Source organism: Arachis stenosperma, chromosome 3 (assembly GCF_014773155.1).
Source record: "Arachis stenosperma cultivar V10309 chromosome 3, arast.V10309.gnm1.PFL2, whole genome shotgun sequence".
Lineage (NCBI taxonomy): Eukaryota > Viridiplantae > Streptophyta > Magnoliopsida > Fabales > Fabaceae > Arachis > Arachis stenosperma.
Genome location: NC_080379.1, coordinates 39,668,172 through 39,729,119, shown reverse-complemented (window position 1 = coordinate 39,729,119; position 60,948 = coordinate 39,668,172). Strand labels below are relative to the sequence as shown.

The 60,948-nt window shown below is 37.5% G+C and overlaps 3 protein-coding genes across 4 annotated transcripts; 1 reads left to right on the top strand and 2 right to left on the bottom strand.

Annotated features, from left to right (window-relative positions):
• The first annotated feature begins 16,718 nt into the window (after positions 1-16,718).
• Positions 16,719-17,525, top strand: LOC130967975 (uncharacterized). 2 transcript variants are annotated; one of them, XM_057893042.1, is made up of 2 exons: positions 16,719-16,959; positions 17,052-17,525. In XM_057893042.1, exons 1-2 carry the CDS (start codon positions 16,822-16,824, stop codon positions 17,217-17,219), a joined length of 306 nt encoding a protein of 101 aa, XP_057749025.1. In that variant the 5' UTR covers positions 16,719-16,821; the 3' UTR covers positions 17,220-17,525. The 2 variants fall into 2 exon arrangements, with proteins under 2 accessions (XP_057749025.1, XP_057749024.1); XM_057893041.1 differs by having other exon boundaries at positions 17,037-17,525.
• Positions 17,526-18,270: 745 nt separating this feature from the next.
• LOC130967974 (probable protein ABIL5) lies at positions 18,271-20,579 on the bottom strand. The gene is made up of 8 exons (XM_057893040.1): positions 20,376-20,579; positions 20,188-20,270; positions 19,862-20,009; positions 19,679-19,778; positions 19,558-19,594; positions 19,250-19,407; positions 19,091-19,155; positions 18,271-18,586 (listed from the first exon to the last, which is right to left on the bottom strand). The coding sequence occupies exons 1-8, from the start codon at positions 20,466-20,468 to the stop codon at positions 18,500-18,502; spliced, it is 771 nt and encodes a 256-aa protein (XP_057749023.1). The 5' UTR covers positions 20,469-20,579; the 3' UTR covers positions 18,271-18,499.
• Positions 20,580-21,459: 880 nt separating this feature from the next.
• LOC130965945 (proteinaceous RNase P 1, chloroplastic/mitochondrial-like) lies at positions 21,460-24,660 on the bottom strand. The gene is made up of 6 exons (XM_057890702.1): positions 23,104-24,660; positions 22,934-23,023; positions 22,670-22,851; positions 22,451-22,571; positions 22,231-22,299; positions 21,460-22,085 (listed from the first exon to the last, which is right to left on the bottom strand). Exons 1-6 carry the CDS (start codon positions 24,658-24,660, stop codon positions 21,948-21,950), a joined length of 2,157 nt encoding a protein of 718 aa, XP_057746685.1. The 3' UTR covers positions 21,460-21,947.
• Between the last annotated feature and the right edge of the window lie 36,288 nt (positions 24,661-60,948).

The window sequence follows — 60,948 nt, the reverse complement described above, 5'->3', positions numbered from 1 at the left end:
TTGTAATTGAATTCAGAGCTATGACTCACTAAACCCCCTTTCATTGGGTTAGGGAGCTCTATTGTAATTCAATGAATCAATAATAGTTTTTATCTTCTTCTTCAATCTTTTCTCTTGAATTTTTGTTAGAAAGCTTCTCGATCTAAGTCCATTGGTTAGTTGTCTTGGGAAAGAAACTATCCATAATTGGAATCCTTCGAAACCTTGGGAAAGGAATGGAGGATTCATGCTAGAGAAGCTTTCTCACAGTGAATTGGATTGGGGTTTGGATGGATATTGTGACATGTAATCCTACCAAATTGTGGTTCATGAAACTGTGTGGTATAATCAGTGATCGAGCGTCGTCTCTTCTTATGAACATTTAAACCAAGGGATTGGGAATTTGTTTGTTTTTAGAGAGAATTGGTGAGCCAAGGGATTGGGATCCAATCATATAAGATTGCCAAGCAAAATTCAATGAACGCATTGGTTGAGGAAGGGATAAAAATGTTTTGATTCAGAGATCTCAATATCTCCTGAAACCCAATGAATTCCCCATTTCTGATCTACCACTTTCTCTTTACATTCTGCAATTAAATTCATGCAATTACCCCGATCCCTTTTTAATTTCAGCAATTTAGCTTCTCGCTCTTTAATTCATGCAATTTAAGATTCCGCAATTTCAATTTCTTGCCATTTACGTTTCCCGCCAATTTTACATTCCGCAATTCTCATCTAAATCTTGATTCCGCTCAACTAGAACACACTTCTAATCCGAATTGCTCACTCAACCAATCCTTGTGGGATTCGACCTCACTCTATTGTGAGTTTTTACTTGACGATAACCGGTGCACTTGCCGGAAGGAATTTTTGCTGATCGTGCAATTTCCTAAAATCGTAGCATCAGCATGCAATTGACACCAAACTTAAAATATGAAACTAGACTCAACTAAAAGACTCTAAACCAATAAAAACAAAACAGTCCTAATCTAAGCAACAAGATAAGCCGTCAGTTGTCCAAACTCGAACAATCCCCGGCAACGGCGCCAAAAACTTGGTGCACGAAATTGCAATCACACTTTTGCAACTCCGCACAACTAACCAGCAAGTGCACTGGGTCGTCCAAGTAATACCTTACGTGAGTAAGGGTCGATCCCACGGAGATTGTCGGCTTGAAGCAAGCTATGGTTATCTTGTAAATCTTAGTCAGGATATCAAAAATTATCAGGGTTGATTGTGAAAAGCAAAAGAACATGAAATAAGTACTTGTTATGCAGTAATGGAGAATAGGTTGAGGTTTCGGAGATGCTCAATCTTCTGAATCTCTGCTTTCCTACTGTCTTCTTCATCAAACACGCAAGGCTCCTTCCATGGCAAGCTGTATGTAGGGTTTCACCGTTGTCAGTGGCTACCTCCCATCCTCTCAGTGGAAATGTTCAACGCACCCTGTCACGGCACGGCTATCCATCTGTCGGTTCTCAATCAGGCCGGAATAGAATCCAGTGATTCTTTTGCGTCTGTCACTAACGCCCCGCCTTCAGGAGTTTGAAGCTCATCACAGTCATTCAATCATTGAATCCTACTCAGAATACCACAGACAAGGTTTAGACCTTCCGGATTCTCTTGAATGCCGCCATCAGTTCTAGCTTATACCACGAAGATTCTGATTAAAGAATCCAAGAGATATCTACTTAATCTAAGGTAGAACGGAGGTGGTTGTCAGGCACGCGTTCATGGTTGAGAATGATGATGAGTGTCACGGATCATCACATTCATCCGGTTTAAGAACAAGTAATATCTTAGAATGGAAGCAAGCATGATTGAATGAAAAACAGTAGTAATTGCATTAATCCATCAAGACACAGCAGAGCTCCTCACCCCCAACCATGGGGTTTAGAGACTCATGCCGTGGAAGGTACACAAAGAAACGTGTAAAGTGTCATGAGGTACAGATACAATGTCAAAAGATCCTATTAATAGTAAACTAGTAACTTAAGGTTTACAGAAATGAGTAAATGACAGAAAAATCCACTTCCGGGCCCACTTGGTGTGTGCTTGGGCTGAGCATTGAAGCTTTCATGTGTAGAGACCTTTTCTGGAGTTAAACGCCAGCTTTCATGCCAGTTTGGGCGTTTAACTCCAAGTTTTATGCCAGTTCCAGCGTTAAACGCTGGAAATTTTGAGGCTGAATTGCCACGCCGGTTTGGGCCATCAAATCTTGGGCAAAGTATGGACTATTATACATTGCTGGAAAGCCCAGGATGTCTACTTTCCAATGCCGTTGAGAGCGCGCTAATTGGGCTTCTGTAGCTCCAGAAAATCCACTTCGAGTGCAGGGAGGTCAGAATCCAACAGCATCTGCAGTCCTTTTCAGTCTCTGAATCAGATTTTTGCTCAGGACCCTCAATTTCAGCCAGAAAATACCTGAAATCACAGAAAAACACACAAACTCATAGTAAAGTCCAGAAAAGTGAATTTTAACTAAAAACTAATAAAAATATACTAAAAACTAACTAGATCATACTAAAAACATACTAAAAACAATGCCAAAAAGCGTACAAATTATCCGCTCATCACGTGCCAGCGGCACAAATCGACCCACGCGATCGCGTCGCTGACGCGTCCGCGTCACATGGGCATAATGGCCTCCCACGCGACCGCGTGACCCACGCGACCGCGTGACCCACGCGGCCGCGTGACCCACGCGGCCGCGTGCCCCACGCGACCGCGTGACCCACGCGACCGCGTGACCCACGCGGCCGCGTGCCCTGATTTTCGACGTCAAAAAGGTGCATGGCCAAAAGTTGTGCTGGAATTGGGCTGGACTCGTGCTAGAAGCCCAAGCCCTCCTACGCGACCGCGTGCCCCACGTGGCCGCGTCGTTTTCCAAAAATAGCCATCCACGCGATCGCGTCACCCCAATTTTGGCAAATAAATTAATTTGAACAGAGAGTTGTGCAGGCGCGAGGCTGCACTCGCGCCAGAAGCATCACATGGGTTACGCGACCGCGTGACCGACGCGACCGCGTCCCCTTACTTAAAGCGCAATCGCGCGAACGCGTGCCCCACGCGTCCGCATCGCTTGCGCCGCACTATCCTAATTTGCCAAATATCTTATCTTTTCTTCCACAATCCTAATTTTTCCTCCCTCCTTTCTTCTTCCCTTCTTTCCCTTCTAATTCTTCTTATTTTTGTTTTTATTTTATTTTAATTTATCTGCATACTTTCATTCATTGCATTATTTTCATTGGTGTTGGAATTTTATTTGGGTCATTGTGGATTGCTGCAGAATTATTTGACAATTATATATTACTTTTTAAAGGGTGCTTGCATGTTCAATTTAATACTTTCTATACCTTATTTACCATGCATGCTATGTGTTTGTGAAAAAGCCCATATAGCATTATGCACTTTTCTACATTACTTTACTCTACTATTCAATGCTTGCTTTTCACAAATTTCCTTTACTATTGTTTTAATTGAATTTAATTGTCAATACAAATGTGATGGTTTGTTACAAATAATGCTTGGTCTATGCTACTCATGTCCTTTTCCGGCATGCCAATAAACACCTTGCATTCACTTGTCATTTTCTGCACTAGCTATTTTTCATTGATGGCTTTTCACATGTACTCGAGAGCATGTGTTAATGTCAATTACATCCTAATGTGCATCCATCACCACTTTTCCCGTCCTCTCCTTTACTATAGTTATCTCTTTGAATTTAATTTACTTTCTCTTCCCTTTTTCAGGATGGCCACCAAGAAAGGAAAGGAGAAAGCTACTCCCAAATCACAGGCAAGGAGAGGAACAACAAGAGCCCCAGCTGAGGAACCCACAACCCCCATCCACTTACACATCTTAGCATGCACCGAGGACGGTGCAATCTTTAAGTGTGGGGAGGTCGATACTAATCTCCATGGGTTAGTACTCTCTTATCTCAACACCATTGTTTTATTTTCTTTGTTTGTTCATTATTGCATATGCATGTTTAATTGCATGTTTGTTTGATTTTATGCATTTAGTTACTACTTGGTTAAAGTAATAAATTTCTTTTTAGGACCCTATTTTTGAAAAATTTCACTAATTTAAATTGAAAATTTTATGTTAAAAATTTGTTTGAAGTTGTATTTGGAACATGGTTTTTGAGTTAAAGAACACACAACCTGTGAGATTTTGAGCTTATTTACATGGTTACGTTATTTAACCATAAATTTTTATTCTTGTGTGTTTTCTTCACGATGGTTGCAATCTTTGCTTTGTTCCATTCTATATGTCCAATATTTAATATATTTACATGCTTGCATATGATTGAGGCCATTGTTTGATTCTAGCTCACTTATCCCAAAATTAGCCTACCTTTTACATCACTCTTGTTAGCCCCCTTGAGCCTTTAATTCCCTCTTATTCTATAAATCACAACACTAGCCTTAAGTAGAAAAACAAATTTAAAATCCCAAGTTGAATCCTTGGTTAGCTTAAGATAGAAGTTGTGTAATTGTTTAAGTGTGGGAAACCTATTGGGAACATGGATGATAAAAACAAAGGGTAGGAAGTTGAAAAGAATGAAATAATTCAAAATAAAATTTTTGGAAAGCAAGCTCATGTGAAGTCAAAATAATTAAATTACCATGTGCATTGAAAAATATATATATATATATTAAATAAGGGGATACAAAAAAAAAAGGAAAAGAAAAAAAATAATATTACCCCCAATGCAAAATAAAAATGATCAATGCACATGGGACAAAATTCAAAATTAAATTTGATACATGAGCATGTAATACAAAAGTAGGAAAAATTATGGGAAGCTAAGTATAATTTTAAATTTTTTATAGAGTATGTATATGTTAGGTGAGATCTTAGACTACTCAAGGATTCACTTCACTAGCTCACTTAGCCTTATATATATACCCTCACTCTTACCTTGGCCCCATTACAACCTTGAAAAGACCTCATGATGTTTGCATTGGTACATTAAATATTTGTTGATTGGTTAGATGAAGAACAAAGTTTAGAAAGCATGACTAGAGAAGAGTAGAGAGATTGACCCTAGACACTTGAGAGTTAGAGTGATATACACTACCAGTGAGGGTTCAATGCTTGATTCTATGTTCCCTGCTTTCATGAGCTATCTTCTCACAAGTTTACTTGTCCATATTTTATATGATTTGAATTAGTGGGATTTGAATTATTTTTGTCTTGGAGAACTTATTTACTCTTAACCAAGTAGGTAGAAACATTTAGCATGTAGTTGCATTCATAGGTTGCATTTCATACATTTCACCATTCCTCTTCATCTCTTTATAGTTTCTCTTGAGCTTAGCATGAGGACATGCTATTGTTTAAGTGTGGGGAGGTTGATAAACCACTATTTTATGGTTTATCTTATGCTCAATTGAGTGGTTTTTATCAACTCTTTACTCACTTATTCATACAATTCGTATGTTTTACATTTTCCTTCCTGATTTTGTGCTATGATTGAAAACATGCTTCTTTGATCTTATATTTACTTATTATTAATCCTCTCTTATTACCATTAGATGCCTTGATATGTGTGTTAAGTGTTTTCAGATATTATAAGGCAGGAATGGCTTGGAGGATGGAAAGGAAACATGCAAAAGTGGAAGGAATGCAAGAAGTTGGAGAAATTGCTAAGCTGTCCAGCCTGACCTCTTCGCACTCAAACGGTTATAACTTTAGCTACAAAGATCCAAACGACACGGTTTCAGTTGCGTTGGAAAGCTAATGTCAGGGGCTTCGATTTGATATATAATTTGCCATAGCTGCCCTGACGCCAGGCGACGCGAACGCGTAGATCACGCGGACGCGTGACCTGGCAGGAACGCAACCCGCGCGGCCGCGTGGACGACGCGGCTGCGTCACTCTTCTGTGATCTGTACGGACTAGAAAGCGCTGGGAGTGACTTCTGGGCTGCTTTTGACCCAATTTTTAGCCCAGAACACACAGATTAGAGGCTATAAAGTGGGGGAATGCATGCATTCATAATTATTCACTAATAATTGACTTTTGATGTTTTAGATGTAGTTTTAGAGAGAGAGAGTCTCTCTCTCTCAGGATTAGGATTTAGGACTTCTCTTAGTTTTTAAGAGTGACTCTCGATCCCAGGTTTAATATTCCTTTTACTTTATATTTCTCTTCCATTTGGAATACTCTAATGCTTTTACTTGTATCTGATTTATGTTGCCAAATTGGCTTATGAACTTTTCATGTTAAGATTTGCATATTTTATTTAATATTATTTGAGGTATTCCAGTAGATTTACTTTTTCCCCTTTTGGTCTTGGTTAAGAAATCAGTAACTCAGGAAGTTATCCAACTCAACAGCATAATTGATAATTGTTATCTCCTCTAATTGAATTGAACTTCAATAATCCCAATCTTTTCTTAGGAATTAACTCGAATTTGAAGATCAAACTAATTAGTCACTTGACCTTCCTCTGCTTTAAGTAAGGGTTAACTAAGTAAAATTAAGATTCAATTTTTATTATCATTGATAAGGATGATTTGGTCTGGACTTCCAATTTCTTATACCTTGCCAAGAGATTCTATTGTTATTATTTTATTTTATTTTACTTGTCATTCAACATATTCCCTCCTTACCTCCTAAACCTCAATTTACAACTCATAACCAATAATAAGAACATACCTCCCTGCAATTCCTTGAGAAGACGACCCGAGGTTTGAATACTCGGTTAACAATTTTTAAAGGGGTTTGTTACTTGTGACACCCAAACGTTTGTACGAAGGAATTTCTGTCGGTTTAGAGACTATATCTACAATGCGACTGTTTTTAATAAATTCTTTACTGGCAAAAATCCTAACGTCAGTCGGGCGTTGTCTTTGGGCTCGACCGTGCTGGCCTGGACGTACCAATCTTTGTGTTCGGCGGCACAGCGGGGTGTCATAGACATTGCCGGTTGCACTCTGTTGCTGAAAACTCCATCACCTATTCCGCTGTGATCCTCCCAAAGATGTAGAACACATGCTCGTCCCCTAGAAGTCAAAATAGTCGAAATTGGAAAAGTTCATTACCCATGGGTGCTAGCAACCTACACCCCACTCCTCTGACCTCCCTCGCTTCTGAACCACCCAACTTGCTCAATATCAAACTCTTCAACTTCGACAACATACTTACTCACTGAGTTCACAATAGTATCGGATTCTCACACTCAAATGTCACCCGTTGTCGCCATTTCTCATATGACAATTGGGATAAACACACACAACTATGTATACATTGTTACTGGCCATTATTGCCTTATTTTTGTGAAAAAATCGAGATAGAAAAATGTGTGAAATATGTGTGGAGAATGCCAAGAATAACACATCCTTTTATATTAAATTAAAATTTATCTTATTGTATCTCGTTTATACTATAAATGAAATACGTGCAGATTCATCTCATTTACAGTGTAAACGAGATAAGTCTATCTTATTTACCGTGTATACACATCAACCTAACACGTATATATTTCGTTTACACTGTAAACGAAATAAGTAAGGAACGTAAATTTTGATAATTTTTTAAAAAATTATTTAATTTGATAATTATTATATTTATTTTATTTATTAAAATAAAAAATTCATATATTATCTATATCTTGTGTGTTATTTTAATTGTAGAATAATTGGATTATATATATATATATCGGTATCGCTTTTCGTTTGTTAGAATTATTACAAGTTCAGTTTAAAAGCTTTCACTCTCTGAAATATTTTTTATGTATGTGTCAAGTTGAACATTTAATTTTAATCAATGGAATGTTATTTAAAAAATAAAATAAAATAAAATGATAATGCATGCTATGTTCTTTAATTTATATCTTTAAATAAATGACATCAATGCAAGCATTAGATTAATACTAATATTTTTAGTCGTAATAATTTTACAAGAATATAAAATTTATAAAATTATATTAGATTTCTCTTAATATTATAGATTATGAAATAAAAGATTTATAAAATCAAACTAATTTTATAAAAAAGTCGTAGAGGATAAAAGTTTCATCGGCTAAGAAGAGCAGAATCTACGTAGATTTTATGGGAATATAAATCTTTTAAAACTACATTAGTTTTGTCCTGACATTATAGATTATGACACAAAAAATTTATAGAATCAAACTACTCTTACAAAAAAATCGTAGGAAACAAAAGTCCTCGTTGAGTAAGAAAGACTAAATCTCCGTAGATAAAAAAGTCAAATAATAAAATTTTTAATTATTATTTTTATGTGAAAAAGTTTAATTTATTAATAATAATTAATTTTAACAATCGTTATCTAAAATTTGAAATAATTTAACGTGTATATTTTTACATTTGATTAGGTGTTAAGTCTGCTGTACAAATAGAAATAATTAATTTTTATGCTTGCTATTTAAAATAATTATTTTTTCTTTTTATTTATATAAAAATATAATTAGATATTAGCATAAAAAAATTATAGTGATAGCTGTAAAATTAACTCAAAATCAATTTTTTAAACAATTGAATCTTGATTCTAACTTTAATCATAACATTATTAGTATTCTCTCCAAATTATATGTAATAAATATTTGAAAGAAGAGAAATAAAAATATAGATTAAAAAAATATGTGGTGAAAATTTTATAACTAAATGAAAAAACTAAACAAATATGTATATAATAATAATAATAATAATAATAATAATAATAATAATAATAATAATAATAATAATAATAATAATAAATTTTATTTGAATTATATCATTTTGTTAAATTTATTTTTTTTTTTAAAATAGAAAGCTAAAAAAAATAGAGATTGAGAAAAAAGAAAGAGAAAGATAAAGATGAAGTATGAGACAGGAAGTTTGTTAATTTTGAAAGAAAAAAATTTATTTTAATTGTAATAAAAATTATCAAGTAACACATTTTGATTTGTCAAATTACTAATATAAAATATAAATTATAAATTATATATAGAGAGGGAAGGGTAGAGAAAAATAGAAAAAAAAAGGTAGATGAAAGAATTTAGGAAGAGAATTTATTAATTTTGGAGGAAAATATTTTCTCTTAATTTTAATAAGAGATTGTCATATGACACATTTAGTTATTAAATTAGATAGTAATATATAATATATTATATATAGAGTAAAAATGGTAGAGAGAAATAGAAAAAAGGAGAGAGGTAAATAAGAGAATTTAGGAAGAGAATTTATTAATTTTAAAGGAAAATATTTTCTCTCAATTTCAATAAAATTATATATATATATATATATATATATATTAATTTTAATGCAATTAAAGAATGTCATGTTATATATTTTGATTGTCAAATTTGTAATTAGTTATTGTGATATATAAAAAAGATAGAGTGGTTGAAGGAATAAAAGAGATGGAGAAACGGAAAAGGAGGAGGGGAGAACTCTTTAATTTTAGAAGAAAAGATTTGATTTTAATTGTAATGATGGAATAATATGTGTCATATTTTGATTGTAAAATTAGTAAGAAAGAGAAAAGATCTCTTTAATTTTAGAGAAAAAGATTTGATTTCAATTATAATGAAGAATTTTTTGTTGTAAAATTAGTAGGAAAGAAGAGAGAATTTTTTCAAATAAAAATTTGATTTTAATTATAATAAAAAAATAACATGTGACACATTTTAATTATAAAATTAGTAATATATAATAGATATAATAATAACAACAACAACCCGCATATGCTCAAGAAATAAAGATGCAATAACTAAATTTTTAAAGTGACTCTTGACATTAGACTCATGTGTGATGTATCAAATTAATTTTTGAGATTTTATTTCTCTTATTATATTAATACCTTTAAAATTGATTTTTGGATACTATAATGATCCTTCAACTTCTTTTCAAAAGTAACTCTTCAGACAGAGTAATGAGTTGAAATTTCAAATACTATGCAGGACATATGTAAATAAAACGAAATTTTGTTTGATTTTGGCCACTAATAAAAACATATGCAATGTAATTTTGTTATATCTAGGTTGTATTTTTTAGTTTGATTTTGGAAGAAAAGGTGTGCTAATGTTGGTGAAGAGTAAAAGAACATAGAGTGGCTACAAATAAAAGAAGAGAACCTAGAGTGATTCTACGATTGTAAGGCTCCTGGGGCTGAGATCAGCAGTATGTATAGGGAAAGTACAGCTGCGAGTGGGGCGCGGCGCGAATTGAATGACGTAGTAGGGTGCGGTGATAAATCCGGTGGGTCGAGTATGGCAGGGACGCAGCGTATTGATGGTGGCTTGGAGATGGCGAGGCTGAGAGGGGAGGTCTCGTCTGGGTTGGTGGGTCCTCTTGAGCTCGTCAACATGCAAAAGGGGGAACGGAGTTGTGATTTGGCAGGGGAGGGGATAAGGATAGGTTGCGGTCCGTACAAAAAATGTTTGAAAAGAGTTCGATCGATTAAAGGACTGGACGGTTTGGAAGGCCAAGGTCTGGCAGTAACGGCGGAAGTAAAGGAGGATGGTGCAAAGGGGGAGCCAGAGGACCTGAGGGATGCAAAACTGGATGCTGACAGTGATATCGGCACGGAAGAGTCTGAAAATAAACGTGAGAATGACATGCAAGAGAACAGGAAGGCTTGGGACCTAGCAGTTGAATCTGGAGCGGTTTAGTACAACGAGGAAGATGATATTATGGCAGTACTGCAGGCATAGAATGAGGCAATAGCCCGGAAGAAAAGGCAAGCAAAGCAAAAGGAGAAAGCTAGAAGAAGTCACCCAAAAAATCGGAGTAAGGTGTGTATAGCTGGTTTTAAATGATTTTTAGCTCTTAGAATGTTAGGGGGTTGGCAGGAGTTGGAAAATTGAGTACGGTAAAAATATTTAGCCGAAATTTTAATATACATATGCTAGGCTTGGTTGAAACTAAAAGAGAGGTAGTAACTAAATTTGATGTTGTGCAACTGTGGAAAAATGATGCGGTAGGATGGGAGTATATCGGGGCGAAAGGTGCTTCAGGCGGTCTATTGTTGATGTGGGATGAAACGGTTTTTAAGATAGGCAACTGTTATAAAGGAGATAGATAGTTGTGCGTGGAGGGGGAGCTTATCAAGCGTAGTTTTTGTTGTGCTATTTGTTTAGTGTATGGTGCACATACTAGGAATGAAAAGCTAGTTGTGTGGGAAGAGCTGAGCTTTTTATCTGGGTTATGTCAAGTACCTTTTTGCTTTATGGGAGACTTTAATGAGATCGTTAAAGTGAAAGAGAGAAAAGGGGCTACTACTTTAACGGGGTCGGTAGCGGACTTTAAATCTTGGATTCAGGATATGGAACTAGTGGACTTAGATTTAGACTTATCTGACTGCCTGTTTACCTGGTTCAGGGGCCAATCTTGTAGCCGCATTGATAGAATGTTGGTTACTTTGGAATGGATAGAATAATTTTCCGATACAAGGCTACGAGGTGGTCCAAGAGGGTTATCGGATCATTGCCCAGTGGTGATGGAAGCTGCAAGGGTCGGAAGGGGGCCGAGACCTTTTCGAAGTCTTTATTCATGGTTCACTCATGAAGGGTTCTTGAGGATGGTGAAGGAGGAGTGAAGAAGCCTAGGGGAGGTGCGGTTCCTAGACAAGTTAAAGGCCATGAGGATTCCTTTGGGCATATGGCATAGAGAGAATTTTGGGTCTATGGACATGAGGATTAAAAATTTTGAGGAGGAGATCAAGAAAGTAGACGATATGGTCAATAATGGAGTGCATGATGGAACCTTGGAAGTAAGAAGGAAGGCACTGGTCAGCTCTTGTAAGAGGTGGTATATCATGAAGGAGGTACATTGGAAGCAGATGTCAAGATCCAGGCATGCAAAGGAGATGGACAAAAATACTCGGTACTTTCATAATTTAGCCTCAGCTTGAAGGAGGAACAACCGGATTGATGCTTTAATGATTCATGGAAGAGTAGTGAGGAATCAAGCCAGGATTAAGGTGGCTATAAGAGATTTCTACAAGGACTTGTACCAACAGGAAGTGTCACCTAACGTAGGTTTTCGGGATGGGTTAGTAATGTAGATAGATGTGGAAGAGGCAACAGAACTGGAGTTGATGCCATCTGTTGAAGAGATAAAGGATGCAGTATGAGATTGCAAGTCAACAAAAGCACCAGGAAGTGACGGATATAATATGAATTTCAGTGTTGGGAAGAAGTTGGGCAGGAGTTTACTGGAGCAGTCTTGGATTTTTTTCGGTCTTCTAGGTTACCTAGAGAGTCGAATATCACTTGGGTGGCGCTGGCGCCGAAGTTTGTTGGGGCTAAAGAAATAAAAGATCTCAAGCCGATTAGTATGGTGGGTTGTGTGTATAAAGTCATATATAAGGTATTGGTTCGGAGAATGAGGAAGGTCATGCCAGGGTTAGTAGGAGAGACACAGAGTGTGTTTGTGAAGGGCAGAAAAATTCATGATGGGGCATTGATAGCCTGTGAGACTGTGCAGTGGCTGAAGGCTAGGAAGAAGAGTGCTGCGATTATTAAACTTGATTTTCAAAAGGCATACGACCGGATCAAATGGAGTTTTGTGGATATTATTTTGCAGAAGATGGGCTTCGGCCATATATGAAGGGGGTGGATTAAGGAGTATGTCTGCTCTGCGTCTATGTCGGTTTTGATAAATGGGTCCCCCACTAAGTCTTTCAAGATGGAAAGGATACTACGACAAGGAGACCCTTTATCGCCGTTTCTGTTTGTGCTAGTTGTTGATGTGCTACATAGGATGATTAGGGAGGCAATGAGGAATGACCACATCTATCCACTTTTGGTTGGAAGGGATAACATTGAGCTATCACACTTACAGTTTGTAGATGATACCATTCTCTTCTGTCCTACTGAGGAAGAGACTATTAGGAACTACAAGTGATTGTTACGTTGCTTTGAGCTGATGTCAAGGTTGAGTATTAATTTTGAGAAGTCTAGCTTCATTCCGGTTAATAGTGATCGGCATTGGGCGCGTAAGATATGTCAGTTGCTGGGATGCAAGGAGGAGCCTCTACCAGTCCGATATCTTGGCATTTCTCTTGGAGCAAACCCGAGGCTTGTGAAGACTTGGAAACCGGTGATTGATAAGGTGGAAGACAAGTTAAGTATGTGGAAAGCAAAGACCCTAAACAAAGCGGGTAAGCTGGTTCTTATTAAGTCTGTTCTGAATAGTTTGCCTATCTACTATCTTAGCCTATACAAGATGCCGAAGGTGGTAGCAGAGAAGTTGATCTCACTCCAAAGGCGCTTCTTGTGGAGTAAAGAGAATGGGAGAAATGGGATACCACTAGTAAAATGGGAAGTGGTGATGGCTCCAAAAAAGGCAGGTGGTCTGGAAATTGGAGACGCAGTAATTCAGAATACAACTTTGCTCTTTAAGTGGTGGTGAAGGTTCTCGAAAGAGGATTGTCCCCTGTGGAAGAAAGTCGTCTACTCCTGTAATAACTTGAATCCGAATGAGATGCTGTGTGATCAGCCTGTACCTACAAGGAGGGTTCCTTGGAAGGATATTTGACAGTTACAAATCAATGAGCCACATGCGAGAGAAAAAATAATCAGGGGTTTGTATATGGATGTAGGGAATGGCAGAACAGTACGGTTCTGGGAGGATATCTGGTTATCTCACGGTGTTCTTAAAGAGTTGTGTCCAATGCTTTTCTCGGTCTCAAACCTCAAAGGTTCTGTTATTGGGGATTGTGGGTTTTGGGATGGACTAGAGTGGATATGGAATTTTCAATGGAGGAGAGAGCTTTTTCAGTGGGAGTTGGTACTAGTAAACCAACTCCATCAGGTTTTACAGTCTGTTCAGCTAACATCTGAGAGGGAGGACAGAGTGGTCTGGAAATTTGATAGATCTGGTATTTATTCGACTAACTCATCTGTGCAGGTGTTGCAGGAAGCGGTTCTCCCGGAGAAAATAACAAGCTATAGCTTCACAAGTGCAATTTGGAAGGGTTTCGTTCCACCAAGGATCGAGTTATTCTCTTGGTTTGTGTTGGTGGGGAGGGTGAATACTAAGGACCGACTGTGTAGATTAGGTGTAATTAACCCAAATGATCGTACATATATCTTATGTGGTAAGTCTGTGGATTCTGCTTTTCATTTGCTTGCTGGTTGTGAGATTTCCTGACAGGTGTGGTGTGCTTGGCTATTCGCTCTTGGAAGGAAATGGACCATGCCTGGTACACTCAAACAATACTTTGAAAGCTGGACGAATGCTGCAGCAAGAAGAGGTGAGAGGAGGAGGTGGGTGATTGGCTTCTTTGCTGTTATCTGGACAGTTTGGCTAGAACAGAACGATAGAATCTTCAGGAATCAAAGTTCACGTGTGGTGGATATTATTAGTAGATCCTTCTTCCTCTTCGATGAGTGGAGTGGTGGTGAACCTAGGGGTGGCAAAACGGGTCGAGCCCGCCGGGCCGATACGCAAAACCCGCTAAAAAAGCGGGTCGGGCTAGGATTTCGAACCCGCCAAATTAAAAAAACCCGCCAAACCCGCACCGCCAAATTGGCGGGTTTTGGCGGGGCGGGGCGGGCCGGTCCGCCGGGCCGAAGCTTTATATTTTTCTTTTTTTTATTAAATAAAATAGTGGTAACTATTATAAAATTAATAATTATAGAATTTTTAAACACTTTTTTTTCATTTTTTATTTTTATTCTTCTTTTAGTTATTAACTTTATTTATTTTATTTTACAATTTCGTATATATGCTCAAATTATGTGACTTATTTTTTAAAATAAAGATAATTTTATTGACAAATATTATTTTGAACAATTTTATTGAAGTTAAAAATTAAAAAAAATAATAAACAAATTATATTATAATTTGACTATTTTTTATTTGTATTTTATTTTTTAATTATTATTTTTTGATTAATTTTAATGAATTTTATTTTTAAAAAAAAAAAAGAGTCAAGCGGGCTAGCCCGCCAACCCGCCAATCCGCCATAAAGCGGGGCGGGCTAGCATTTTAAACCCATTTTAGTTGACGGGGCGGGCCGATCCACCCCGTTTATGAGGCGGGTCTAGGCGGGACGGGGCGAATTGGGGCGGGCCAGCCCGCTTTGCCACCCCTAGGTGAACCCTATGGTTGTTGATGACAATGCCGAAGATAACTAGAAATTGTCATGACTAAAGTTGTCAAGTTGTTTAGTATTTTATATGCTCCACCTTGTTATATTGAGTTTTTTCCTTAAAAAAAAATAAAAAAGAAAAAGTGGGGAAGAAAAACAAGTCTAACCCTGATGAAAATTTTGTGTGTACAAACTGTTTTGATGCCCAAATATAACAAAACGACGTAGCATTTGCTTTTTACATGTGTTTAGTGTGATATTGGTGGTATTAATTCATTGCTCCGTTTGCTGAATTTTTATCAAAAACAAGTTGAAGGACCATTATAGTACTCGAAAATCAATCTCAAAAATATTATTAATACAACTGAAACTCTAGAAATTAATTTAGTGTAGGAATTCAATTTCAAAAACTATTTTAGAGTTTTAGTCTATGCGACACCCACATGAATATTAATAACTTCTCCAAAACGGAAGTTATATTTATTTAGTAGAGTAAAGGCAGAATGAGTGCAAAATGCTACGTCAAGCACAAAGGTTGCGACTCTGATTTGTGGTAATCCGTGGATAGACGGTGCAGTAATCCTTGGATCTGGATACACAGATTAAACAAAAAAACCGTATTGTTATTTATTTAGTGTAGTGGAAATTTTATAATATTGTTATTTATGCATTGATGCAATAATATATAATTAAGTTGTTATATAATCTTTTAACTTATTCATATTATGGTTGTAAAGCAAGTTGATCATTATCAAACAATGAAGTAACCATTAAAATCAGTGTGTACATTTTAAAAAATGACATCTGATAAACTATTTATTATTTAAAAGATTTTATTAGGTAGCCAATAATTTTTGTGAACAATTTGAATAAAAAATTTTAAAGTTGGCCTAATAAAATAAAAATATACTATATTTCTAAATTATCCACTTATATCTTAATATTAAAATAACCATTCGCACACCTAATAAATTGAATATCTGATATATCAATTGTTCACATTGTTTAATATTTTTATTGTCTACCTATATTTTTCTTATTTAAAACATCTTTTCGCTAAAACTAAAATAATTTTTTTTTTAAAGAAAAATATAATTATTTTAAGAAATGTTCTTTATTTTTAGTATTTTTTTTACTTAAAAAAAATGGTCAAACATACTTGAAAACTAAAAAATCTTTGTCTTATTAGTGCCATTCAAATATACAAAGAGATTTTACAATTAAATCCTAATTTTAGATTCATTAAAATTCAATCTTATAATTTTGTATGGCACAAAACTTAAACGGCAATAGCTATTATATTTTTTTTCGAAGAGTGATGGGGTCACTAAAATTTGTGATGTTTAATTATCAATTAGTTATTATTAATATTTTTAATAGTGCCAGATAACATCTAATAACATATAATTATTCATTTTTCTTTTGATAAATAAGTGTAGACCAAATTTTAACAAAAAATATTAGCACTTAGACTTCTCTCTCTTTCTACTGTGTGAGTGAAATACGTATCTTGAGGAACTATTCAATATTTCGAAAGTACATCACTTGTTACTTAGTATAAAAAATAAAGAATTTAATTTTTACGTGTCGTCATACATTAAAAAATTAATTGAAATCTATTGTTATGGGGGGAAATGAAGATTTAGAAAAGGAAACTGAGGAGGTTACGTGTGAATTACAAAATGGTGCCATTTCATCTGCATCTATAAAATCTCTGAATTGGCAAGGCAAGGCAATGTTGGAAGCTAAGCTTCATAAGCAAGCCCTTCTGGCGGAAGAAGGAATATTAAGATGTTGGAAGGGAAAGGTATGGTGAAAGAAACTGACATGCCGTTAAAGATGCAAATCCAGGCCATGGCATGTGCTTCTAAGGCCCTTGACCTTTATGATGTTCATGATTGCATCTCTATTGCTGCTCACATCAAGAAGGTAATTAATTAATCATTAATGTACTTTTGTATTTGTGTATGTATTGATCCAATCAATAATCATGATTCATGAAGTAGTTTTTTGATCTGAAGGAATTTGATAAGGTGTATGGAATGGGATGGCAATGTGTGGTGGGTTTCAATTTTGGGTGCTTCTTCACCCATTCACCTGGCACTTTCATCTATTTTGCTCTTGAGACCCTTAATTTCCTTATATACAAGGGAACCTCCTCTGATCTCTCTTCTCTTTCTGTAACATAGCATAGGTTTTCTTTATCATCTCAAGTGTATCAATCAAACCATAATTAATTAAAGGAAAAGTCTAGGGCCAGCAATTTTATTGCATTCTGGCCTATCATGTAACCAGCAGAGAAATGTGAGCCATTGAATGAAATCTCACACAAATCTCACACCATCAAATCATCATTGATGGCTAGTTAATGGCTACTAATCACAAATATTGCTGGCCCTAGCATTGCTCTCAATTAAAATGTATGTTCTCCTTGCTTTATTCATTCTTATTTCCTGTCGTGTTAACCTGCGTTTGTTTCTCCGAATATAATAAGATAAGACACTGAAAATAAGACATAAATGATATATACACAAAATTTAGTGTTTTTGTATTCTGTTTAGTGATAAAGTAGAACAAATTATAAAAATTTAATTTATTCTCATTTTTTTATTAAAAAATTTTGAGATAAAAATATATTGATGAAAAATTAACAAAAATAACAAAGGAAAAAATGAAAAATAAATTGTGTCATTTGCTAGTATTAAATTTCTGTGTCTTTACTATTAAGATTGATATAAAATACACCAATTCAATATTTTTAGAAACAATATTTCTATTTATGTCTTATGTGTCAAACATGAATCTGTGTCCCTGGCTCAGCTTCCCACACAGTCTAAGAGAATATATTCATTTCCTCCTTTTAACACAATGGGGTTACTTACCATTTTAACAAGAGTTTTGTTGTGATGATATTAGCAAAAAGAAGAAATTAAAGTAAGATCAAAGATCGCATATCTTTGCTTGTTCCCTTCTCAGTCTCACTTGTTTGTTTGTCGTTATATCATTTATTTTCAACGAGGCCCGCAGGCCCGCAGAAAGGGATATATATCACATACAACTATTCAAGCGTTAAATAAGTCACAAACCAGATCGCAATTGTAAAGGGTTACAACTCACATGCTGTGAGTTTGGAATTGCAACAATTACATGTGATATCATCATCATGTATTGTAACAGAATAAACAGAAAATTGTTGGAGCAAAACATAAATTGTGGAACCTGCCACAATAAATTTTTGTTGTGAAGATATTTATTTACCCTATTTTGTAGTTAAAATATCGCACTATTCCAGAATCACACCACAATTATACAAATATTTGCTTACTACATAAGACACTTTAATTAACACTGCATTGTCATACGTGAAGAAGAGCAGGAAATGTTTGTGATACAACTTACAAGGACCAAAAAAAAGAAAAGAATAACATTTCCCTTAAGGAACTAACAGGTGAATATGGTGTCAAGTCTTTCACTGGATTCGTCTAGAACGTCGCATGCGCCATAAGAGGTCACTACCATGCGAGGATCTCCTGTGGCGTCCAACCTTCTGGGTACTCTACCCAAAATTGAAAATCAATGATACAAATTAGTGGATTACAGAGTGATCAACTTCATATTATGCAGATCAATCTACCATGATATTAAGTAGCATTTGTTTTGAGGTACTGAGACAGAGGCTGGGAGACTGGAACACATTATCATGTTTGTTGGGTCAGAGACTAGTACTAAAATTTCTGTCTCTGTTCCTAAAATTTCAATATTTCAGTACCTCCAAAAAGTAGGGACACAGGGAACTGAAATTTTTAGAGACAGAGACTGAAATTTTAATAACATTTTATACCTAAAATACTTTCATTTCAATTAATTAATTCCAATTTTATCATTTATGCAAATTAAATTAGAACTTTATTCTTGTTTCAATTTCTGTCTCTCACTTTGCACCAAATAGAATACTAAAATTTATTTGGATCTCTGTCTCTTAGTCTCTGTCTTTCAATCTCAGTCTTTCAGTCTCTATCTCTCTACCAAACGCTATCTTAGATATAGAGCAGGCACTCACATGGAAATGAAATGAGGAATTTGGAACTTTTGTTAAGACTTCTAAACCATCCTGAACAGGTACCACTGTTGTTTAAGATGGAATTTGGAAAGGAAACTTTTGTTAAGAGAAAAATAAAAGAAAATTATGAGAACAAACATGTGTAATAGCATTTGTTACCCGTGGCCAAGTTGTGATGCCCCTTATTTGAAGCGGTTGTTTGCTTCAATTTAGAAGCTGGGCATGGTTTGCAAGTATACATAAAAAGTGGCAAATCCACAAGAGCCTCTGGTACATGTTTTTCTTCACTCTTTGGTGGATTTTGACTTTCAGAATCTCTGCATTAAGGTGCCAAAACCATAAATATCAAGCATAGATGTATAAAAATCTCTTTCACATTCATAGATTAAGCATGGTGTTTCTTGATTCTGACTTGTGGTCAGACATATTACTCTATTAGATTCGGCTATTAAGGATTGAAGTGGTACCTTAATTTGTCTTTGTTTGATCTCTCAAGTGAAGGTGCTGATCATGGAAAATACTTGAAAATAATAAACCATATAAAATAGGAATTGATTTGAAAAGTTTTGAGTGTTACGAAATACTTACGTGATGATAGATAACGTTTATGATACCTTTTCACGTTGTCGCAAAATTGCATTTTTGAAAGACCAGTTGTATGAGCATATTGTTCGCATGAGAGGAGTCTCTGTCAAAAGCATGCATAGTCTTCATTAGCATACTTCTTTGAATAAATTTATGATTTTCATGTAGCAAAGCAATAGCGCTAACTTGTTTGAGGCATTGGACTCGTGACTCAGCTTCAGAAAACGCATTTGTCTGAGAAATAAGGCCATCAAGTTTAGCTGAGACATTTCCAAGATGATCAACAACAGTGACCATTGTCTTGCGTATGTAGTCCTTTGTATTTTCCACCACACTGCAACCCTTATAAAATCCAATCAGTCATTTTCAATTATTCATACAAATTTACTTAGAATGTTTTATCAATTTGTAGTTTGTACATCTAAGAGTAAAAAAATTCACTAAACATAACAGAAACCAATACTGGAGAAAATAATGTTTGAGCATGGTGAATGTTGTATTGTAGGACTCACATGCTTCTCTCTTTGCTGTTCAGGAATGTTGCTTCACAATACTCTGCAGCGTCGTGAAGCTGAGACCGCAGCGCCCTTAGCTCCTGAAACAACCATCAACAATACAAAGATGCAACTTTTCTGAACAATTGGTCGATATGGCATTGCTAAGAGAGTATGGAATATATATGATATATATGGATGTGAACCTTGAGAGACTCGTCAAAGTGCATGATTTCTTCTACCCTATCCTCAGCTTGTGCAGGATTTTCATAGGAACAAGAGTTCAAATTCATCTCCATGATGCAGTTACTGACTCTCTGGATGAAATACTAATTTGAAGTAGTGAAGGCACAGATTGTAATGAAAAAGAAGCAAACATAGGGTCTAAATGCTTCTTTTTTGACCGAGAATTGTGCATGTATTGTGTCCAATTATGACAAATCAAGAAATACTATATTGTATAGATTTTGGAGGCATATGTGATATGACAGAATAGACAAACACATAACTCACAAGCCCCCTTATAAAAAGGTTCTGCAGCCATGGCTAGCCAACATAGAGGATCATGACAAATAAACAGTTTCATTCCCGTGATTTTCTGTCTTTACCTACTTTTGTGCTTAAAAAGAAAAAAAAAAACAAGGTAAAACGACTCAGCATATAATGTAATGACAGAAAATAAAGAGATTATGTCCGTTTAAAAATTGACACACACAAATTAGAGCTGCTCACTCCTCACTACAGTTTGATTGTTATATCTCAGTTTTTAAATAGATGCCTTGCAGTGTTGCGGTCAGTAGTAAATATTATATAATATGCAGCAATTTCCGGGGCCAAAAGAAAGGTAACGCATCAATCTACCTCTCTGAAAACGATAAGAGAAACAGGAATCAATAATTTCATGTTATCTTTATATTTTGAATTGCACATGACTTGTTGGAGGGTGGAGAGCTTAACTGTGCTTGGCATAAACAGCATTAGAACGTGCAATACCTCATGTCATGTGAAATACAAATAATACACAAGCCACAGCACCTTACTGGTTTTTGGTCATATACTAATACAAAGTTCCTATCATGGGTCGTTTGGATTTGCTAGACCCAAGGCCAGCTTCAGCGATTGGGCCCATTTTCTTGCTTAAATTTTGTTGAACAGTGATTAATTTATGCCAATGAGTCGTAACTCAAACAGCATATGTCCTCCCTTCTCGCTAAGAGGTCTCGGGTTTAAGCCCCTAATGTAACTTGACCCTTCCAAAAATAAAAAAGATTATTCTATAGCAATCATGAACATACCCAGTTAATTTTCTAATTCATAGTTCAGTATACTTGAAAAATGACAATTGAACTTCATATATGAAAATCAATGGTACAACCAGCAATCTATCCTACAGCCGCAATTTTAGGTAATATCCGAGTTTGTATATTAGGACAACAATGCTTAAAAAATATAAATTTTTGTACATTTCTCGAGGTGATTCCTTAAGCTCTTTGCGCTTGCCAATATTCTGCTGTTGCATTGTAACTCCTTGGTAGAAGCGGTTGTAGTTGTAAGAGCTGATCTTGCAAATTCCCCTGATTAGAGTCTAATTTAAAGGATCAGAATATCATGTTATTCACCATTGAAGTGATATGCAGAGTTATTAAACTAAGTAATGAGTAAACTGATATCAGTAATTTCATTGAAACAACAATAGCCAATGACATTGTAAACTGTAGAGTTCTAAAAGGAACAATGGAAACAATATGTACGAGATACAATCCTCAGTGATTAAGCCTTCAGTTATTTCCAGTAGCCGTTGAAGAATCTTCACAAACCATGCCTGAGGTCGAGCGGGTAATGCACAACCATCTTCTCTCTGATTCATAGTTAACTTCTGTCTCAATTGGAACATGCCAGTGGCCTTGCTCTGATTCCTGCTAACCAAATATGCCATGTTATATTCCCTTCTCATTTTCTTCTCTTTACATATCCATTTTTTCTATTCAGCTTCACATTTTTTAGGAAAACACAAAAGATGAAAATATTAGCTCCCTGATGTTCTAAAGAGCTTTCCAGTACCTGAATTACAACAGAACAAGGAGGCGGCATGTGAAACTGCGGACCAGAATCAGTGAAACTGAACCGTACCTTAAATTTGAACAAGGATACTAGTGTTAGAATTATGGTAATAGAATTAATGGCGATAAATCATACCCCTATTTAATCAAATATATTATACAAAAAGCATGCAGCAAGACTATCAAAACAAAGCATTGATAGAAAAACTTTCTTTGCTCACCTGATGCCTCTCTTTCCACTTGGGGAAGAAATCATTTCCCAGAAGCTGAAATAGATGATCTCTCATCTCATCGTTTGTAACAAGTAAGCATTTAAATTTTATAGCTGCATACAACCAATACCTGAAGCAAAGGTTAGCAAATGAAGGATGATATGCATAATTTATTGAAATTGTGAATGAATAAGTTGTTGAAATTATATCATCCTATATTGTTCTTACCAGTCATCATTTGATCCTGTAGGTGTTGCATAGAGTGCATCAGCATTATTCCACCTATCAATTAGCGCCCTGTTGATTGGTTCACCCATTTTCTCTCCTTTGATTCGACGATGATGCAAAATAACAAGGGGAAATTTTCTTGAAGGGAGCTTTTGCCGTATTCCATTAACAACAGCATTGACCTAAAGGTTTCACCTCAGAAAAAATTAATCAACAGTCACAGCATGCATAAAAGCTGAATATTTTGCACATTCAGTAATTTACCATGGATGGCTTGAATTTCCTTTGACGGAATAGACCTACATTTGCAGCATCTACTACTGCTTCAAAAGGTCCATGGTTGTCAAGCCAGGCCTGCAATTCACAATTCTATTCATTCCACTGCATCCATGTAAAATGAGACCAGAACTAAAATACATTATCTAGTTGCTTACTTGAAATTTCTGAAAGTTCAACTTTTTCTCCCTCATCACAGCAATGGATGCCACTGACTTAGCAAAATTCTCAGTTTCAATAGGATCAAGATCAATAGTGGCTAAGTGCACTCCACAGCATTTACACATTCCATCATCTCCAATTGTTGTATGAGAAACTTCCCATTTTCCCTTTCCCAACCAACCTTGTCCATGCCAACCTCCACCACTATTTTCCATTGCTTCCTTTATTGATCTTATATCCCATTTTCTTTTCCCTAATCTAGAAGCCTGGCTACCCTTAAACCAATCAACAATCAAAGATGCAGTAGAAGGTGAGACTTTCCTTACACTACTCCTTAGTTTATGCAACACATAGTATACCTTGTCACCCTTGCCGGCTTGTACGCTTACCCTTAAGAGTGCCTCCAATTCAGGCTCTTCAGGGTAGACGCCATCGTCAAGCATGTGCTTTTCAACATCAAATGCTTTATCTATTTCTCCATTACTACAATAGGTAGATAGAGCAGGACCATAAGACCGTAACCGAGGATTTATCCCCATGATCTTCATCTGCTTCACCATCTCAAAAGCCCTATCACCATCTCCCATGGACATGGCCATTCTAGCCACAGATGTCAATGCAGCTTCATTCACTTGGACCTTATCCAAACACATACTATCATATATTTCGAACCCTCTCTGTAGTGCATATTTCTTGACATCCTCACTAACCATAATTCCGTGATCTTCTTGTCTGCTAGAGCTAGAACCATCTTTTACAAACGAAGAATCCTCATTTGCAAAAGGGTTTCCTGATTTCTCAGCAGAATTGAAAGCTGACACCAAGACTTCACTGTCTGAAGCATAATTCAACTCTGCTGAATCATTGGCCTCATCAGTGGCTGATGAAAGCAATGCATTCAAAGTTCGAGAACCGGTTCCACTTTTAGCGGGTCGAACAACACCAACAGCAGCAGAAGAACAAAGATACAAGAGAACGGTGTAATGGTGCTGGCCCAACTTGACCCCTTTAGCAAGAGCTGAGTCATATAAGGACAATGCTCCCATCACATCCCCTCTTTTGGAGCACATATCAAGAGCAACCCGCAACTTCAACTCTGGCGAATCTTGATCTTTCTTCTTCCTCTTCTTCTTATTCTTCTTGTCCTGCTCCTCCGCCGTCATGTTCACCAGATTCTCCTTCTCCTTCTTCTGCCATCTCTCAGTAACCGCTTGTGTGCCACTACTACTATCACTCAAGGTAGAGGAAGAAGAAGCGGTTCTGTCTCTGTAATCACGTGTTCTCCTATTGAACCTGGTGTCAGGGTCAGGTTTCACTGAGTTTCTGGTTGGTGTTTCAACTAGAGATTTGACCGAAGAGTAGCCAGGCCCGGTTTGATGTTGTTGTTGTTGGCGTCGTTTTTGTTTGAAAGAGATGGTCTCGTGAGGATGATGTGAAGAAACACGTGATGTGAGTTGGAAGGGGTTTCTAAGAGGAAAGGAGGAAGAGGAAGAAAAAGAAGAGAGGGAAAATGAGAGAAGGCGTTGGGGTTGGAGTGTGTTGAAGGTGGCCATGTGTGGCTTTTCCCTTCACCTCTCCGAGCTTTGAAGGTGATAACGAAGATCGGGAGAATTGAACCGGTCAATGAACGGTCAAATGACTGGTTCAACCGTTTAATAATTTAACCATGATCGACCAGTTTAATAAAAAATAAAATAAAATAATTAAAAATATAATATAAATGTTTTAATATTTAAATTTAATGACAGATATAATAATAAAATTTAAAATTTTACACTCACATAATAACTTATTTATATTTTATCATTAAAATTTCACATTTAAATCTAAACATCAAAATATATTGTTCTTGCGAGGAACTTTATTCCGAGATATAGGTCAAATGCAGTTGGAACGGTGTTTGTGATGCATTTCTTTCGTGCGCTGCACCTTAAGATCCTTCTCAATCCGAGTAGTGTGGAGTACCTGCAAAAAGGGTTCCGACACTCAAGTCAGTTCATAGATACGATAATATAAAACCTTAATCTCAAGAATTATGTCTTGCTGTATACTGTTCTTTTCTTTTGATCCTAGTTGTGCCTCTATGCTTGTGATGATCCCTATTTATTATCTTTCGGGAGAGGTTGTGCTGAACCGGCTCTTCCGAACTATTCGGGATTTGATACGAGCATTTTTTCGGCTGATTCTGTTCGTGCTGAGTTATGCGTTGAAGCCATGGAGGTGTGTTGTAACAGTTACTTTATAGAGATATTTTGATTTTCAAATCAGGAGTTCCGAGATATAACCCTATTTGTTCAAGTATCTCGGGTGCGGATCATAGCCCCTAAGCTTGACTTGCTATTGTGGAGAGCAAGTTGAGCTTTTCCCGACACTTATATCTCGGAACGGTGTAAGGTTGGTAGCCCCCAAGCTCAACGCGCAAACCTTTGAAATCTTGGGCTTTCATTTAATGTTGTTTTGGTAATGGCAATCATTTGTGGTATTATTACCGCAGTTATTACTTTATTTTTGGGAAGTTTCAATCAGGGCCGTGTATTCACTTGATGGTTCAATTGGACAGTTTCTAAATCAGACGGTCAATAATTATTAGTTGTCGTGATTTGTGTTTTAATGGTGTGAGGGTGTTACTCTCATTTGCACGACTATAAGCCACCTATTTTTGCCAAGTTTGAAGCAGCATGACATCAAGAGGTTAGTTTTCCTTTATTGTCTCTTTTGCTTGTTTCTACTATGGCAAGAGAAAAAAAGGAAAAAGATAGTGACAAAGTGGTTGAAGTAAAGGATGATATTTATGCGTGGATTCACGCTGATGTCAAGTGTCGTTCTTTTTTGTATGATAGTGTAGAAAAAAGTTTCTTGCTTGTCGCTCAGTAGGTACATTAGGGCTGGTACTGTAGCAGGGGTTGAATTTCTTCTCTACAATGCGGGGGACATGGTTTGCGAGAGAAGGGGAGATTGGGTATACTTTTATTTTTACACGCATTTTTTTTGAGTTAGGGATTAGGGTTCCTTTTACTGGTTTTGAATGCAAAGTCTTAACGTAGTTGAACTACGGTCCCTCACAATTACATCCGAACTCGTGGGCCTTCTTGCGTGATTTCAAGTGCCTAATGGCATTCTTAGGGACTCCTCCTACTTTGACTTTGTTTTTTTCACTATTTCAGTCGAAAGGAGTTTGCAAGGGGCTCTGGGTATATCTCAGTAGTTACCTGGGTGAGCCCTATTTATTTTGTACAAATCTTCTTTTAAGAGTTTTAAAGAATTGTATGTAAAAATAGGATCTAGTGAGTCAGAATATCCTTTTTACTGGATGATGAGCTGATAGAAAAATTTCCTTTGTATTGGTGTCCTGAACCTATGAAAATTTTAGATGCCCCTGGACGTGGGGACGAGGAGAATTTGATTTTAGACTTTTTGCTGGAGAGTTTCTCAGCAGGAAAACTATTGTCGATTTTTGAGCTTTTGAAATTTGAGGGGGATAAAACTGCTCTAGAAAGCTATATTGGTAAAATATTGTGTTTGATCAATCATATTTCATTTCTGATGTTTGTTAGTTTTGGCTTAAATTTCTTCTTTTCTGTAGGTGGAAAAGTCCCGAGCTTATCCTCTGCTCGCATGAGATCATACTTAGATAAGAGAAAGAAAGAGAGGAAAGAGAGCACTGTCGAGGTCGCTGAGAAGGGTTCAGGACCTATAGTTGAAGCTGCTTAGTCCATTGCTGGACATTTGAAAAGGAAAAATCCTAATTCTGAAATATCTCTGGAAGTTCTTTCTAGTGCTGAAGCTAATTTTGGGACGGATGTTGAGTTGGGAAAAAAGCTACGCCTTCATAGCTTTTCTAGGGGCGTTAGTGCTCGTTCTGGTTAGAGTGAACAGTTTCCTTTCGCCGAGTTATCAGATAAGGTGGGTCAGCATCCCGTCGATGTTGCTATGTTGAAGGACGTCAGTCAGGAGGCCGTTGGCCATTATCTGCAGGTATATTTATATTTTTTGCCTTTGTCGTTTGTTTATGGATATGCTGCTTTTGTCGTTCTTCACATATTTTTGTGTTAGGTGATTGGTGCCAGGATGTTGTGTTTGGGCTGGACTACTGAGCTTCGGGGAAAAGCGAAAAGAAAGGACGAGAACAAGATTTTAGAGCTGGAAAATTCTCTTAAAGAGAGGGACAAAGTGGTTGTGGAAGTTACCTTGAAGATGAAATTTTGGAGTTGGAAGTGACCCAACTTCAGGAGCAGGTTCGGGCTCTGTAGGGGCAAATTAGGACTGCTGATGAAGAGAAAGGACAGTTGATTGCTAGAGTGCATGAGCTAGAGGAACATTTGGTTGAGAAATTTGCCGCTGGCTTTTACCGAGTTGTTGGCCAGGTGACCGTGTTTTCTCCTAATTTTGATGTGGGGAAGTTGGACGTCACGAAGATTGTCGTGGACGGGAAGTTGGTTGACGATGAAGTCGATGAGGAAGCTGAGGGGGATAATGTTGCTTCTGTTAAAAAAGATAGTTAATTCTGGCAATTTGTATTTTGTATAACTATTCGTTTTTGCGATCTTTTGGATGACCATTTGACAAATTGGCCAGTGTTTTGTATACTATTTTATAAATATTTGACTTGTCTTTTGAATTTGAATGGTATTTGATGTTTATAGATGATAGTAGAACTTTACAATGACTATTTGGATTAGAGATGTGAAGTGAATGGCCTCGTTAAAACCTCCCCGAGTAAAACCCTGGCTTTTTGGGATAAAACTTCGGTGGTAGGAAAAAGAGTACCTTTCAGATTCACATTATTACATGTAATAGAAACGTAATGAGGATATATTCCATGTGTTTGGTAGTTCGGTTCCTTCCAGTGTTTACAAGGAGTATGCACCTCGTCCATGCACTTTGGATACTCAGAATGGTCATTCCCATGAGGCGGCAAGCTTTCCCTGTCCTGTGGGTTTGCGAACGTCTTCTATCTTCCTTAAGACAAGGTCGCCTTTTTCCAGTTTTCTTGGCCGAACTCTTTTGTTGTACTTTCATTGGATAATATGTTGCATTGCTTGTTGCCTGATTCTGGCCATCATCCGATCTTCATCGATGGTGTCAAGTTCGGCTCTCCTTATGTGCTCATTGTCTGCATCAGCTCTGGGTTGGATCCTAAGTGACCCATGTGCGATCTCCACTAGTATCATAGATTCTGCTCCATATACGAGGCAAAATGGGGTTTCTTTTGTTGTGAAGTATGGCATTCTATTGTAACTCCATAGAATTTTCAGTATAAGATCGGCCCAATGCCCTTTCGCATCAGCTAACTTTTTCCTTAGGGCCTGCAAAATAACTTTGTTAGCTGCCTCGGCGATACCATTTGTTTGTGGATGCTCTACCAAGGAGAAATGATGCTTAATTTTAAAGTTCGCCAAAAATGATACTATGTTTCTATCAATAAATTGTCTACCGTTATCAGTAACAATGTCACCTATTATGCCGTATCGGCATATTATAGATTTCCATAGGAAAGATTATATGATGAGCGGATAATTTATACGCTTTTTGGCATTTTTTTTAGTATGTTTTTAGTATATTTTAGTTAGTTTTTATTATATTTTGATTAGTTATTATTTAAAATTTACTTTTACAGACTTTACTATGAGTTTGTGTGTTTTTCTGTGATTTCAGGTATTTTATGGCTGAAATTGAGGGACCTGAGCAAAAATCTGATTCAGAGGCTGAAAAAGGACTGTAGATGCTGTTGGATTCTAACCTCCCTGCACTTGAAGTGGATTTTTTGGAGCTACAGAAGCCCAACTGGCGCGCTCTCAATTGCGTTGGAAATTAGACATCCTGGGCTTTCCAGCAATATATAATAGTTCATACTTTGCTCAAGAATTGATGGCCCAAATTGGCGTTCCAAATCAGCTTCAGAATTCCCAGCGTTTAACGCCGGAACTGGCACAAAAGTTGGAGTTAAACGCCCAAACTGGTACAAAAGCTGGCGTTTAACTCCAGGAAAAGTCTCTACACATGAAAGCTTCAATGCTTAGCCGAAGCACACACCAAGTGGACCCCGGAAGTGGATTTTTACGTCATTTACTCATTCTTGTAAACCCTAGGTCACTAGTTCATTATAAATAAGACTTTTTGCTATTGTATCTGTACCTCATGACACATTACACGTTTCTTATTATATCTTCTACGACATGAGTCTCTAAACCCCATGGTTGGGGGTGAGAAGCTCTGCTGTGTCTTGATGGATTAATGCAATTACTACTGTTTTTCATTCAATCACGCTTGCTTCTATTCTAAGATATCACTTGTTCTTCAACTTGATGAATGTGATGATCCGTGACACTCATCATCATTCTCACCTATGAACGTGTGCCTGACAACCACCTCTGTTCTACTTTATATTGAGTGAATATCTCTTGGATTCCTTAATCAGAATCTTCGTGGTATAAGTTAGAATTGATGGCGGCATTCAAGAGAATCCGGAAGGTCTAAACCTTGTCTGTGGTATTCTGAGAAGGATTCAATGATTGAATGACTGTGACGAGCTTCAAACTCCTCAGGGCTGGGCGTTAGTGATAGGCGCAAAAGAATCACTGGATTCTATTCCAACCTGATTGAGAACCGACAGATGATTAGCCGTGCTGTGACAGAGCGCGTTGAACATTTTCACTGAGAGGATGGGAGGTAGCCATTGACAACGGTGAAACCCTACATACAACTTGCCATGGAAGGAGCCTTGCGTGCATGAAGAAGAAGACAGTAGGAAAGTAGAGATTCAGAAGATAGAGCATCTCTAAAACCTCAACCTGTTCTCCATTACTGCAAAACACAAGTATTTATTTCATGTTCTTTTACTTTTCACAATTAAACCTGAGAATTATTGATATCCTGACTAAGAGTTACAAGATAACCATAGCTTGCTTCAAGCCAACAATCTCCGTGGGATCGACCCTTACTCACGTAAGGTATTACTTGGACGACCCAATGCACTTGCTGGTTAGTTGTGCGGAATTGTAAAAGTATGATTGCAATTTCGTGCACCATTATACATTTTTCAAAGTTATCTTCACTAACGGTTGAGCCTCGATCCTCTTGGTAAAGTAATCTATTCCGACCAATAAGAATTTTACCTGACCTCTGGATACTAGGAATGGTCCGAGGATATCGAGCCCCCACTTATCAAAGGGCCATGACGTCTCGAAGGTATGTAATAGTTCAGCGGTGGTGTGAGTGATTGGTGCACATTTTTGGCAATTTTTGTAGTATTGTACTTTCTTCACACAATCCGTTTTCATTGTCTACCAATGGTAGCTAGCGCGTAGGATTTTTGTTGCTAAGCTCCTTCCTCTGATGTGCATTCCACAAACTCCTTCATGTGTCTCGTCCATGGCTGTTCTGGCTTCCTCTTCCCGGAGGCATTTTAATAGGGGTCTAGAAAATCCCTTTTTGTATAGGTCATCACCGATCATGATAAAATGACTCGCTCTCTTTTTGAATAGCTTTGGGTTCTCCTCTGTTGGCGAGATTTCCCCTGTGGTCAGGTGTCGGATGTATGGTGTTCTCCAATCTTGTTTATCTGAAATAGAGAAAACATGGATACTAAAAATGCTTGGTTCTCCAAACGTTAGTTGTGATAGAATATGTGTTTCCTCCATAATTTTGGAAGTAGCCAGTTTGGATAGGATGTCCGCCCTGTTATTCTCTTCTCGAGGTATGTGGTTAATCTTAAAATTTTGGATATATTTAATGAATTCTCTTACCATAGCTAAGTACTGTTCGAGAAGTGGATCTCGTACCTGGAAAATGCCATTTACCTATTGCACTACTAAAAGTGAATCACAGTATACTTTTATATTTTGGACATTGCTGTCTTTAGCCAACCTCAGCCCTGCAAGGAATGCTTCGTATTCTGATTGATTGTTGCTTGTCTTGAAAAGGAATGTTATAGATTGCTCAACATAAACTCCTTGGTTATTTTTGAGGATTATTCCTGCTCCGCAACCTTGTTCATTTACTGCTTCGTCGACATATAGTACCCAAAACTGCTGATCATTTCTAGCTGTTGTGAGTTAGGCTAAGAAATCGGCCAGTATTTGGGCTCGAAGGGCTTTGCGGGATTCGTATGAAATATCATATTCGAACAGTTCGATGGACCATTTGATGAGTTGGCCTGCTAAGTATGGTCTTGTCAGGTTTGCCTTAATGGTTGGTTTGTCCAAACTATTATTCGGTGGCTCTGGAAGTAATGTCGTAGTCGTCGTGAGGTAATTATTAGGGCAAATGCTAGTTTTTCTAGTATCGGGTACCAATTTTCCGCATTTTGCAGAACCTTACTGACGAAATATATTGGTTCTGAGCTTTTCCTGTTTTGGTAACAAGAACAGAACTGACAGCATTAGTGAAAACTGAAAGATACAAATAGAGTGGGTTACCGCTTATAGGATTTCATATGACAGACGGAGAAGAGAGGATGGTCTTGAAATCTGCGAATGCCTTTTCGCAATCTTCAGTCCACGTGAAGCTACATGCCTTCCTCAGGCTGTTGAAAAAATGCTAGGACTTCTCGGCCACTGCTGGTAAAAAGCGGGATAGTGCTGCCAATCATCCTGTAAGTTGCTGGACTTCTTTAACATATTTCGGTGATGGCATTTCTGTTATTGCTCGGCACTTTTTTGGATTTGCCTCTATTCCTTTGTGCGTTAAGATGAATCCGAGGAATTTCCTCTTGGACACCAAAAGAACACTTTTTTGGGGTTTAATCTCATGTTATATCGTCATAGTTGATTGAAGACCTCTTCCAAGTCTAGGTAATGCTGTGTTTCGTCTGTGGATTTAACGACCAAGTCATCCACGTAGACTTCCATTTTGCGTCCAATTTGGTTCCAAAAAATCCTGTCCATCATTCTCTGATAGGTTACCCTTACATTTTTAAGGCCAAAAGGCATTACTTTGTAACAGAAATTTTTGTTATCTGTGAAAAATGATGTCTTATCCTGATCTTTTGGATTAATAAGTATCTGGTTGTAACCACAGTAGGCATCTATGAAGATGAGCACCTTGAAGTCGGATCTCTTGTCTACCAGTTTGTCAATGTTCGACAATGGATATGAGTCTTTCGAGCAGGCTTTATTTAAATCCGTGAAGTCCACACACATGCGCCATTTTCCCGAGTTCATCTTGACCATCACTACATTGGCCAACCAAGTGGTGAATTGAATTTCCTTGATGAAGCCAGCATGTAGCAGTTTTTGAGTTTCTTGTTTTGCCGCTTCATTGCGTTCTCTGCCGAGGTTGCGTTTCTTCTGACGGACCGGTTTGATAGAAGGATCGACAGCTAGGCTGTGACATATGACATTTGGATCTATCCCGGGCATGTCTGTTGGAGTCTATGCAAACAGATCGGCATTTGAACGAGGCAGTTTGGCAAGGTGTTCATTTTCTCCTGCAGTTAAAGCGGATCCAATGTTAGTATATTGTGTTTGGTTGTTGGAGAGAGTTACGTTATATAGTTCGTCTGTTGGTGTTGGTCGGCCTTCTCGTTCCGATCTCGGGTCGAGCTCTGCCATCATTGGTAGATTGTCGGCATTGTATACTTTACTTGTGAATCCATATCATTTCCCTTTCTCCATCATGGACCTAAGTGGAATTGAGCAGTCCAGAAGGACTCTGGGGTCATATGCTAACCCCATTACAGCTGCATATGGGAGTAACATCTGTATACCTCCCATTAAAGCAAGCAGCTTTGAGCTAAATCCTCAACTCATTATCATGGTGCAGCAAAATTGCCAGTATTCCGGTCTTCTACAGGAAGAACCTACTGAGTTTCTGGCACAGTTCTTACAAATTGCTGACACAGTACGTGATAAAGAGGTGGATCAGAATGTCTACAGATTATTATTGTTTCCATTTGCTGTAAAAGATCAAGCTAAGAGGTGGTTGAATAACCAACCCACAGCAAGCATAAAAACATGGAGACAGTTATCAGATAAATTTCTGAATCAATTTTACCCTCCAAAAAGGATGACACAGCTAAGGCTGGACATCCAATGCTTTAAACAAGAGGATAATGAATCCCTTTATAATGCCTAGAAGAGGTATAGAGGTATGCTAAGGAAATGCCCCTCTGAAATATTTTCAGAGTGGGTACAGTTAGACATCTTCTATTATGGGCTTACAGAAAAAGCTCAGATGTCTTTAGACCACTCAGCTGGTAGATCTATACACATGAGGAAGACAATTGAAGAGGCTTAAGAGCTCATAGATACGGTTGCTAGAAATCAACATCTATACTCAAGCAGTGAGTCCTCTACAAAAGAAGAAGCTATGGCAGTAACTACTGAACCTAACCATTAAGAACAGATGATTGAGCTTAATCAGAAATTACTCTTGATGACAAAACAGTTAGCAGAATTTAAAGAGATGCTCCAAGAAACTAAAATTTCTAACAAGAATATAGAATCACAGTTGAATCAGACAAAACAGCAATTATATAAACAGATAACAGAAGAATGCCAAGCAGTTCAACTAAGGAGTGGGAAGACATTGAATAATTCAGCTCAAAGTGGTAAAAATCCAAGAAAGGAACAACTGACAGAGGATGACCAAACTACTGCCCAAAATCCCTCTGAAGACAGTAAGAGCCCAGAGAGGAATACTTCTGGCGTTCAAACGCCAGAAAGGGGAGAAAAGTTGGCGTTAAACGCCCATTCCTTGCCCAGTTCTGGCGTTCAAACGCCAGAAAAGGGTGGAAAGCTTGCGTTAAACGCCCATCCTACACCCAGTCCTAGCGTTCAAACGCCAATGAGGAATCAGACACCTGAGAGTGCTGATAGTAAAGGCTTCTCCAACCACCTCTGTAGGGAATAAACCTGCAGCAACCAAGGTTGAAGAATATAAAGCCAAGATGCCTTATCCTAAGAAACTCTGCCAAGCGGAACAGGATAAACAATTTGCTCGCTTTGCAGACTATCTCAGGACTCTTGAAATAAAGATTCTGTTTGCAGAGGCACTTGAGCAAATACCTTCTTATGCTAAGTTCTTGAAAGAGATCTTAAGTCATAAGAAGGATTGGAGAGAAACTGAAAAAGTGTTTCTCACTGAAGAATGCAGTGCAGTCATTCTGAAGAGCTTACCAGAGAAGCTTCAAGATCCAGGAAGCTTTATGATACCATGCACATTAGAAGGTGCTTGTACCAAGACAGCCCTATGTGACCTTGGAGCAAGTATCAATCTAATACCTGCATCCACTATCAGAAAGCTTGGGTTGACTGAAGAAGTCAAACCAACCCGGATATGTCTCCAACTTGCTGATGGCTCCATTAAATACCCATCAGGCATAATTGAGGACATGATTGTCAAGGTTGGGTCATTTGCCTTTCCAACTGACTTTGTAGTGCTAGAAATGGAGGAGCACAAGAGTGCAACTCTCATCCTAGGAAGACCCTTCCTAGCAACTGGATGAACTCTCATTGATGTACAAAAAAGGGAAGTGACCCTGAGAGTCAATGAGAATGAGTTCAAGTTGAATGCTGTCAAAGCCATGCAGCATCTAGACACATCAAATGACTGCATGAGCGCTGATATTATTGACTCTTTGGTGGAAGAGATCAATATGACTGAGAGTCTCGAATAAGAGCTAGAGGATATCTTTAAAGATATTTAGCCTGACCTGGGGGAACCAGAGGAAATAAAAGAACCTCTAAAAATTCCTTAGGAAGAGGATAAGCCTCCTAAACCCGAGCTCAAGCCACTACCACCATCCATGAAGTATGCATTTCTGGGAGAAAGTGATACTTTTCCAGTGATCATAAGCTCTGCTTTAAATTCACAGGAAGAGGAAGCACTAATTCAAGTGCTAAGGACACACAAGGCAGCTCTTGGGGTGGTCCATAAGTGATCTTAAGGGCATTAGCCCAGCAAGATGCATGCACAAGATCCTATTGGAAGATAATGCCAAGCCAGTGGTTCAACCACAGAGGCGGCTAAATCCAGCCATGAAGGAGGTGGTGCAGAAAGAGGTCACTAAGTTACTAGAGGCTGGGATTATTTATCCTATTTCTGATAGCCCCTGGGTGAGCCCTATCTAAGTTGTCCCCAAGAAGGGAGGCATAACAGTGGTTCATAATGAAAAGAATGAACCGGTTCCTACAAGAACAGTTACAGGGTGGCGTATGTGTATTGACTACAGAAGGCTCAATACAGCCACCAGAAAGGATCATTTTCCTTTACCATTCATAGACCAAATGCTCGAAAGACTAGTGGGTCATGATTATTACTACTTTTTGGATGGCTATTCAGGCTATAATCAAATTATAGTGGACCCTCAAGATCAAGAGAAAACAGCATTCACCTGTCCTTCTGGCGTGTTTGCTTACAGAAGAATGCCTTTTGGTCTATGCAATGCACCTGCAACCTTTCAGAGGTGCATGCTCTCCATCTTCTCTGATATGGTAGAGAAATTCCTGGAAGTCTTCATGGATGACTTCTCAGTATTTGGAGACTCATTCAGCTCATGTCTTGATCATTTTGCACTTGTCCTGAAAAGGTGCCAAGAGACTAACCTGGTCTTAAACTGGGAAAAATGTCACTTTATGGTGACTGAAGGAATTGTCCTTGGGCACAAAATTTCGAACAAAGGAATAGAGGTGGATCAAGCTAAGGTGGAGGTAATTGAAAAATTACCACCACCTGCCAATATTAAGGCAATAGAAGCTTTCTGGGACATGTAGGATTCTACAGAAGGTTTATAAAGGATTTTTCAAAAATTGCCAAACCTCTGAGTAATTTGCTAGCTGCTGACACGCCATTTATCTTTGATAAGGAGTGTCTGCAGGCGTTTGAGACTCTGAAAGCTAAGCTGGTCACAACACCAGTCATCTCTGCACCAGACTGGACGTTACCATTCGAACTAATGTGTGATGCCAGTGACCATACCATAGGTGCAGTGTTGGGACAGAGGCATAACAAGCTTCTGCACGTCATTTATTATGTTAGCCGTGTTTTAAATGATGCACAGAAGAATTACACAACCACAGAAAAAGAGTTACTTGCAGTGGTTTATGCCATTGACAAGTTTAGATCCTATCTAGTAGGATCAAAAGTGATTGTGTACACTGACCATGCTGCTCTTAAATATCTACTCACAAAGCAGGATTCAAAACCCAGGCTCATAAGATGGGTGTTGCTTCTGCAAGAGTTTGATATAGAAATAAGAGACAAAAAAGGGACAGAGAATCAAGTAGCTGATCACCTGTTCCGGATAGAACCAGTAGCAGGAGCGCCCCACCCTCCTACTGAGATCTCTGAAACCTTTCCGGATGAGCAACTCTTCGCCATTCAGGAAGTACCATGGTTTGCAGACAGGAAAGGGAAGAAGCATGAAAGGCTTTTCTCAATACAGAGTCAAATAAAACCCCACATTCAAACTCTAAGTTTGGTGTTGGGAGGCCACAACCAAACTCTCAGTTTGGTGTTGAGAGGCCATCATCATGCTCTGAGTATCCGTAAGGCTCCAAGAGAGCCCACTGTCAAGCTACTGACATTAAAGAAGCGCTTGTTGGGAGGCAACCCAATTCTATCTATTTAGCTTCTATTGTTATTTTATGTCTTCTGTAGGTTGATGTTCATGTGAAATCACAAAAACAACTGAAAAAGCAAAAATAGAATGAAAAACAGAATGGAAAACAGCACACCTTGGAGGAGAAACTTGCTGGCGTTTAAACGCCAGTAAGGGCAGCAGAATGGGCGTTAAACGCCCAGTCTGGCACCATTCTGGGCGTTTAACGCTAGAAAGGGGCACCATACTGGCATTTAACACCAGAAAGGGGCACCAGACTGGCGTTTAACACCAGAAAAGGGCAGCAGCCTGGCGTTTAACGCCAGGATTGACAGAAAGGGCATTTTACACGCCACTTGGTGCAGGGATGAGCTATCCTTGACACCTCGGGATCTGTGGACCCCACAGGATCCCCACCTACCCCACCACTCTCTCTCTTCTTCACCCATTCACCAATCACCTCAATACCTCTTCCCAAAAAAAATCCCTCACCTATCAAATCCCACCATTCTCTTCAACACTCATATCCATTCTTCATACAACCCCACCTACCTCACCATTCAAATTCAAACCACTTTACCTCCCAAATCCACCCATAATGGCCGAACCATACCCCCCTCTCCACCCCTATATAAACCCATCTTCACCCCCTCATTTTCACACAACCTAAATAATACTTCTCCCCCTTGGCCGAAACACAAAGCCCCCCTCCATCTCCTCTATTTCTTCTTCTTCTACTCTCTTCTTTCTTCTTTTGCTCGAGGATGAGAAAATCTTCTAAGTTTGGTGTGGTAAAAGCATTGCTTTTTGTTTTTCCATAACCATTTATGGCACCTAAAGCCGGAGAAACCTCTAAAAAGAGAAAAGGGAAGGCAAAAGCTTCCACCTTCGAGTCATGGGAGATGGAGAGATTCATCTCAAGGGTGCATCAAGACCACTTCTATGAAGTTGTGGCCAAGAAGAAGGTGACCCCGAGGTCCCTTTCAAACTCAAAAAGGGTCAACTTTGATCAAAGGTTGGACCAAGTCCTCATGGATACCACTAAGAAGAGGATGGAGCAAACAAGAGATCCCACTCATGGACATGAGGAAATTCCTCATCATGAAATCCCTGAGATGCCTCAAGGGATGCACTTTCCTCCACAAAACTATTGGGAGCAAATCAACACCTCCCTAGGAGAATTGAGTTCCAACATGGGACAACTAAGGGTGGAGCACCAAGAACATTCCATCCTCCTCCATGAAATTAGAGAAGATCAAAGAATCATGAGAGAGGAGCAACAAAGGCAAGGAAGAGACATTGAGGAGCTCAAGCACTCCATAAGATCTTCAAGAGGAAGAACAAGCCGCCATCACTAAGGTGGACCCGTTCTTTAATCTCCTTGTTCTTTATTTTTCTGTTTTTTCGAAAATTATGCTTATGTTTTATTTATGTTTGTGACTTATGATCATGAGTGTCTTAGTGTCTATGCCTTAAAGCTATGAATGTCCTATGAATCTATCACCTTTCTTAAATGAAAAATGTTTTTATTACAAAAGAACAAGAAGTACATGATTTTGAATTCATCCTTGAAACTAGTTTAATTATTTTGATGTGGTGACAATACTTTTTGTTTTCTGAATGAATGCTTGAACAGTGCATATGTCTTTTGAATTTGTTGTTTTAAGAATGTTAAAATTGTTGGCTCTTGAAAGAATGATGGAAAATGAGAAATGTTATTGAGGATCTGAAAAATCATCTAATTGATTCTTGAAGCAAGAAAAAGCAGTGAATACAAAAAAAAGAAAAAAAAAGAAAAAAAAAGCAAGCAGAAAAGCCAATAGCCCTTTAAACCAAAAGGCAAGGGTAAAATAAAAAGGATCCAAGGCTTTGAGCATCAGTGGATAGGAGGGCCCACAGGAATAAAATCCTGGGCTAAGCGGCTGAACCAAGCTGTCCCTAACCATGTGCGTGTGGCGTGAAGGTGTCAAGTGAAAACTTGAGACTGAGCGGTTAAAGTCGTGATCCAGAGCAAAAAGAGTGTGCTTAAGAACCCTGGACACCTCTAATTGGGGACTCTGGTAAAGCTGAGTCACAATCTGAAAAGGTTCACCCAGTTATGTGTCTGTGGCATGTATGTATCCGGTGGTAATATTGGAAAACAGAGTGCTTTGGGCCACGGCCAAGACTCATAAAGTAGCTGTGTTCAAGAATTAACATACTTAACTAGGAGAATCAATAACACTATCTGAATTCTGAGTTCCTATAGATGCCAATCATTCTGAACCTCAAAGGATAAAGTGAGATGCCAAAACTGTTCGGAGGCAAAAAGCTGCTAGTCCCGCTCATCTAATTGGAGCTAAGTTTCATTGATATTTCGGAGTTTATAGTATATTCTCTTCTTTTTATCCTATTTGATTTTCAGTTGCTTGGGGACAAGTAACAATTTAAGTTTGGTGTTGTGATGAGCGGATAATTTATACGCTTTTTGGCATTGTTTTTAGTATGTTTTTAGTATATTTTAGTTAGTTTTTATTATATTTTTATTAGTTTTTATTTAAAATTCACTTTTCTGGACTTTACTATGAGTTTGTGTGTTTTTCTGTGATTTCAAGTATTTTCTGGCTGAAATTGAGGGACCTGAGCAAAAATCTGATTCAGAGGCTGAAAAAGGACTGTAGATGCTATTGGATTCTGACCTCCCTGCACTCGAAGTAAATTTTCTAGAGCTACAAAAGCCCAATTGGCACGCTCTCAATTGCGTTGGAAAGTAGACATCCTGGGCTTTCCAGCAATATATAATAGTCCATACTTTGCCCAAGAATTGATGGCCCAAACCGGCGTTCTAAACCAGCTTCAGAATTCCCGGCGTTTAACGCCGGAACTGGCACAAAAGTTGGAGTTAAACGCCCAAACTGGTACAAAAGCTGGCGTTTAACTCCAGGAAAAGTCTCTACACATGAAAGCTTCAATGCTCAGCCCAAGCACACACCAAGTGGACCCCGGAAGTGGATTTTTACGTCATTTACTCATTCTTGTAAACCCTAGGTCACTAGTTCATTATAAATAAGACTTTTTGCTATTGTATCTGTACCTCATGACACATTACACGTTTCTTATTGTATCTTCTACGGCATGAGTCTCTAAACCCCATGGTTGGGGGTGAGAAGCTCTGCTGTGTCTTGATGGATTAATGCAATTACTACTGTTTTTCATTCAATCACGCTTGCTTCTATTCTAAGATATCACTTGTTCTTCAACTTGATGAATGTGATGATCCGTGACACTCATCATCATTCTCACCTATGAACGTGTGCCTGACAACCACCTCTGTTCTACTTTATATTGAGTGAATATCTCTTGGATTCCTTAATCAGAATCTTCGTGGTATAAGTTAGAATTGATGGCGGCATTCAAGAGAATCCGGAAGGTCTAAACCTTGTCTGTGGTATTCTGAGAAGGATTCAATGATTGAATGACTGTGACGAGCTTCAAACTCCTGAGGGCTGGGCGTTAGTGATAGGCGCAAAAGAATCACTGGATTCTATTCCAACCTGATTGAGAACCGACAGATGATTAGCCGTGCTGTGACAGAGCGCGTTGAACATTTTCACTGAGAGGATGGGAGGTAGCCATTGACAACGGTGAAACCCTACATACAACTTGCCATGGAAGGAGCCTTGCGTGCATGAAGAAGAAGACAGTAGGAAAGTAGAGATTCAGAAGATAGAGCATCTCTAAAACCTCAACCTGTTCTCCATTACTGCAAAACACAAGTATTTATTTCATGTTCTTTTACTTTTCACAATTAAACCTGAGAATTATTGATATCCTGACTAAGAGTTACAAGATAACCATAGCTTGCTTCAAGCCAACAATCTCCGTGGGATCGACCCTTACTCACGTAAGGTATTACTTGGACGACCCAATGCACTTGCTGGTTAGTTGTGCGGAATTGTAAAAGTATGATTGCAATTTCGTGCACCATTATACATTTTTCAAAGTTATCTTCACTAACGGTTGAGCCTCGATCCTCTTGGTAAAGTAATCTATTCCGACCAATAAGAATTTTACCTGACCTCTGGATACTAGGAATGGTCCGAGGATATCGAGCCCCCACTCATCAAAGGGCCATGACGTCTCGGAGGTATGTAATAGTTCAGCGGTGGTGTGAGTGATTGGTGCACATTTTTGGCAATTTTTGTAGTATTGTACTTTCTTCACACAATCCGTTTTCATTGTCTGCCAATGGTAGCTAGCGCGTAGGATTTTTGTTGCTAAGCTCCTTCCTCTGATGTGCATTCCACAAACTCCTTCATGTGTCTCGTCCATGGCTGTTCTGGCTTCCTCTTCCCGGAGGCATTTTAATAGGGGTCTAGAAAATCCCCTTTTGTATAGGTCATTGGTGCGCAAAATCGTGATTCATTCTTTTCACTTCAACAATCCAAGGTAATGGCTCCAAAGACTTGGTGCACAGAACCATGGTCCAAAATTAACTTCACAGTCTCGCTCAACTAACCAGCAAGTGCACTGGGTCGTCCAAGTAATACCTTACGTGAGTAAGGGTCGATCCCACGGAGATTGTTGGTATGAAGCAAGCTATGGTCACCTTGTAAATCCCAGTCAGGTTAAATAACTAAATTAAGAGATTATAGGATTAAATTAAATAAACTGAAAATAAAGATAAAGTTACTCATGTAATTCAATGGTGGGAATTTTAGATAGGCGTATGGAGATGCTGTGTTCCTTCTGAATCTCTGCTTTCCTGCTGCTTTCATCCAATTCTTCTTACTCCTTTCCATGGCAAGCTGTTTGTAGGGCATCACCGTTGTCAATGGCTACATCCCATCCTCTCAGTGAAAAAGGTCCAAATGCTCTGTCACAGCACGGCTAATCATCTGTCGGTTCTCAATCAGGTTGGAATAGAATCCCTTGATTCTTTTGCGTTTGTCATCACGCCCAGCCTTCAGGAGTTTGAAGCTCGACACAGTCATTCAATCCCAGAATCCTACTCGGAATACCATAGACAAGGTTTAGACTTTCTGGATTCTCAAGAATGCTGCCATCAATTCTAGCTTATACCACGAAGATTCTATTGGGGAATCTAAGAGATATGCGCCCGGCCTAAGGTAGAACGGAAGTGGTTGTCAGTCACGCGCGTTCATAGGTGAGAATGATGATGAGTGTCACGGATCATCACATTCATCAAGTTGAAGTGCAACGTATATCTTGGATTAAGAATAAAATTGACTTGGATAGAAAATAATAGTAATTGCATTGAAACTTGAGGTACAGCAGAGCTCCACACCCTTAATCTATGGTGTGTAGAAACTCCACCGTTGAAAATACATAAGTGAGAGAGGTTCAGGCATGGCCGAATGGCCAGCCCCCTAAACGTGATCACAGGATTCAAAATACAATCCAGGATGAGATTATGATAGTGAAAAGTTCTATTTATAATAAACTAGCTCCTAGGGTTTACATGAGTAAGTAATTGATGCATAAATCCACTTCCGGGGCCCACTTGGTGTATGTTTGGGCTGAGCTTGATCTATTCACGAGCTGAGGCTTTTATTGGAGTTGAACTCCAAGTTATAACGTGTTTTAGGCGTTCAACTCCGGATCATGACGTGTTTCTGGCGTTTAACTCCAGACAGCAGCATGTACTTGGCGTTCAACGCCAAGTTACGTCGTCAATTTCCGAATAAAGTATGGACTATTATATATTGCTGGAAAGCTCTGGATGTCTACTTTCCAAAGCCGTTGAGAGCACGCCATTTGGAGTTCTGTAGCTCTATAAAATCCATTTTGAGTGCAGGGAGGTCAGATTCCAACAGCATCAGCAGTCCTTTTGTCAGCCCTTTTCAGAGTTTTGCTCAAGTCCCTCAATTTCAGCCAGAAATTACCTGAAATCACAGAAAAACACACAAACTCATAGTAAAGTCCAGAAATGTGAATTTAACATAAAAACTAATGAAAACATCCCTAAAAGTAGCTTGAACTTACTAAAAACTACCTAAAAACAATGCCAAAAAGCGTATAAATTATCCGCTCATCACAACACCAAACTTAAATTGTTGCTTGTCCCCAAGCAACTGAAAATAAAATAGGATAAAAAGAAGAGAATATACTATAAATTTAGAATATCAATGAATATTAGTTCTAATCAGATGAGCGGGACTTGTAGCTTTTTGCTTCTGAACAGTTTTGGCATCTCACTTTTTCCTTTGAAGTTTAGAATGATTGGCTTCTCTAGGAATTTAGAATTTCAGATAGTGTTATTGATTCTCCTAGTTAAGTATGTTGATTCTTGAACACAGCTACTTTTATGAGTCTTGGTCGTGGCCCTAAGCACTTTGTTGTCCAGTATTACCACCGGATACATAAATGCCACAGACACATAACTGGGTGAACCTTTTCAGATTGTGACTCAGCTTTGCTAGAGTCCCCAGTTAGTGGTGTCCAGAGCTCTTAAGCACACTCTTTTTCTTTGGATCTTTTTTTTTTTAAATATATTTCTTTTTTTGCCAATTAATTTTTTTAATTTTTTATTTTTCACAAGCTTTTGCTTTTTCACTGCTTTTTCTTGCTTCAAGAATCAAATTCATGATTTTTCAGATTGTCAATAACATTTCTCCTTGTTCATCATTCTTTCAAGAGCCAACAATTTTAACATTCAGAAACAACAAGATCAAAAGACATATGCACTGTTCAAGCATTCATTCAGAAAGCAAGAAGTATTGTCACCACATCAATATAATTAAACTAAATGCAAGGATAAATTCGAAATTCATGTACTTCTTGTTCTTTTGAATTAAAACATTTTTCTTTTAAGAGAGGTGAAGGATTCATGGAATTATTCATAATCTTTAAGGCATAGTTACTACATACTAATGATCATGAAGTAGAGACACAAAACATAGATAGACATGAAGGATAAAAACCGAAAAAATAGAGAAAATAAGGACAAGGAATGAGTCCACCTGAGTGAGGGTGGCGCCTTCTTGAAGATCCAATGGTGCTTTTTGAGCTCCTTTATGTCTCTTCCTTGCTTCTGTTGCATGATCCCTAGTGATTTTGGTGTTCCTATCCTTAGTTGCTTCCAATAATTATGTGGAGGAACATGTATCCCCTGAGGTATCTCAGGGATTTCTTGAAGCGGGAATTTCTCATGCTTTCTTGATGTGCAGTCAAATGCTCTTCTACTGGGCTATGGCTTTTTCTGCTTGCTTTTTCTTTCTTTCTTTCTATATTTTTTTCGCCAGTTTTTTTTTTTTGCAAGCCTTTTTCCTTGTTCCTGCTTATATAGGGAAGAAGAGAACAAGAAAAAAAAGAGGAATCCTCTATGTCACAGTAAAGAGGTTCCTTATTGTTAGTAGAAGAAGAAAGGAATAAAAGTGGAGAATCCAATCACAATGGTGAGGATAGAGGCAGTGATTGGAGATGAAGAGAGGTGAATAGAAGTGTTAGTAAATAAATAAAATAAATAGAAAGAGATGAGAGGGAGAGAAATTCGAAAATATTTTTTTTTTAAAAAAGGAGTTAGTAATTTCGAAAATTGGATAAGAAATAAGATTAAATTTAAATTAAAAATAATTAAATTAATTAAAAAGAATTTTGAAAAAGGATGAGATATTTTCGAAATTGGAGAGGGAGAAGTAGTTAGTTGGTTTTGAAAAAGATAAGAAGCAAACAAAGAGTTAGTTAGTTGATTGAAAAAGATTTGAAATTTTAATTTTTTAAAAAGATAAGAAGATAAGAAGATAGATAAGATATTTTTTGAAATCAAATTTTTAAAAAAGATAAAATTTTGAAAAAGATAAGATAAAAAGATAAGATTTTTAAGAAAAAGATATTTTGAAAAAGATTTAATTTTTAAAATGACTTAACTAACAAGAAACTACAAGATAAGATTCTAGAATTTAAAGATTGAATCTTTCTTATCAAGAAAGTAACAAACTTCAAATTTTTGAACCAATCACATTAATTGTTAGCTAATTTTCGAAAATTAGATATAAAAGATAAGAAAAAGATTTTTGAAAAATAATTTTTAAAATTTTCGAAAAATAGAAAAAAAAATGAAAAAGATATAATTTTTGAAAAAGATTTTGAAAAGATAAGATTTTTTAAAATTGAAAATTTGACTTGACTTGTAAGAAACAACTAATTTTTAAAATTTTTTGACCAAGTCAAACCAAAATTTCGAAAATTTGGAGAAAATTAAGGAAAAGATATTTTTTTTGAATTTTTTGAATTTTTAATGATGAGAGAGAAAAACATAAAAATGACCCAAAACATGAAAATTTTGGATCAAAACACATGATGCATGCAAGAATAATATGAATGTCAAGATGAACACCAAGAACACTTTGAAGATCATGATGAACATCAAGAACATATTTTTGAAAAATTTTTGATGCAAAGAAAACATGCAAGACACCAAACTTAGAAATCTTTAATGCATGGACTCTAACAAACGAAAAATGCATATGAAAAACAACAAACAACACAAAATAAGAAAACATCAAGATCAAACAAGAAGACTTATCAAGAACAACTTGAAGATCATGAAGAACACTATGAATGCATGGAATTTTCGAAAAATGCAAGAAAAATTTTTTAAAGCATGCAATTGACACCAAACTTAAAAATTGACTCAAGACTCAAACAAGAAACACAAAATATTTTTGAATTTTATGATTTTATGATTTTTTGGATTTTTATTATTTTTTTTCGAAAATATAGTTTGGAAAAACGAAAAATAAAAAGAAAAATTTTGAAAAAGATTTTTGAAAAGAAAATTACCTAATCTGAGCAACAAGATGAACCGTCAGTTGTCCATACTCGAACAATCCCCGGCAACGGCGCCAAAAACTTGGTGGGCAAAATCGTGATTCATTCTTTTCACTTCAACAATCCAAGGTAATGGCTCCAAAGACTTGGTGCACAGAACCATGGTCCAAAATTAACTTCACAGTCTCGCTCAACTAACCAGCAAGTGCACTGGGTCGTCCAAGTAATACCTTACGTGAGTAAGGGTCGATCCCACGGAGATTGTTGGTATGAAGCAAGCTATGGTCACCTTGTAAATCCCAGTCAGATTAAATAACTAAATTAAGAGATTATAGGATTAAATTAAATAAACTGAAAATAAAGATAAAGTTACTCATGTAATTCAATAGTGGGAATTTCAGATAGGCGTATGGAGATGCTGTGTTCCTTCTGAATCTCTGCTTTCCTGCTGCTTTCATCCAATTCTTCTTACTCCTTTCCATGGCAAGCTGTTTGTAGGGCATCACTGTTGTCAATGGCTACATCCCATCCTCTCAATGAAAAAGGTCCAAATGCTCTGTCACAGCACGGCTAATCATCTGTCGGTTCTCAATCAGGTTGGAATAGAATCCCTTGATTCTTTTGCGTTTGTCATCACGCCCAGCCTTCAGGAGTTTGAAGCTCGTCACAATCATTCAATCCCAGAATCCTACTCAGAATACCATAGACAAGGTTTAGACTTTCCGGATTCTCAAGAATGCTGCCATCAATTCTAGCTTATACCACGAAGATTCTATTGGGGAATCTAAGAGATATGCGCCCGGCCTAAGGTAGAACGGAAGTGGTTGTCAGTCACGCGCGTTCATAGGTGAGAATGATGATGAGTGTCACGGATCATCACATTCATCAAGTTGAAGTGCAACGTATATCTTGGATTAAGAATAAAATTGACTTGGATAGAAAATAATAGTAATTGCATTGAAACTTGAGGTACAACAGAGCTCCACACCCTTAATCTATGGTGTGTAGAAACTCCACCGTTGAAAATACATAAGTGAGAGAGGTTCAGGCATGGCCGAATGGCCAGCCCCCTAAACGTGATCACAGGATTCAAAATACAATCCAGGATGAGATTATGATAGTGAAAAGTTCTATTTATAATAAACTAGCTCCTAGGGTTTACATGAGTAAGTAATTGATGCATAAATCCACTTCCGGGGCCCACTTGGTGTATGTTTGGGCTGAGCTTGATCTATTCACGAGCTGAGGCTTTTATTGGAGTTGAACTCCAAGTTATAACGTGTTTTAGGCGTTCAACTCCGGATCATGACGTGTTTCTGGCGTTTAACTCCAGACAGCAGCATGTACTTGGCGTTCAACGCCAAGTTACGTCGTCAATTTCCAAATAAAGTATGGACTATTATATATTGCTGGAAAGCTCTGGATGTCTACTTTCCAACGCCGTTGAGAGCACGCCATTTGGAGTTCTGTAGCTCTATAAAATCCATTTTGAGTGCAGGGAGGTCAGGTTCCAACAGCATCAGCAGTCCTTTTGTCAGCCCTTTTCAGAGTTTTGCTCAAGTCCCTCAATTTCAGCCAGAAATTACCTGAAATCACAGAAAAACACACAAACTCATAGTAAAGTCCAGAAATGTGAATTTAACATAAAAACTAATGAAAACATCCCTAAAAGTAGCTTGAACTTTCTAAAAACTACCTAAAAACAATGCCAAAAAGCGTATAAATTATCCGCTCATCACAACACCAAACTTAAATTGTTGCTTGTCCCCAAGCAACTGAAAATAAAATAGGATAAAAAGAAGAGAATATACTATAAATTTAGAATATCAATGAATATTAGTTCTAATCAGATGAGCGGGACTTGTAGCTTTTTGCTTCTGAACAGTTTTGGCATCTCACTTTTTCCTTTGAAGTTTAGAATGATTGGCTTCTCTAGGAATTTAGATTTTCAGATAGTGTTATTGATTCTCCTAGTTAAGTATGTTGATTCTTGAACACAGCTACTTTTATGAGTCTTGGTCGTGGCCCTAAGCACTTTGTTGTCCAGTATTACCACCGGATACATAAATGCCACAGACACATAACTGGGTGAACCTTTTCAGATTGTGACTCAGCTTTGCTAGAGTCCCCAGTTAGTGGTGTCCAGAGCTCTTAAGCACACTCTTTTTCTTTGGATCTTTTTTTTTTTAAATATATTTCTTTTTTTGCCAATTAATTTTTTTATTTTTTTATTTTTCACAAGCTTTTGCTTTTTCACTGCTTTTTCTTGCTTCAAGAATCAAATTCATGATTTTTCAGATTGTCAATAACATTTCTCCTTGTTCATCATTCTTTCAAGAGCCAACAATTTTAACATTCAGAAACAACAAGATCAAAAGACATATGCACTGTTCAAGCATTCATTCAGAAAGCAAGAAGTATTGTCACCACATCAATATAATTAAACTAAATGCAAGGATAAATTCGAAATTCATGTACTTCTTGTTCTTTTGAATTAAAACATTTTTCTTTTAAGAGAGGTGAAGGATTCATGGAATTATTCATAATCTTTAAGGCATAGTTACTACATACTAATGATCATGAAGTAGAGACACAAAACATAGATAGACATGAAGGATAAAAACCGAAAAAATAGAGAAAATAAGGACAAGGAATGAGTCCACCTGAGTGAGGGTGGCGCCTTCTTGAAGATCCAATGGTGCTTTTTGAGCTCCTTTATGTCTCTTCCTTGCTTCTGTTGCATGATCCCTAGTGATTTTGGTGTTCCTATCCTTAGTTGCTTCCAATAATTATGTGGAGGAACATGTATCCCCTGAGGTATCTCAGGGATTTCTTGAAGCGGGAATTTCTCATGCTTTCTTGATGTGCAGTCAAATGCTCTTCTACTGGGCTATGGCTTTTTCTGCTTGCTTTTTCTTTCTTTCTTTCTATATTTTTTTCGCCAGTTTTTTTTTTTGCAAGCCTTTTTCCTTGTTCCTGCTTATATAGGGAAGAAGAGAACAAGAAAAAAAAGAGGAATCCTCTATGTCACAGTAAAGAGGTTCCTTATTGTTAGTAGAAGAAGAAAGGAATAAAAGTGGAGAATCCAATCACAATGGTGAGGATAGAGGCAGTGATTGGAGATGAAGAGAGGTGAAGAGAAGTGTTAGTAAATAAATAAAATAAATAGAAAGAGATGAGGGGGAGAGAAATTCGAAAATAATTTTTTTTTTTTAAAAGGAGTTAGTAATTTCGAAAATTGGATAAGAAATAAGATTAAATTTAAATTAAAAATAATTAAATTAATTAAAAAGAATTTTGAAAAAGGATGAGATATTTTCGAAATTGGAGAGGGAGAAGTAGTTAGTTGGTTTTGAAAAAGATAAGAAGCAAACAAAGAGTTAGTTAGTTGATTGAAAAAGATTTGAAATTTTAATTTTTTAAAAAGATAAGAAGATAAGAAGATAGATAAGATATTTTTTGAAATCAAATTTTTAAAAAAGATAAAATTTTGAAAAAGATAAGATAAAAAGATAAGATTTTTAAGAAAAAGATATTTTGAAAAAGATTTAATTTTTAAAATGACTTAACTAACAAGAAACTACAAGATAAGATTCTAGAATTTAAAGATTGAACCTTTCTTATCAAGAAAGTAACAAACTTCAAATTTTTGAACCAATCACATTAATTGTTAGCTAATTTTCGAAAATTAGATATAAAAGATAAGAAAAAGATTTTTGAAAAATAATTTTTAAAATTTTCGAAAAATAGAAAAAAAAAATGAAAAAGATATGATTTTTGAAAAAGATTTTGAAAAGATAAGATTTTTTAAAATTGAAATTTATACTTGACTTGTAAGAAACAACTAATTTTTAAAATTTTTTGACCAAGTCAACCCAAAATTTCGAAAATTTGGAGAAAATTAAGGAAAAGATATTTTTTGAATTTTTAATGATGAGAGAGAAAAACATAAAAATGACCCAAAACATGAAAATTTTGGATCAAAACACATGATGCATGCAAGAATAATATGAATGTCAAGATGAACACCAAGAACACTTTGAAGATCATGATGAACATCAAGAACATATTTTTGAAAAATTTTTGATGCAAAGAAAACATGCAAGACACCAAACTTAGAAATCTTTAATGCATGGACTCTAACAAACGAAAAATGCATATGAAAAACAACAAACAACACAAAATAAGAAAACATCAAGATCAAACAAGAAGACTTATCAAGAACAACTTGAAGATCATGAAGAACACTATGAATGCATGGAATTTTCGAAAAATGCAAGAAAATTTTTTTAAAGCATGCAATTGACACCAAACTTAAAAATTGACTCAAGACTCAAACAAGAAACACAAAATATTTTTGAATTTTATGATTTTATGATTTTTTTGGATTTTCATTATTTTTTTTTCGAAAATATAGTTTGGAAAAACGAAAAATAAAAAGAAAAATTTTGAAAAAGATTTTTGAAAAGAAAATTACCTAATCTGAGCAACAAGATGAACCGTCAGTTGTCCATACTCGAACAATCCCCGGCAACGGCGCCAAAAACTTGGTGGGCGAAATCGTGATTCATTCTTTTCACTTCAACAATCCAAGGTAATGGCTCCAAAGACATGGTGCACAGAACCATGGTCCAAAATTAACTTCACAGTCTCGCTCAACTAACCAGCAAGTGCACTGGGTCGTCCAAGTAATACCTTACGTGAGTAAGGGTCGATCCCACGGAGATTGTTGGTATGAAGCAAGCTATGGTCACCTTGTAAATCCCAGTCAGGTTAAATAACTAAATTAAGAGATTATAGGATTAAATTAAATAAACTGAAAATAAAGATAAAGTTACTCATGTAATTCAATGGTGGGAATTTCAGATAGGCGTATGGAGATGCTGTGTTCCTTCTGAATCTCTGCTTTCCTGCTGCTTTCATCCAATTCTTCTTACTCCTTTCCATGGCAAGCTGTTTGTAGGGCATCACCGTTGTCAATGGCTACATCCCATCCTCTCAGTGAAAAAGGTCCAAATGCTCTGTCACAGCACGGCTAATCATCTGTCGGTTCTCAATCAGGTTGGAATAGAATCCCTTGATTCTTTTGCGTTTGTCATCACGCCCAGCCTTCAGGAGTTTGAAGCTCGTCACAGTCATTCAATCCCAGAATCCTACTCGGAATACCATAGACAAGGTTTAGACTTTCCGGATTCTCAAGAATGCTGCCATCAATTCTAGCTTATACCACGAAGATTCTATTGGGGAATTTAAGAGATATGCGCCCGGCCTAAGGTAGAACGGAAGTGGTTGTCAGTCACGCGCGTTCATAGGTGAGAATGATGATGAGTGTCACGGATCATCACATTCATCAAGTTGAAGTGCAACGTATATCTTGGATTAAGAATAAAATTGACTTGGATAGAAAATAATAGTAATTGCATTGAAACTTGAGGTACAGCAGAGCTCCACACCCTTAATCTATGGTGTGTAGAAACTCCACCGTTGAAAATACATAAGTGAGAGAGGTTCAGGCATGGCCGAATGGCCAGCTCCCTAAACGTGATCACAGGATTCAAAATATAATCCAGGATGAGATTATGATAGTAAAAAGTTCTATTTATAATAAACTAGCTCCTAGGGTTTACATGAGTAAGTAATTGATGCATAAATCCACTTCCGGGGCCCACTTGGTGTATGTTTGGGCTGAGCTTGATCTATTCACGAGCTGAGGCTTTTATTGGAGTTGAACTCCAAGTTATAACGTATTTTGGGCGTTCAACTCCGGATCATGACGTGTTTCTGGCGTTTAACTCCAGACAGCAGCATGTACTTGGCGTTCAACGCCAAGTTACGTCGTCAATTTCCGAATAAAGTATGAACTATTATATATTGCTGGAAAGCTCTGGATGTCTACTTTCCAACGCCGTTGAGAGCGCGCCATTTGGAGTTCTGTAGCTCCATAAAATCCATTTTGAGTGCAGGGAGGTCAGATTCCAACAGCATCAGCAGTCCTTTTGTCAGCCCTTTTCAGAGTTTTGCTCAAGTCCCTCAATTTCAGCCAGAAATTATCTGAAATCACAGAAAAACACATAAACTCATAGTAAAGTCCAGAAATGTGAATTTAACATAAAAACAAATGAAAACATCCCTAAAAGTAGCTTAAACTTACTAAAAACTACCTAAAAACAATGCCAAAAAGCGTATAAATTATCCGCTCATCAGTTATCACCGATCATGATAAAATGACTCGCTCTCTTTTTGAATAGCTTTGGGTTCTCCTCTGTTGGCGAGATTTCCCCTGTGGTCAGGTGTCGGATGTATGGTGTTCTCCAATCTTGTTTATCTGAAATAGAGAAAACATGGATACTAAAAATGCTTGGTTCTCCAAGCGTTAGTTGTGATAGAATAGGTGTTTCCTCCATAATTTTGGAAGTAGCCAGTTTGGATAGGATGTCTACCCTGTTATTCTCTTCTCGAGGTATGTAGTTAATCTTAAAATTTTGGATATATTTAATGAATTCTCTTACCATAGCTAAGTACTGTTCGAGAAGTGGATCTCGTACATGGAAAATACCATTTACCTATTGCACTACTAAAAGTGAATCACAGTATACTTTTATATTTTGGACATTGCTGTCTTTAGCCAACCTCAGCCCTGCAAGGAATGCTTCGTATTCTGATTGATTGTTGCTTGTCTTGAAAAGGAATGTTATAGATTGCTCAACATAAACTCCTTGGTTATTTTTGAGGATTATTCCTGCTCCGCAACCTTGTTCGTTTACTGCTTCGTCGACATATAGTACCCAAAACTGCTGATCATTTCTAGCTGTTGTGAGTTAGGCCAAGAAATCGGCCAGTATCTGGGCTCGAAGGGCTTTGCGGGATTCGTATGAAATATCATATTCGAACAGTTCGATGGACCATTTGATGAGTCGGCCTGCTAAGTATGGTCTTGTCAGGTTTGCCTTAATGGTTGGTTTGTCCAAACTATTATTCGGTGGCTCTGGAAGTAATGTCGTAGTTGTCGTGAGGTAATTATTAGGGCAAATGCTAGTTTTTCTAGTATCGGGTACCAATTTTCCGCATTTTGCAGAACCTTACTGACGAAATATATTGGTTCTGAGCTTTCCCTGTTTTGGTAACAAGAACAGAACTGACAGCATTAGTGGAAATTGAAAGATACAAATAGAGTGGTTTACTGCTTATAGGATTTCATAAGACAGACGGAGAAGAGAGGATGGTCTTGAAATCTGCGAATGCCTTCTCGCAATCTTCAGTCCACGTGAAGCTACGTGCCTTCCTCAGGCTGTTGAAAAAATGCTAGGACTTCTCGGCCACTGCTGGTAAAAAGCAGGATAGTGCTGCCAATCATCCTGTAAGTTGCTGGACTTCTTTAACATATTTCGGTGATGTCATTTCTGTTATTTCTTGGCACTTTTTTGGATTTGCCTCTATTCCTTTGTGCGTTAAGATGAATCCGAGGAATTTCCTCTTGGACACCAAAAGAACACTTTTTCGGGGTTCAATCTCATGTTATATCGTCATAGTTGATTAAAGACCTCTTCCAAGTCTAGGTAATACTGTGTTTCGTCTGTGGATTTAACGACCAAGTCATCCACGTAGACTTCCATTTTGCGTCCAATTTGGTTCCAAAAAATCCTGTCCATCATTCTCTGATAGGTTACCCTTGCATTTTTAAGGCCAAAAGGCATTACTTTGTAACAGAAATTTTTGTTATCTGTGAAAAATGATGTCTTATTCTGATCTTTTGGATTAATAAGTATCTGGTTGTAACCAGAGTAGGCATCTATGAAGATGAGCACCTTGAAGTCGGATCTCTTGTCTACCAGTTTGTCAATGTTCGGCAATGGATATGAGTCTTTCGAGCAGGCTTTATTTAAATCCGTGAAGTCCACACACATGCGCCATTTGCCCGAGTTCATCTTGACCATCACTACATTGGCCAACCAAGTGGCGAATTGAATTTTCTTGATGAAGCCAGCATGTAGCAGTTTTTGAGTTTCTTGTTTTGCCGCTTCATTGCGTTCTCTGCCGAGGTTGCGTTTCTTCTGATGGACCGGTTTGATAGAAGGATCGACAGCTAGGCTGTGACATATGACATTTGGATCTATCCCGGGCATGTCTGTTGGAGTCCATGCAAACAGATCGGCATTTGAACGAGGCAGTTTGGCAAGGTGTTCATTTTCTCCTGCAGTTAAAGCGGATCCAATGTTAGTATATTGTGTTTGGTTGTCGGAGAGAGTTACGTTATATAGTTCATCTGTTGGTGTTGGTCGGCCCTCTCGTTCCGATCTCGGGTCGAGCTCTGCCATCATTGGTAGATTGTCGGCATTGTATACTGAATTCACGTTTTGTATGACATCCGAGGTTGGTCTGGGAGTCCTCAATCCAGTGTTGTAACATTATTGTGCTTCTTTGTAATCATAGTGTATTGTTGCAATGATATCATCCTGTACCTGAAATTTAACACACAGATGGATAGTAGAAACAATTGCTCCAAATGAATTTAAAGATGGTCGTCCTAGTATAATATTATATAGGCTGGCACAATCAACCACTAAGTACTAGATGTCCATTGTCTTTGAATTGGGATATTCCCCTAGGGTTTTCTCAGCCATACATAACATGTTAACGGCACTCTTTCGCCAGAGAAACCGACCATATCTCCCGATGAGGGTTGCATGCTACGTGGATTTAACTGCATTTTCTTGAAGGTTGACAAGAATAAGATGTCGGCGCTACTACCGGGATCCATCAGCAACTTTCTTACCGTTGCTTCTGCAACAATAATCGAGATGACTACAGGGTCATCCAGATTCTGGCTTTTGTGTTGGAAATCAACATCGTTGAAGGTTATGGCTGGTGCTATCCTGTGTCTTTGCTGAGATTCTGTTTGTTCATTGGCCATGGTGAGCATGCTTCTATAGCTCCTTTTTCTTACTGTGTTCATTAGCCCGCCACATGCGAAACCCACTGATATAAGTTTATGATTCTTCTCGCTGTCAGCGGCTGATCCGAGTTGTCTTTGGTTGTGGTAGCATTGTTTGCATTGTTCCCTGTGGATAGAAAGTTCCCTGGAGTTTTTTGTATTCGTCCCATAACGTACTTTTCTAGCAATCCTAGCCTTGCTAGCCATTCGAGCAGGTCCTTTGCGACCACGCACTCATCGGTTGTGTGACCGAACTTTTGGTGGAATGCACAATGTTGTCTTGTCGACATATTTCTGATCCTTGTATGTGCCTGCTCTGCTTGGTGGTTTAATGATCTTAGTGTTTAGTATCTCTTCGATAATGTCTTCCCTTTTTGTGTTGAACTGGGTGTATGAGTCAAATTTTAGTGTCAACCTGAATGGCTTTTTCCCTTCTCGGTTACTGGTCGTTTTGTTCGGTTTTTCCTCCTCTTTCCAAGACGGGGCTCTTTCCATCCTTTAAGCCTCTCTCAGTTCTTCAACTTCAATTTGTCCGATGGCTTTGTCCCTGAACTCCTCTAATGTTTTTGGCTTTGCTATGGCTATCGCCTCCTGGAACTTTCCAGGTCAGAGACCATTTTTGATGGTGTGCAACTGTACTTCCTGGTTAAGGTCAGAGATCGCCATGGCCGCCATTGTGAAGCGTGTCATGTAGTCCTTCAAACTTCCAAGCTGTCCTTGTTTGGTAGTGCTGAGGTAATTGGAGTCTCGCATATAAATTTTAGATGCTGCAAAATGATTTATAAATAGCTTGGCAAATTCATCAAAACTAAAAATTGAACCTGTAGGTAAATTAGAAAACCATAATAAAGCGGCTCCATCCAAAAAGGTCGGAAAGGATCGATACAAGATAGGATTGGAGTCATTATTAAGAAACATCATAGATTCAAACTTTGTAACGTGAACTTTAGGATCTTCGATCTCCTTATATGGCGCCAATGTCATCGGAAGTGTAAAGTTTTTAGGCATTTAAAAATTCATTATTTCTTTCGAGAAAGGGCCAATCCGTCGCCTTTCAACTTTGGGGGTGTCTCTCCCATTTTCACGTTCGACTCGGATTGGTGCTCCTCGTGGAGATCGTTAATGGCCTTCTTCTTATCGTTCTTTTCCTCGTCGTTATTCTGTAATATTGCTAAGAGGTCAGCCATTCGTTGATTTTTTGCCTGTAGGGTAGCATTAGTAGCCAAGAGCTCAGCGTTTGCGGGATCCGTCATGTTCTGCCTCCTGCAAAGAAAGGGAAGATACAAGAGTAATAAAGATGTTAAATAAGAACTAAAGAGTGAGGCGTGGCCCCACGGTGGGTGCCAAATGTTTTTGCGAGGAACTTTGCTCCGAGATATAGGTTGGATGCAGCTGGAATGGTGTCTGTGATGCCTTTCTTCCCTGCGCTGCACCTTAAGATCCTTCTCAATTCGAGCAGTGTGGAGTACCTGCAAAAAGGACTCCGACGCTCAAGTCAGTTCACAGATACGATAATATAAAACCTTAATCTCAAGAACTATGTCTTGCTGTATACTGTTCTTTTCTTTTGATCTTAGTTGTGCCTCTATGCCTGTGATGATCCTTATTTATGATCTTTCGAGAGCACTTGTGCTGAACCGTCTCTTCTGAGCTATTTGTGATTTGATACGAGTATTTTCTCGGCTGATTCTGTTCATGCCGAGTTATGTGTTGAAGCCATGGAGGTGTGTTGTAACGGTTATTTTATAGAGATATTTTGGTTTTTGAATCAGGAGTTCCGAGGTATAACCCTATTTGTCCGTATATCTCGGGTGCAGATCATATATAATTAAAAGAAAATTAAAAATACACATAAATAGTAGAATAAATAAAAATAACCCAACAATCAGTCATCAGAATAAAACAATCAAAATTTACGACTTGGTTGACTCCAATATGAAGACGAAGAGAAATCAGAGGGGTTCACTTCACTTCACTTCAATATGAATAACCCAATTTTGATTTTTGAGTGACATTTATTACTCAGTACTAATTAACATATCTCTGTATATTGTACTACTGCTATATACTACAACTTAGATCACTCATCCTAATGCAACACTAACCGTCATAGAAGCACTATGGCTTCTTTAGAATGTAATTATGAGTTAATATTTAAAATGGTCCATAACATTTAATTTCTGATTTAATTTAGTCTTTTAATTTTTAATTAACTTAAATTATACTCTAAAATTTTAAGGTGTGACTCAAGTTGGTTCCTCCGTCTATTTTCGTCACAGAAAAAAGGACGTGACACGATTAAACGACATCGTTTTGCTGTTTACACCTAAACGATGTCGTTTTACTTATCCCCTCTTCTTCTTCCTCCACCTCAATATTTGAACCTCTCACCACCTCATTGCCACCACCCTCAATTACATCTTTCCAATCTCACTATCCTTACTACCACCACTACCATCACCCTCTTCCTCATCTCTCCCTCGTCCACCACTCCAATTTAGGTACAAGTTCTTCATTTCTCAATCTTTTTGAGTTTAAATAAGGAAGATAGTGTCATAAATGTTGCTTGATAGACATGATGTCTCACATGGTTATTATAAAGTCCCTGTCTAAAGCATCTTGGATTCACAAATACATATATAAGGTGTTTTATTAATGGGATAAGTTAAGAGAAATATGTCGAAGGAAAAGGGCGATAGATTAGTGAAGGCAAAATGCAAAAAAGTTTAGGTTAATGAATTAAATTTAATCCTTTTGTTCTTGGTACAGATTATAGACCCCGAATTCGATTCATTCTTTGTTTTCTTTCATTAATGTTTATGACCTTCTTAGATTCCTGTTTGTCTGGTTATTTGTGCTTTGTAGTTTGATGTAACTGAAAATAATGCAGTATTCTATTTCTCTGTTTATTGCTGGTAACATTGGATCCTGGTAACGTTGCTATGTAGTTTGATGTAACTTAATTGGAGTGGTGGTTGAGGAAGAGGTGAGGAGGTGGGTGGTGATGGTGGTTTTGATGAGGATGGTGGGATTGGAAAGGTATAATTGAGGGTGGTGGCAATGAGGTGGTGAAAGGTTCAAGAGGAGGAAGAAGAAGAGGGAGAGGAGTAAAATGATGTCATTTATGCGTAAATAGAAAAACGACGTCATTTAATCGGTCCACGTCATCTCTCTGGTGATGAAAATGAACGGAAGGGTCAACTTGAGTCACGTCTTAAAATTTTAGGGTACAATTTAGGTCAACTAAAAATTGGAGGACTAAATTAAATCTGGGATCAAATTTTAGAAGCTTTTTTGAGTATTAACTCATGCAATTATTTTTGTTAGCAAGTTAATAAACATTACTAAAGGATGCTTGTAAAGGTGGCAAACTGGCTAGCTCGCCCCGCCCCACCCAGTGAAGCAGTCCCAAATTCCTCCCCTACCCGCTTAATGATGGGTTGGCGAATTTGCGAGTTAAGCCCGCCAATTTTCTTTTTTTATTAATTTTTTTATTATTTCTGTTAATAAACAATATATATAATTTTATAACCATTTCAATAAATTTATAATTTCTAAAGATATAAAAATTTATAATTTCTAAATTCACAAACATCAAAGTTTTTATAATTCTAAATATGTAATAAACATAATCATCAACCAAGTTTTTTGAAACAAAATAATATAACCAACATTTAAAAAATAAAACAAACATTGTCCAAAACATATAATTAAACATCTTCAAGTTTCTAATAAAACAAACATAGAACATAATCCAAATTATAACTTAGAATATATTCAATTATCATCCTCGATTAAAAAAAATACAAGTGCGTCGAAGAAGCCTGCTCCGCTCCACCGAAACCTGCTAAAGCCCGCAGATTTAGCAATGCAAGTTAGGCAGATTTTTTAATTATGGTAGTTTCAAATTTTCAGTCCGACCCACCCTTTTTGGTAAGCTACGCAGGATGGTCTAACGGATTTCGACCCGATTGCCACCCTAATTGCTTGCACGTTGCACTTGACAAATGAAAAAAATTAGTAACACAAAATTAAAATAAAAATGAAGACGAAATAGAGAAAGAATTCAACAACCTTGTGAAAGTGTATTAGTACCTGTTTTCCAAAGAGGAAAATGCAAATCAAACCCATCCATGAATGAAGGCTATAAAAATTGGCCACAATCCCATCGTTTCCCTGAAATTTAGTCCGAATTCCAAATATTCCATAAACTAGAGCCACACCTTAAAGCCCTAAATGTACTGATTTTTTGCAATTCCATAGAACCATGCAACCATCTGTGCACCAAAATTGAAGCAAAAACGACATTGATTATAAAAATAAATAAATTAATTTAAATTTACATTATGATTTCTTTCAAACAAGTTCCAGAGCTAATTAAACCCAAGGTACCTTTTCCACTTAAGAGAATAAACCAAATGACCATCAACAAAGGATGAAGAACCTGCAATTATTAGAGCATTTAAGAAAAAGTAAGTTCTTGGAATAGAAAGCGTAAATAGGGGTGGCAACGAGACGGGTAGGGACGTGTTTTTGCTCTACTCGATCTTGCCCCACCCTACAAAAATCTGCATCAAACTCGTTCCTCCCCTACCCGCGGGTAGTAAAATGATAAACCCTAACCCGCCCTCCCCTACCCGCTCCTATAATTATTAAATCCAACAAATAAAATTAAATTTTAAAAATTATATAATCATCATTTAGATACATAACATAAATTAAAGTAAAAAATTTAAATATTGTTCTTGTATGGATACCTGAGGGGAGAGCTCGGCCACTGGAAATCGACGCCGAGTTGTTATCTTCGGTACTGACCTTTGGGTCTTGTAGAAATCCGAGCTTTACTCCAAAGGGATGTCCAATTGCGCAAAGTGTGAGCAAAAAACAAGGGGGATTGTACTTGCAAAGGCACTCTGAAGTTTAAGTCAGTATTGAGAATTCAATCTGTTCGTGAGGATAGGAGACTATACCTTTTATGAGTGAAGACAGGTCGGTTACATTTCTGTTTCACCGTCTAAATTGAAGAGTAATAATTGGGTGATAAAATCCAATGGGACGTTTTGATTCTAAGATGTCCGTTGATATTGTTTCGAATTGCCGAACTATAACGTCAGCTTTCTGAGTAATAACGTGAATAATGCCGAGTTATGATAGATAATGCCGAATTATGATGTTGGATGTGTAACGGTCGAATTATAGCCCCCATGCTTAGCCTGGGAATGTGTTTTAATGAAGCAGGTTGAGCTTTAAATGATTCATAAGTGAGCTGCTGAGTAGCTCGACAGATGATGGTGTTGCCTTGTAGCTCCCAGTTCAATTTACTTTATTAAACAGTTATTAATGCTAAGTAGTTGTATGATTATGAGAGAGAAATAATTAAATGCACGTTGCAGGGCGTGCGTGTTTCCAATGTAGTTCACATCTTTTGAGGTAACTGATTTGAGTTGAGGGTAGTGGAATCAAAATAGGTGGTAAAGTGTGTTTAATTGAAGCACTCTTGGAATGCTGAAGGGTTTCACTTTGGCTGCATTTCTTTTTGTTTATCAAAGACATTTGGGAGAAAAATGAGTAAGAGAGGTATGTTCTAACCTCTGTGTTCCTCCTCCTGCATTTTTCTGTTTTTCTTCTTTGTATTCTTTATTCTATTTTTCTGCTTCTTCTCCTTCATTATTTGTTGGTTACTGATGGGTTTCGAAAAGGAGGAAAAAGAGAAAATTGATTGGTCCTATGATTGGGTAAATGAGGACCTGAAGAATCGTGCGACTTTGTTTTTAGATGAGGATGCTGTGAAGGAGATTGATAATAGTAAGATTGTCAGGGTAGGTGCTGGGGTTCGGGTGGAGCTATTGCCCTGTTCTCCAGGTGACAGGGTTTTCTACAGAGGCGAAAGTTTTGAGTTTTTCTATATGTACATCAGTGTTTTGGAGGAGCTAAGGGTGAAGTTGCCATTTACGGATTTTGAGTGTCAGGTGTTGAAACAGCTTAATTGTGCACCTTCCCAACTTCACCCTAATGGCTGGTCATTCCTTCGTAGTTTTTAAATTCTGATGGAGTTTTTGGAGGAGGAACCGACAGTGGAGTTATTCTTTTCATTATTTCAAGCAAAAAGGGTTTGGAAGGGGGGTTGGGTGAACTTGAATAGTTTATCCCGTTTTGGTGTTTTCAAACTATACAAATCCTCTTTTAAAAATTTCAAGAAAATGTATATAAGGGTTAGAAATGTTGAGGGAGAGTTCCCTTTCTATATGGATGAGCATTTTGGGGAGAAATTTCCTGTGTATTGGTGTTCGGAGCCTCAGAGTATTCTGGGGCCGAAGGTTATAAGTGCAAAGAATGAATGTGTAATTGAATATTTGACTGAGGTTGTTGATCGTAAAGAATTGATTTCTGTAGATGAACTGCTGCAGTGGGAGGATAATAAGGCGGCTGTTATAGAATATTTGGGTAAGGTTTACAATTTGGTTGTTGTATGATATCTAAGTAATGTGATCAGTGTTTGATTTTGTTTGCTTTGCAGGAGGTAAATATCCAGGTGTTTCAGCTGCTAGTCTAAGGGCTCGGGTGAGGAGTAAGGGTGTTGATAAGGAAGGATCTACA

Coding starts and splice junctions, on each gene's coding strand:
- LOC130967974 (XM_057893040.1), bottom strand. CDS start 20,468: ATGGAGATGAATTTGAACTCTTGTTCCTATGAAAATCCTGCACAAGCT. Junction 20,271..20,375: donor ACTTTGACGAGTCTCTCAAG/GTTCACATCCAT, acceptor TGGTTGTTTCAG/GAGCTAAGGGCGCTGCGGTC. Junction 19,779..19,861: donor GAGTCCAATGCCTCAAACAA/GTTAGCGCTATT, acceptor TGCTTTTGACAG/AGACTCCTCTCATGCGAACA.
- LOC130965945 (XM_057890702.1), bottom strand. CDS start 24,660: ATGGCCACCTTCAACACACTCCAACCCCAACGCCTTCTCTCATTTTCC. Junction 23,024..23,103: donor TGAACTTTCAGAAATTTCAA/GTAAGCAACTAG, acceptor TGTGAATTGCAG/GCCTGGCTTGACAACCATGG. Junction 22,086..22,230: donor CTTGTTCTGTTGTAATTCAG/GTACTGGAAAGC, acceptor TTTGGTTAGCAG/GAATCAGAGCAAGGCCACTG.
- LOC130967975 (XM_057893041.1), top strand. CDS start 16,822: ATGTTGGAAGGGAAAGGTATGGTGAAAGAAACTGACATGCCGTTAAAG. Junction 16,960..17,036: donor TTGCTGCTCACATCAAGAAG/GTAATTAATTAA, acceptor TTCATGAAGTAG/TTTTTTGATCTGAAGGAATT.